At 42.1% G+C, this 72,089-nt stretch overlaps 1 protein-coding gene across 1 annotated transcript; it reads right to left on the bottom strand.

The window, feature by feature from the left end:
* Positions 1–44,651: 44,651 nt before the first annotated feature.
* NMD3 (NMD3 ribosome export adaptor) lies at positions 44,652–67,019 on the bottom strand. Its single transcript, XM_051983110.1, has 16 exons — positions 66,910–67,019; positions 66,247–66,303; positions 64,893–65,027; positions 62,744–62,840; positions 58,336–58,416; positions 57,513–57,641; positions 57,074–57,164; positions 55,979–56,057; positions 55,352–55,448; positions 53,322–53,439; positions 52,105–52,250; positions 51,224–51,336; positions 50,864–50,936; positions 49,697–49,803; positions 46,156–46,226; positions 44,652–44,980 (listed from the first exon to the last, which is right to left on the bottom strand). Exons 2-16 carry the CDS (start codon positions 66,288–66,290, stop codon positions 44,850–44,852), a joined length of 1,512 nt encoding a protein of 503 aa, XP_051839070.1. The 5' UTR covers positions 66,291–66,303; positions 66,910–67,019; the 3' UTR covers positions 44,652–44,849.
* Between the last annotated feature and the right edge of the window lie 5,070 nt (positions 67,020–72,089).

Raw genomic sequence — 72,089 nt, 5'->3', positions numbered from 1 at the left:
TATTTCTAAAAGTTTAATTGCTATGTTAAAAAAACTTGAATTCTTTTATGTGGAATTGGGTCTTTTGTATAAAGTTTAAATTGATTGTATTGGGTCATCCTGAGGTTATTTAAAGGGCCTCTGGACATAAGTTTTTCTTTGTCCTTTTGAAAATGTTTGTTATGGACAATATGCAATTTGGGATGTTTTTCTATGTATTGGGTATGACTTATAAGGATATGATAAATAATTGTTTAAGATTTATCTGAAATTTGATGACATCTGTTATTGGAGTTTTTGGGCTTAGAGTTAATTAGCTAATGCTATTTGGGAGTTTTAAAGCTCCACCCTCTGACAGTTACTGGGACAATTGATTGATAAGCTGTTAAAACTCAATTGCTTATGTTATGTTATAGTTATGTTCTTGCATTTTTCCTTCTGTAACTGATCTCTCTGATCAGAGCAATGGTCAATGGAACTGTTAATGCAATTCAATTATGTCAAGCCTTGCTATTTTCAGTCTGGCTATATGTAGTCATTGTATCCTAAATGCTTGGGCAACTGAGTATTTTGCCTGGTCATCTGTGTGTTACTAGATATTTGTGTTTTGTTTCTTTAAGGTTTCTACATGATAAGTGGACAATTAACAGGGGTCTGTAAGACTGCACCCATTTGCTTGGCCTGTAAAGCAAACTCGTCTCTTCACACAGGAAACTGCTGGCCAATCCATTTTGGCTTCCTCGTATTTTGCAACAGTCTGGTGAACTGAGTCTTTCTATCTGAGACTGATCCAATCTTTATGTGTTAGATTTGTGTTTTTGTTCTAGATTTTGGTCAAATTACAGATATTGACTTGCTTCTGGAACCTGGATCAGCTTGGATCAGCTTTGATTGCCAGCATGACGCACCCACTCTGCAAGGAATGAGAGCCTCCTGTCACTTCATAGCCTGAAGCAGCAGTTTAAAAATGAGACCATGGACTTGACCCTGCATCGACTGTACTTTGGACTGATATGAGGGACTTTGGGAAGGGTGGTTGACTGACTGTTAAACCTTACCTGGATCATCTATTACTGTGTGTTTAAGACTTGGGATGGGATTTGTTAAAACTGTGTAATTATTGCTGTTATGTTTGAGGGCTTTTTAGGCCTTTTTAGGAAATGCTACTGTATTAGTCTGTTATGTATAGGGATTTTGATTTGCTCTTGGGATTTATATGGGGAATGATCATTTGATAATTCCTTTCCGTGAGAAAAAAAAAGGGAGGTAGAGATAGAACATTGGGGAAACTGGTATTGGGGAACCTGGTATATTTTTTTCAAAATACCTGAAAGAATGGGAACGCCTAGCTTCCTATTCACTTTGCCTTAGGCATTTCTGCCCTACCCCCTGTCTCACTAGTTCAGATTGAATTTGGATGCTTTAGTTTTAGAATCCCTTATTTTGTTAAAATTTCCCTGGCAGACTCAGTTTTTGAGATTATTTTTTAGAAAAGTTTTAGAAATCAGACACCTGTCCTGACACTGGCAGTCTGATCTGTTTTTCCATTCCTGTAACCCCAGTTCATTAAGTATTTCAGCATTTCAAAGGACCTTGAAGTTTGGCTTGAGGCACCTAAAAAGTTTGGAGTTTGCCTGCCGTGATGGTCTAACTGTGTATAATCTGCTCAGAAATCTGTATTCTAATAGCAGTCCTGTTTCTCTGGGTGGGGACGGGTGGAGTACTACAAGCCTCATCCTTCCCCCATGGAGAGGGCTGCCTCTCTGAATGGGCCTTGGACCCTGCTGCTCTGTAAGCAGAGACTGAGTTAAGTGCACAAATGACCACAGACCTAACTGTCCATCTCAAACTGGATTCTCTGGCTGAGATGGTGCTCCAGAACTGGAAAGGACCTGACATGCTTTGCAACAAGGGAGCCTTTGTACAGCTGTTAACTCTGGGATTATCAGGGAGAGACTTGGCTCTTGCCATATGAGTCCTTACTTTTTTTCTGGGTTTTTTTTATTAATCTCCCATATTTTTATTTCCCTTTTGCTCTGATTTTTCTCTCTCAACATGATTCACAAAGTAATATGTATTAAAAATAAATAAACTTACTACAAAATAATAAAAAAGGAAATGGCAAACCACTCCAGTATCTTTGCCAAGAAGACTCCAAATGGGATCACAATAGACACAACTAGAACAATACAACAACACCTCTAAGATTGTCATGAGTCTCCCTGAAGTCTTTAGGCCACACTAAGAGAACTTCTGGCCCAAATCTGGTGATCTGGGACTTAGAGCGTGGGGAAAACAGGCAAGATGCATATAGAAAGTAAGGAGAAAATGTTTTCTAACAACTAAATTTTTTGTTCCATTGTAGTTTCTCTTTCCCAGTGACACATGGCATTAACCACCTGGCTGACTGTGGGCTCCCAAACCTCCTTGAGCCAAGATTAATATATTTTCCCTCTGATACAATAAGAAAGGTGTTTTTATATTTTATTGGATCTGTAGTCTTGTCAGTGTGTGTACTCTTCTTCTAGAAGGATAGATGGAAACCCCTCATTCTTGAATCTGCAGGAGTCAATTATGTAAATATAGAATCACACACATATGTGGGAATGTGTATATGTGTGTGTGTATATATATATGTATATATATATATATGTATATATATATATATATATATATATATGTATAAAGAAATCTGCAAATGGCTATTTTTATTCTTAAATAATATTGGCATTTTGTGATCCATATCATTAGCCATGGTTTGTTGTTTTGGGGGTTTGGGGATTGTTTTTTTTAATGGTTTTTTCAGAAAAATCTTGGGATTACTGAGACACTCCATGATTTTTCACATGCAATCTAGTCTATTCACACATTCCTGGATAAAGAAGATTCAGAGATATTTTAATTGTTTCAATTTCCTCAGGGATAGATAGTATTTGCCAAGGAGAATAAAATGCTGAGCTGTCCAGGAAGTCTATTTGGAAAAATCATGTCAGAGGATTCCTACTCTCCAAATCTCTGTGTATGTCTCATGAGCTATTGCAACTTTTCAGTGGTAGGGAAATGAGCGCCACTCAATACTGAGTCACATGAGGAAAGCTTTTGATAAAATAGGAAGCAAATTCCTGGATTTCTAGCTAGAAGCCTAGGGAAAAAGCAGTAAAACCTAGTAAGAAAAAAAAAAAAAAAACAGAGTTGGAGTTTTTAAAAAATTGAGTTTAAAAGTCCATCTGTAGGAAATTCCCATAACTTCTCTAAGTCTCAATTTCCTTATCTGTAAAATGGAGTTAAAACTGCTACCTACTTTTGCCAGAGTGGAATATGAATGTAATGGACTATGTTTTAAGAAATAATGAGAATGCTATGTAAAGAGAAGTATTATTTAAAAAACATAAACAGAACCAGAGGAAAAATATATGAAATAACAATAAAGTAAAAAATATCAAAAAGATATGATACAATAACAATATAATACAATATTAAACAGAACCAGAGGAAAAATATATGAAATAATAATAAAGTAAGTAAAAAATATCAAAAAGATAGGATACAATAACAATATAATACAATAATGCAAAGTTCCATGTGATAGAATATATATGACTAAACTTGTCTCCAGAGATATGAGAAAGCCATGTCTCCCTTCTTTCCAGAGGAGGAATAATATGCACAACACTGGACTTGGTTAAGGTCTCAGTTCTGCTGAAATTTTATTTTCCTCTTTTTTAATTCTTTGCTATAAAGAGTCTACAATGACTCATGCAAAGGGCTAGAAAGGTTCAAGAATAACCTAGCAATGGAGTTTTTCATCTGTTAAAAGAAAAGATTGAGTGCAAGAGGATCCCAGATTCAGAGCTCAAACATTACCTAGCAGAGTCCCCTTTCTACAGATGACAAAACTGAGACCCAGAGAGGTTATAAAGATGTTTTTTGAATGAAATCTACTTCCCCAAGGACCCGTAGCTAGTTAATAGAAAAGCCAGAATTTGAAGCCCAAATCTGCCTTCTTTCAATTACTACCTACTATCTTTCTAGGTAGGGATAGAAGGAATATTGACACTTCTTTACATAAACACACACACACACACACACACACACACGCACAAACACGCCAACCACACCTAGTATTTGTCCTCTAGAAGCTTTCCTAGTAAGATGTCATATACACCCTATATACTCATCAGTCAAAGTGTGAATATTAAACATCCACTAAGAGCCTAGAACTGTTGCAGGCCCTTGGGGAAAAACAAAAGGATTGTAAATCATGGTCTTGTTCTAAGAGAGCTAATAGTTAAGTTGATTAACACAATACATGACAAAGATATGAAATCATATGCTAATGTGGGTGGGGCTGAGCTCCAAGATAAGGATCCATCTTGGGATTTTACAGATACAGGGAATTCCACAAAAAAGCAGCTTCCTTTACCAATGCAACTTACCACTTTCTCTCCCATTTAGGGTCCTTAGAGGTCAAATGACTTGACCAGAATCACACAGCTAATAAGTGTAGGTCCAAGACTTGATTCCTGGGTCCAAGGATACCTCTCTCTATGTCTGCTACAATGCAGTGATTAGAGCATAACAGCAATGAGACAAAGTACTCAATTTTTCGGATGCAGACAAAGTGGTGCTTAGGATAATTGCATGTCTCTGGAGATTTTCATCAATTAAACAAAATGCAACTGGACTGAGCCCATTGGGCTGCAAGGAATAGATGGGCAGAGAGAAGCAGCAAAGGAGAGAGCACTGATCTGGGCGTCTCTCACTATTGCCCAGAGATGGAACAGAATGTTTAACACTGAATACCATATTTTGGCAAGGATATTGATGTAAAGAACTTCAGGATAAGGGCAGCCAAAAGAGAGAATGACCTTGAATTCATTCCATAGAAAGATGAACGAAAGAAATAAAGATCTTTAACCTGGAGAGGAGAACCATCAGGAAGGACATAAGACTGTCTTGAATTCTCTGAAAGAATTTCATGTGGAAATATAATGAACCTTGTTCTGAATAGACATAAAAAGTTAAAAGGATGAGTGATGGATGGAAATTACAGTCAGACACACTTAGGTTTTCATAAGGAAAAACTTCATTAGGTTTAGAGCCATCCAAAAGCAGAAACGGGTTCTTGCAGAGGGTTGAGGGGTTGTCCTCATGGGAAAGCTTTAAGCAGAAATTGGATGCCTAGTTATTGAGCAAGACATAAAAGGAATTCCCGTTCAAGTCAAAGCTGGAAAAAAATGGATTCAAGTTCCTTCCAACTTAAAAATTCCTAGTTCTGGATTTGGGGAAACACCAGAGTCAAAGGATTCTTCACTAAGCAACAAAGTGACTGGGAATGACCTTCTCCATTTTTGGCATCATAAATCTAAGAGCTAAAAAGCACCTTAGAAACAATCTGCCCAGTTCCTTCATTTTGCACATATGGAAATTAAGGCTGAGGGAGGTCACCCCATAATTAACATCAACAGCAGGATTTAGACTGGATCCAGAGCCAATCTTCTTAGGTCAGTCTTCAAAGATCATACATTCTAACCACTGATGGTAGCAAGTGAAGGGGAATTAAAAAGCCTCTTGATGAGGGTAAAAGAGGAGAGTGGAGAAGCTGACTTGAAGCTTAACATCAAGGAAAAAAAAAATCTAAGATCATGGCAACTGGTCCCACCACTTCCTGGCAATTAGGGGGAGAAGTAATGAAAGTGGTGTAATGAATGATGGATTGTGATTTTGGGGGGCTCTGATCTTGGGGTTTCTGTTCTAACAAGTCCTTAGTCTTCTGGCTTTGGAATTTGCCTCGGGAAACTGAGCACCCCCAGTCTATCTGAAGACCACCCTTAATTCATCTGGAATTTGCTTAGAATTCAGTCCACTCAGTAATGGCGTCACATTGCTTTTAATAAACTTTGTCCCTTGACTAGGAGGTGGGTTCAAAAGGTGGGTAAGATTCAAAATCTTACAAAAAAGAATGTTGAAAACTATCTTTGCTTGTAATTGGAAAAATAATATGCCATTAAAATGAAAGCAAGAAAGAAAGAAAGAAAGAGAGAGAGGAAGGAAGGAAGAAGGAAGGAAGGAAGGAAGAAGGAAGGAAGGAAGGAAGGAAGGAAGGAAGGAAGGAAGGAAGGAAGGAAGGAAGGAAGGAAGGAAGGAAAGAAGGAAGGAAGGGAAAAGAAACGAGAGAGGAATGTAGGGAGGGAGGCAGAAAGGAAGAAAGGAAGGAGGAAGGAAAGAGAAAAAAAGAAAGAAGGAAATCTAGTCCAGTCCCTTCATTTTACACATAAGTTCAGAAAAAGAAACAAACAAAGAAGATATAAAAAGAAAGATTAAAGCAAAAGGAAAAAAGGATGGCAGAGGATGAAATGGATACATAATGTCAAGAAAACAGTGAACATGAACTTGGGCAGACTTTGAGACATGGGAGAGGATAGAAGGGCTGGTGTGCCATGCTCCATGAGCTATGAAGAGTCATACATGACTGAACAATGACAACAGAAACTGAAATAAATCTCTGAAAGCAAAATTCCTGCTCAGTTTCAAAGCTTTGTCCTAGGTCATTTCTCCCTCTTGAGTCAAGCAATTAAGTGCCTCCTACGTGGCAAACACTGTGCGAGGGATACAAAAAGAGTTTAAAAAACAAAGCACCCCTCTTTTCAAGGAACTCATAAATCCATAGGGAAGACAACCTTTGCCCCATGTTCAGACAAGACACAGGGGAAATTGGAGATTTCCTTAAAGGGAAAAGTAGAACGTTTAGAAAGGAGCTGGGCAGGATTTTCCCGGCAGATAGAATTGTAGTTGGAAATTCTCCTTTCCCTTAAGTAAGCCTTGTACATTCTACACATTTCATTTCTAAACTCTTTCTAGCAACCTAATAAAATGGAAAAAAATTCCCTACTAAAAGTATGGAGAGAACTAGATTCAAATCTGAAAGGGAATGTTTGCATCCTTTAGGACATGCTGAGATGAAAAAAACTATGGTTTTCCAATCACTTTTGATTCTTTGTGATCCCATTTGGGCTTTTCTTGGCAAAGATTCTGAAGTCGTCTGCCATTTCCTTCTCCAGCTCATTTTACAGATGAGAAAACTGAGGCAAACAGGATGAAGTGACTTGTCAGAGTCACATAGCCAGTAAGTCTCTGAGGCCAGATTTGAACTCAAGAAGAGCAGTCTCTTACCCTGTACTTTCTCTACTGCACCTCCTCGGTACCTGCAACAACTAACCTGGGTAACTAATCAGCACCTAGAAATTTAAAACAGTTGTGGCTCCTTAGGTGTGGGTGAAATTAGCATTAAGGGTAAAGGGTCCTGCCTGCGTGCAGAACGCATCCAACTTGGTCCACAGCTTTGCCCGCCTGACACGACTATTGAAAAAACAAAATGGAACTCGGGACCATCCACTGGACCAAGATTCCAGACTGAGGATATCAGCATTTTGCTCCTGAGGGAGCTGTGGTTTAGAGAGAAATGAGGAACTTCCCTGGTATCATGAGGCAGATAAGAAGAAGCAAAGGCAGGAGTCAATGTTGGCATTGTCGCCAACTTCATTGCCAAGGTGGGCAGTGGGGGAAAGGAACTGATGGCACCGGATACCCACCACTGGCCCTTGAGTCAGGAGGAACTGTGTTCAAATGCAGCCTCAGACCTTCCCCACTTATGTTACCTGGGCAAACCACTAGCCTCTGTTTCCTCAACTGCCAAGAGGAGGATCAGGATACCACAGTACCAGGCGCATGGATATAAGCTATACAGATTAAACTATATAAATGCCTATTCTCTTCCTCCCGTGTGTAAGGAGCAGCAGTCATACAGACTCCTAGGGGCAATCTTATAATACTAACAGAGTGAGAACAAATGTCAAAACTGTAAACATCCTCAATCTGCCTTCAGGAACTATGTAATCCTTTCTCAATAACTGTCACTCATTTGTTTTCAAATCCCTTTATCCTACCAGTCTTGGGAAAAGTCAAAGTGTCAGACTGAATACAGTCTTCTTCGTTGACTGATGACCAAATATTATCCCTTTTAGTGTCTTTAACGTCGGCATCTAGAACACCTGTTCAAGTCTTGTCTGAAAAATACTGGCTGACTCCCAAGATCCCAGGCAACTCTTTCCAATGGTGTTGATAAATAACTGGTTCTAAATATATATATTAACCTAAATTATTATTATTTTCTCCAATGTAAATCACCACAAGAACCAAACCCTGATGTTGAGGTTGAGAAGGGGGGTCCCAAAAGTCCCGAGGTATCTCAAAAGAATTTTCAGGGTTGGGGGCAAAGTTTAGTAAAAATCAATGTGACCCTATTACTGAGTGGACTGAATTCTAAGAGAACCCAGTAAAGAGACTGAAGCAAGGAAATACACTTATACAGCTTTCAATCATAGATATGGTACCTGAGGCTAAGGCTAGAAAGTAATCTCCAGCTGAATTAAGGGTGGTCTTTAGATAGATTGGGTGGACTCAGTTTCCTGAGGCAGATTCCAAAGCCAGGAGACCAAGGACTCATTAGGACAGAAGATCCAAGGTCAGGGGGCCCCAAAAATCACATTACATGGTTGATGTGTAGCCTTTGCCGTCGTTCAAGGCATGATTGTTTCAGAAGACTTGATTGGCTCTCAGGCACAGGTTTGAGCCAGCTCCAGCTCACTCCGATTTAATATCACAAGTTTTCTGCTTCCTACACCTGGAGTTTGCGATGCTGATTTCGGAGCCAAAAAAGAAGATTCAATTGGTACTCCTGGCAATATTGCTTAAGTCATAGGCTCGATTCAGTTCACAGGATTTTGTAAGTGAACATTATTTTCTAGGCACTGTGCTAGGCACAGAGGACACGAAGACAATGCCAAAACAGTCCCTCCCTTCAAGGAATGGATTGGTCTTTCCTGACCCTCTCGCTAATTGGAGCCTCTCCCCAAAACTACCTGGGGTTTCCTTTGCAGATAGTTGGTGTTCACTTCCATCTGGAAAGGCGGGGTGATTAACCGTTCACGTCACCCCACCCCACTTACAGTGAATGATAAGATATGCAGATATCCTCACGAGGTGAAAGCATGACTCAGCCAACTGAATGATTAGTCCCAGACTACAGACTCCATGCAAAAAAAAACCCTGCCTTGGTGCACTGGTAAATGTTTAACTAGCGATTTTGAGTGGCTAGGAGGAAATGTCCGCAGGACTCACTTTGATTTCTAGGCTGCATCATTAACATTTGTTTCCTATCATTTTCTTACAGCCAGACAATCAATAGAATAATGAACCTGTTTAACATGTATGGGACTGCCTGTCGTCTAGGGGAGGGATGGAGGGAAGGAGGGGAAAAGTTGCAACAGAAGTGTTTGCAACGGTCAACGTTGAAAAATTACCCATGCATATGTTTGGTCAATAAAACGCTATACTAAATAGCTTTTAATAAATAACAACAATAATAATAATTTTAAAAAATAGAATAATGAATCAAGCCCTGAATTGTAGGGCTAATGCTTTTCCAAGGTGTAAATGCTTACACTGAAAATTTAATCTGGCACGTAGCTCAATGCCTGGCATGTAACAGCGGCTTAATCCATGATAATCAATTGATTTTGCTGGAAAACATGGACACAGGTAAGTATATGCAAAATATCTTTTTAAAATAAAAAATATTAGTAAATGGAATGGAATCCTAACAACCAGGGAGCTAAGAGTGGGAAGTAGGTGTTTTCTGCTCTGAGATCCTAGAGTTCCATTCTTCAAGGGACATCTCATCCAAGATAGCTTATCAACTGTCAACATGCCATGTTTAATTTTGAAAAACCTATTCTAATGATTGATTAAATACACACAAGGGCTCACACCCAAAGGAACAGCACACCTGGACACAGGTGGGGCACAAGGTACAAGGGTGTCAACAAGCTTTAAGTTTCCTCCCATTGTGACCTTACTACTAATTCTTTCTCCACACACCCATCCATATACCTACACCTACTGACTTCTCAATCCTTCTTAGCTAAAACCTTCTAAAGCAATGGTATCAAACTCAAATGGGACCACATATAAGGATTCCTGTGGGTATCATATTGACTTAGAAAACTATATATTAACATGATCTCTGTTCTATTGTATTTAAAAGAGTGCCAGGTCTAAAGGTAAGAAGACCCCATTTTCTGAATTCAAATCTGGCCTCAGAAACTTACTGCCTGTGTGACCCTGGGCAAGTTATTAATCCTATATGCCTCAGTTTCCCCATCTGGAAAATGATCTGGAGAAAGAAATGGCAAATCACTCCAGGATCTTTGCCAAGAAAACTCCAAATAAGGTCATGAAGAGTCACCCGACTGTACAAATGAACATCAGCAACAACAAAAAATCGTCTTTTTATTTATTTTGTTAAGTATTTCCCAATCATATTCTAATCTGATTCTTAGTATTGCCATGTGTTTAATACCTTTGCCTTAGAGTATTCTAACTTAATTTTGTTTATTTTTTGTTATATTTTAAGTTCTAAAGTGTCTGTTTCCCTCTCCACCCCACACTAGAGAAGGCTACCACTTGACACACATATATACAGATATATGTAAAACCATGTTTTATACTTCTATTTATCAGTTCTTTCCCTTGAGGTGGAAAGCATCTTCTTTGTAGGTAAGCTTTGTTTTGATTTGAGTATGTTTTAGAGCCCAGCTTCTTAAACTGAGGGTCATGTAAATAATGTGACAGTTGCAAAATCATGATTTATTATCAGTCAATGTTAGATTTGCATACTTATTTCATATTTATATTTATATTTTATCTATATACCCAGAGTCAGGTAAAAATTTCTTCGTGAAAAGGAGTCACAAATGGAAAAAAGCTTAAGAAGCCTTAATCTAAATTACTCTAAATCACTATGCCCAGGATTGTTCTGGAGCTGACTCAGATCGACTTGAACCAGTGGTTAAATGTTCAGTGTGAGCATTTGCACCCTGAAGTCAGCAAAGGCTTGGTTTATTGTTTTGTTGATTGTCTAGACTTAATAAAGTGATAAAGAAAATAATAATAAAGATTAAACTTACAAGTGTGCCCTGCCTCAATCCAATCAATAAACAAACATCAATATCATCAACAAATCAATAAATAATAAATACGAAGTGCCTACTCTGTGTCTGGCCTTAAGCTAAGCAAAAAGAGACAAATGACATTCCCAGTCCTCAAGGAGCTCACAATCTAATAGGATAGATAACAAACATATAAATGTATCTCTATCTCTATCTGAAGCCTTCTCTGGTGTGGGGTGGGGAAGGAGGGAGACACTTTAGAACTTAAAATATAACAAAAATATAAACAAAATTAAATTAGAGTTCTTTAAAGTAAAGGTATTAAACACATGGCAAGAAAGCTATTATATAGGATAAACAAGAAATAATTAACAGAGGGAAGACTTTAGAACTCAGATGAATTAAGAAAGGCTTTCTGTAAAAAATAAATAAATAAATGATGAGATTTTACTGTATAAATTTTCCCCCAAGAGTCAGTTGTTAAAACATTTACTGGCACGCCTCTAGGTATCTACATGAGGGATGAAAAAGGAAGAAAAGAGAGATTCATTTTCTTCTGTCTCTTCTGGCTTCCATCTTCAAGAAAGATGATGAGCAATGTCAACCTTACTTCAGGTTGCTGAAGGGAGAAAGAGACTCTAGGCAGAAGCTGCCATGAGAGGGGCTGTCAGGGTCCAGAGCGTTCCTGTCTTCACTTTGCTTCAGGGAAATTTCTTCCCTGGACATGATTAGGACTCTCTCTAATAGTTGTGCTGGATTACCTGACTCTCAATGGCAGAATTCCTTCAATCTATACATTTTCTCTGATTTCTCTGACTTAGACTGTTTGCTATACATGTTCATGATGAACAGAAGTCTTAGATATAGAACTTAGGCTTCTCCTTTCCCCATTAGTAAATAGGAATCAGGAATATATCTTGAACTTGGGAACTACATCCCCTAGAAGAATAATATCTAGAGGAAAAGATATAATTCTAGCCAGTGCCCCTCTTTTTGAGGAGAAAAGAACAGTGGCCACTCTCTGGATCCTCCTACGGGAAAACTTTACTCCTGAAAAGAATTAAAATGTCTCAGGGGATAAGAAATACGTCTAAACTTCATCTCATGACATATATACTTGATGAAAAGTTATTTTCAAATTCTAATCTATTATTGACATGCCTTGTGGTCTAATAACCCAAAATTTGGATAGATAAGGCAAAGCAAATGAATCATTTAGTAACTTTATTTTGGCATAATTCTGTTGTTTTCCAAAAGCCCATTCTCAATTTGGATAACTTTCATTGTTAGGAAATTTTTCTAATATTCCATCTAAAATTCTCCTTTGACAGCACCTTGATCTTCATCTGGGCACAATTAGAAGGAATGAGGATGGTTCACATCCAGCCCAGCCCAAACAAAAGCTCACCTCCCTATGAATCCATCTAAGCGGAATTTCTAAAGGTCATCTAGTTTAGTCTTCTTCCACCTAAATTCCCGGGTATTCAATAACTTGAAATTGAAAGCTTATCAAGCCTGGGTTTTGCTCTGCCCTCAGAAATCTACCGGCATTCAATAATAAACCACAATGATGCTTTAAAAAAATGATAAAGCTGGAAAGGCCTCAAGTACAGAGCTTGTCAAGAACAAGATAGAGACGGGGGAAGAATGCCAGATTTTAAGTCCAAGAACCTCAATTTGAGTCCTTAATGTTGTTAAAACCTATGTATCCTAAGGCAAACCTCTTAATTTCTCTGGACCTCAATTTCCCCATCTATAAAATGAAAGGATTAGATTAGGTGGCCTCTGAGGTCCCTTGTAGTTCTAAAGGGATGGTCCCAGCGGGAGTGTGCTGGAGTCAGCTCTACTCAGCTTTCAAGAGTCAATTTGTTCATTTTTCAGTGTGAGCATCTATACCTTGGAAATCGGGTAAAGCTACAGATTTAGGCTGGACTTACTGTATTGTTGATTTTCTAAACTTAAGATGAAGAATATGTTAATAATTCAGATTAAGCTAAAAAAGTATGCCATGCATATGCTTTTTCCAAGAGCGTTGTTAAACATTTCATGCCACATCCTTGCCCATCACCATCCTTAAAGTGAATCGAGAGACACAGTTTCATCTATTGCCTTGAAGGCTGTTCTTGGAAGTCCAAAAGGCTAAGACTTACCTTTCACTTTTGACTCTTCTTTTATTTATTTATTTATCCATCCATTCATTCATTCATTCATTTATTATTTTATTTTTTGTTATTATTATTTAGATATTTTATTATATTTATTATTAGCTGTGTGATCACAAACCATTCAACTTCTTTTAACTTCAAGAAACTAAGACTTACCTACAAATTTCTTCACACAGAATCCCAGAATGATGTCTCATCAAATATCTCTGACAAAATGAAGTTCTGTCCCTTACATGTTTATTATTCTGTAACACATCATTTATGTAAGTTAAAGATGCTTAATCCAATCAAAAACACCAAACGTTGCCAATGTTCCTACTGTGTGTGGAATAGCAAGGATACAAATCTATTTTAGGAAGCAGCATGTATAACCTCTATTTGCTTTTGATATAATACAATGGCAGACAGAAGAACCCTATCATGGAAGAAAGCTATCACATTCATATACAAATATATGGGTGTGTGTGTGTGTGTGTGTGTGTGTGTGTATGCACACATATACATATTTGTATGTATGTATATATATATATATATATATATAGTTGTATATGATATATATGTATACATACAAAAATATATATTGTATCTTTCCCCCAATTATATGTTAAAACTATTTTTAACATTTTTTAAATTTTGAGTTGCAAATTGTATCTGCCCATCTCTCCCTGAGATGATACGCCATCAGATGTAGGTTATATGTGTACAATCAAAAGCTATCCCATTTATTTTTATTAAATATTTTTATTAATTTTAATTATTAATTAATATTTTCAATTTATTATTTAATCACCATCTTATTTAATTATTAATTAATTAATAAAATTAATGATTGATATTTAATTATTAATATTAATAAAAATATTAATATTAATATTAGGGATATTAAATATCCCTATTTGTTTTGCACTTTCACTCTGTGATCTTGTTCAGCTCTGATCAGAACCATAATTAAGGACAGTGGGAGTAAGCAAAGGCAGAGGCTTGGCCCAAGGGCACCAATATGAAAGCAAAGCTTCATTCCAAAGATCATGCATTCTGGCATTGCCCAGTGTGATTGCCTCACCTCACCTCACCTATCTTAGGTTATCATTCCCCAAAGGCCCTGTTACTGGAACACCTTTCTTCTGAACAATCAATCAACAAACACGTGGGATATGTCTGCTATGTACCAGACACTCTGTTGAGCACTGAAGAAAAGAAGATAGTGAAGGGAAAAGAAAGGATAATGAGGAGAAAAAGAAGAAGAAGAAGATGACAAAGAGAAAGAAGAGGAAGAAGAAGAAGAGTAGGAAGAAGAGAAGGGGGAGGAAGAGAAAGTAGAGGAGGAGAAGAAGGAAGAGAAAGAGGAGGAAGAAGAAGAAGATGAGGAAGAAGAAGAAGAAGAGGAAGAACAACAAGAAGAAGAGGAAGAACAAGAAGAGGAAAAACAAAAAGAACAAGAAGAGGAAGAAAAAAAAGATGAAGAGGAAGAAGGAGGAGGAGGAGAAAGAGGAAAAAATTATTCTAATTTCAGAACTAACGCAGCCACACCTCTATTACTAGAGATCCCTCTGTGGAACTGTCCTATTCATTAAAGGCAGAAGCTGGCTAGGACTCTATCTCTGTGTACTCTGCCCCCACCTACCTGAGCTGCTGAAGTCTTTTTATAACCCTCAGGTTTCCTTCAGTGCCAGGAAAGAACAGTGAGCGCATTTCAGGAGATGGCAGACAGCTTTATGGTCCAGGCTGCCAAAGTTTACCTATCTCTCTCAAGTGCCCAAAGATGCCCCTGCTGAGCCTTCCAGTTCCCATCACTCTCTCCTGGCTGAAAACTGAAACCTAGCAAAGCCTTGAAAAATTAAAATGGCCCGAGGTCTTGTGATGCTCTGTGGAGATAACAGAGCCAGCACTGAGAAAATAAAATTTTCTTCCTTTTCTCATTTCAGACACATATGTACCCTTAAATAATCCATTCGGGTCTGTAAGAGTGCAGGTCTACAAATACCAAGGAAGGAAGGGGAGAAAATGAAATGAGGGAGCAAGAAATCAGATTAAAAAATGTTAATCGAATGAGTTTTTGGCCAACTTCGGCCAAGTGCCAAGTTTTCTATGTTAGAATCCCAGAATTTTAGTTGAAAGGAATTTCAAAGCCTTTTGGTTCCTCCCATGACCAAGAACATACCCCAAAATGGACCCATTTTACAATTGGAGATGATACTAGCAAAGTTTTGTGAGAATTAGAGATAATATTTGTAAAAGTGCTTAGCCAATATCTCCATTTTGTAAGTACTATATAAATACTTATTCCCTTCCCACCTTTGCCCTAGTATTATTTTCTCCCTGAATTATAGAATGAAAAAGGGACCTAACTGACCCATCCATTCTAATTCACACCAGAAACTACACTACAACATCCCTGACAGGTGAGAACTGTCCTCTACTTGAAGACCTCCAGCCAGAGGGAACCCATGACTTTTCAAGATACCCATTCCACTCCGGGATCATTCTAATGGTTGAATTTTTCCTGACAGCCACTAACTACTCTTAGTCCTGCCTGCTATAGCCAAATAGAACAAGTATAACCCTCTTCCACATGTCAACCCTTCAAAAATATTTCTTGAAAATTCCCCATAAATCAGTAGAGTCACTTTGCATCTGTAGTCATACATCTTGGAGTATCAAAGCTCTCAGTATGTGTGGTTCCTTGTTCTGAGAAACACACCAAAGAGGAAGCTGAAATATCAAAAGTCCTGCCAAGTCTCATTAAATCATTTGTTCAGATCTTTCTAGATAAAATTCAATCAGGATTTATTGAGCACATGCTAGAGCATAGTGTTCTCCAAAGAGCCAAGTCATGCAATAATTACTTTAATATTAAACTGAGTCTATAAGCTCAGCCCTAGGATTCCTCTCAGCTTCTGGACAGGTCATAATCTATCCAGGATTGTCCATGTTTTCCCAAGGAGGATCCACCCAATATCCCGGAGATCCCACTCTGAGGCTTGAAACATTTAATACTTATTTGGGTTGTCCATCTTTGTCTCTTAGAGAATGGGTCCAGAGTAGAAATAGTGGATAAAAAATCCCTTGCTGACCAATAGTGGGATCAGACTCACTTCCAATCTGAGCAGAGCGATAGATCCAACCTCAGAAGAAACAAAACCAAGATGCAGCTTCCTTCCTACATGGTCTCTGGATCACCTGCAACCCCAATCCTTTGACTCTCTTCCTTCTACTCCAAGAGTTCTTAATCCAGAATCTTTGAACTTTTAAAAATATTTTATAACCATATTTCAGTAAAATTGCTTTCCTTTATAATCCTGTATATTTTGTAATTTTATTTATTTTATTTTGTACATTGAAAAATGCTAATCTGAGAAAGGTCCATAGGGTCCATGGACTGCCAAAGGAGTCCATGATTCAAATAGGGTAAAGAATATCTTGAAAAGATCCTAAATGAGGGAAAAGGACCCTATGTGTCAGCTCTTTTTGTTGTAACAAGGGATTGGAAACTGGGTGGATGCCCATCAGTTGCAGGATGGCTTAATAAGTTGTGATACCTGAATGTAATGGAATATTATTGTTCTATAAGAAATGATGAGCAAGCTATTTCAGAAAAGCCTGGAAAGACTTATGTGAACCAGTACTGAGTGAAGCAAGCAGAACCAGGAGAACATTGGGCATAATAACAGCAATATTGTAGAATGATCAACTATGATAGACTTAGCTTTTCCCAGAAATACAGTGATCCAAGACAATTGTAATGGGAACTGCCATTCACATCCAAAAAAAGAAGTATGGATTGAAACACACTACTTTCACACTTTTTTGTTTGTTTGTTCTTTCTCATGGTTTTTCCCTTTTGTTCTGATTTTTCTTTCACAATGTGGCTAATATGGAAATATGGGTTAAATGATTGTACACATATAATCTATATCAGATTTCTTGCTGTCTTGAGACAGGAGGAGATAAGAGAGGATGGGAGAAAAAAATTGGAACTGAAAATCTTAGAAAAATGAATGTTGAATGTTTACATGTAATTAGAAAAATAAAATACTACTAAGTAAAAATTAAATAAATAAATGTCATTAAATTTTTAAAAATAATTCCTGACCTATTTAATTGGCCCAGATTGTTATATAATTGAAGTTCTTGTTCTAGAGAGATATACTATCAAACTAACTCAATGAGTTATTCATCCAATTGCATGCCATAATTTCAATATCTATTCTTTTTTTAAATAAAGCTTTTTATTTACAAAACAGATGCATGAGTAATTTTTCAACATTGACCCTTGCAAAACTTTCTGTTCCAAATTTTTCCCTCTTTCCCCTCATCCTCTTCCCTAGCTGACAAGTAATCCAATGCATGTTGAATATGTTAAAATATATGTTAAATCCAATATATGTATACATATTTATACAGTTATCTTGCTGCAAAGGTATCTATTCTTCATCCACTTGTTTTTTTTTTTTTTTTCTTATGTAGATTACTAAATCAATGTCTTTTAAATAGCCATGGACCATAGGGAGATGGTTCTCTAGTGTTTTTAAAGATTTGATATGATAGCCAAATGAAATTTATAGAGATCAGAGGAAATGGAAGATTTAGCCTCTCAAATGAGACAAAGTTAAAGAATTATGCATTTTTTAATCCCTGAGATTAAGAGTAGTGGGTAGATAGATAGCCTAAAGTCAGGAAAATCTGGATTTAAATCCTGCTCTGACAGGATCTGGCTATGTGCTCTTGAGATAATCAATTAATTTGTCTGTGCCCTAGGTAATTCCAAGACAATAAGTTATAAAGAATGTGCCAATCTGCATTGATAGGGGGAGTTCCTGTGATAAATGAAATCACAATCCCTAGCTTTTATACCTTATATTAAAGTAATTTTACTAATTTTAAGGGTGAAAATTATTTTTTTTTTAATTTAAAGACTGTAAATGGAGATTGAATGAAACTATGGGAAACTGGCTATCCTATACCTGCCCACCTCCCCGGCTATTTCCTCCCCATAGACTATTTCCACCTTATCCATGAATCTCCCTGCTCTGATAGGGGAGTTTTGCCTTTTCTTGCCAGAGTCCAGGCTTCCACGTCTCTTCCTCACCAATTCACCTCCAACACTTTCCAGTAATCCTTTCTGGATTTCACTCAACAAAATGGAAGTTCCCTGAGGCGGGGATTGTCTTGCTGTTGTTTGTAACTTCAGCAACTAACCCAGAGCCTTATACCTAGCAAATACTCCATCTTTATCTAAGCCTTTGTTGGTCAGTCTGTCTGTCCATCCATCGGCCCATTTTCTGTACCTATCACAAAGGCTGGACTGGGCTGGACCGGGATTCTAAGCTGAGGACACAGTGTCAGATACTATGAGTTCCTTTGTGGATAACCAAGCATGGCTCAAAAGTGGGTTTTGCAAAAATGAGAACTTCCTGGAACAGTTTGACGATAGCGACAAGCAATGTTCCCTTCATGTACCTTCTGTCCCAGTTTAGGGAATCACAGAGCGAAACAATTGACCTCCCTCTGCGTTATGGAAGATTTGAGAAGCCTCAAGCTAAACCATCTAAGCTCTCACTGCTTTAAGGCTGGAGAAAAAAAAAAAAAAAAAACCTTCCAGTTTAACCTGCTCATTTTAGAGAAAGAAAATTTAGATTCATGGGAGTTCTGCCCAGATTCATAGAAGTAAGTGGAAAAGCTGAGATTCGAACTCAGGTTCTCTAACTCAAAATCCAATCACAGTCATTTTTTTTTTTTTGGCTTTTTGTTAGTCCTTGACCCAAAGTTGAAAAGTCAGAAAATAAGTAAGCAATCATAGACAGGAATTTCTTAAGTGCCGACTGTATACCGACCATTGTACAGAGAATTGGAAAGTGTCAGTGCAAAAAATAAAAAGTCCCTGCTCAAAATGCTTAATGAGGTCAGTCAACACATGCGTATGTATCTACATATATTCAAATGTATATGAAATACATGGGGCTGGGAAAGCGAAACATATTCATGATGGTTTCAGGTTGCCTCCTAGGGCCTAACCTCAGACACTCAGCAGCTGATGCTCCTGGACAGTCATTTGTCCCTGTTTGCCTCAGTTTCCTCATCTGTAAAATGAGCTGGAGAAGGTAATGGCAGACCCCTCTAGTCACTTTTGCCAACAAAACTCCAAATTGGGGCCATAAAGAATCAGATAACGAAAAGACTGAACAACAAAAGGCCGGTGGGAGGTAACCAGAGGCAAACATCCCCTGTCTCTTCACAATGGATGTGACTCCTCCCAAACCCCCAGATTTCTCCTGGAAGGGAAAGTCTCTAACTGACCCACGAGGTCATCTCAGAGCCCAGAGGAAACAAAAGCCCGGTGTTCCCTTAAAGGTGGCTCAGGCTCAGGCTGCCCAGCTTGGGCAGAGGCAAAAAATCCCTCTGTTAGTGAGTAGTAAAAGGCTCGTTTGGGCAGAACGCAGGTACCGACAAGGCCCCGGCCCAGGCTGACCTGCCTGCCCAACAACATTTGCAGCCAGGAGCCCTCCCCACCCATCCCCAAGGCAAACCGGTTTCATTCATGCAAATGTAGGGAAATGACATGCGGCTGCCACATGGCAGGGACAGGGGCCACCTCCAGAACAAGGCGCTTCTGTAGCCTCGGATCTGGTTCTGCTTGGAAAAGACTCTGCTCCGGGGCTTCCTGGCAGAGTGGGGATGGATCTCAGCTTTTGGGGACCGTCAGCAGGTCATCTCACCTTTGACTTGGGGACCTAGTTTGTAAGATAAAACCATCTGTATAGATTATATAATAGATAGAACACTGAGTCTGGAATTGGGAGGAGCTGAGTTCGAATCACATCATGGACTCTCACTGGCTGTGCAATCCTGGGCAAATCAGTTAATTTTTCTGGGTCTCACTTTGCTCATATGCAAAATCAAGATGCTGGACTCAATTAGCCCTAATGTCACTTCTAGCTCTAAATCTATGATTTACCTGGTAGTAGATGGAGTGCCGGATCTGAGTTAGAAAGTCCTGGATTCAAATCTAACCTAAAGCCCCCATCCTGGGCAAGTCACTTTGAAGATGCTTGAACAAGGATTTGGTCGTCCATATCTAGGAGGCTCTCTCACCTTCTTCTCTGCCCACCCCAAAGCTCCCTCTCCTTCTGGGCTTCTCCAGTAGCTCCAGCCCACATTATTCTCTCTCTCCTGATATCCTAGTCTGTAGCACAGGTTGGCACCTAATTAGACTAGTGCCATTCCAAGACCTAGGAGCCCCAGATTCTAATCCTGCCCTATCAGTGGTCTTAAGCAAGTGAATTTATCTCTCAGGATACAATTTCCCTAAACAGAGAGGTGAAAAGTCCCTTCCAACAGGGCAAGTACTAATTAACATCATGGGTCCATAGAGCAAGGCTGGGAAGGCTCCTCAGAAACCACCATTAAGCCCCTCATTTTAACGATTAAGGCCCAAAGAGGTTATCATTTGCTCACAGTCACACAGGTGGGAAGCATTAAATGCAGCAGGGAAGGTACACATTATTCTGTGCAATGTTCAAATTTGAAACATTCTTTGATATGTTTTAAAATCATGGACTTTTTTAATTTCTTAAGAGGCAAGTACATTGTTGTTGTCAACTCTTCAGCAATAGTGTCTATCATCCTAGTAAATATTGGCTAATTGGAACAAAAGGTCGTCCTTGAAATTAATTCACAAGACCATCCAGAACTTCATCAGGATCCAGCGGAAAAGAAGAGTACATTTAGAGTCCCAAAACTGGGCTGGGATCCCAGGTCTGGCTTTTTCTCACTTGGTGACATTGGGCGAACAAATGCCTTACCCTTTATAAGCCCCTGTTTATCATCTGTAAGAGAATTTTCTACAATGATGATGATAGTCATGGTGATGGCGATGGGGACACAGCAGAAATTATAGACCTGGTCCATCTTGGATCCCATCCAAGAAGATTTAATTACCGAGTGAAACAAGCCCATTCTAAAATGATCTTATGAATGAGAAAGTCCCATATCATAAATACTGGGGGTAGAGGAATAAAAATGGGTGTATCACTTCTAATCCACTCAATAATCTTCTGATTTCACCTTCTGGGCATTTTTAGCCCATTCAATTAGCATTCAGTAGCTCTATCTCAATGCCAACTATGGATTTTTATGGGAATGCTTGCTAGAAGTGTTGAAAGCTAATAGATCAAATAAAGCTTTCAGCTTTATTCCTTCTTTTACTCTTTTAGCCTGAGAAGAGAACAATAAAGAATGGAAATTGCAATATAAATGTGAGTTATTAATAATATCATTATCATGAATTATGATTATATCAGACTTTTTAATTCCCCAAAGTTCATGGGCTCAGGAAAACCCAGCTCAGTGATCCCAGGTTAGGAGGGGCTGCACAAGGCTGCTGGCCCAACCAACCCTTGTCGTTTTACAGAGGAAGAACTCAAGACCCGAGAATATAGGTGATGTACGCAGGCTCACACAAGTTTCAGAACCAAGAATCTAACCCAGATTCCCTAACTGCAAACCCGGCTCTCTCTCCACTACACCAGAAAATTAAACCCATTTCCTACCTGAGCAGTACGAACAGCCGACCAAGAAGTGCCATCCAAGTCTATTTTGATCCCGTTTCCTGGCTTATTTTTAGTTGGTGAATTGAGTTGGTGGAACAGATTGCCATTTGACAGCTGTAGCAACATAAGCCCTCGGTGTTTCTGCTCAGCAGAGAAAGGACAAGCTGCTCCAAGGACTATTCCTGGCTCGTCTTCCCTCTGTGCACTAATACTTCACCTCCTCACTCCCCCAAGCTCAAGTCTGCTTTAGCACTGTCAAGGTACTTCCATGGCCAGGGGCTCCTTCCTGTTGAGTCCAGTTTTGAAAAGAAGAACTGGCTTGGAGTTAAAAGTGAATTAAAACACAAACAGAAATCATGGGAGGCTGAATAGAAATTGGGCCACGTATCTTACTGAAAACTGTATAGCAGTCCTAAAAATAATGTTATGTCAGATTTCTTTTTAACAGAAATTTACGGCTCAGATCACTCCATCTTACATAGAGGCTCACATACTAGGCTTGGGGTAAGATCCATGGTAGATTCTAGCTCTGGTTTTTACTGGCTATGTGACCAGGGGTCTTTACTTCTACTGTCTCATAAGCAAAATGGGCATGATACCCGGCATATCTTCTGCCCTTCAGGGTTGATGTGAGACTCAAATAATAGAATACGTATTAATCACTTTGCAAGCTTTAAAGCATTATAAAGGTGGTGGATGCAAGGTGGAGGAAAAAAGCAACAACCCAGGCAAACTCTCCCAACATTCCCTTCTATACAACTTTAAAATAATGAGTCAAATGGGTTCTGTCAATAAAAAGTTATTTAAAAAAAAAAAAGAAAGAAAAAAAAATAATGTCAAGTCAAATTTTGGAGTGACAGAGCCAATAAAAGCTCAGAATGAATCATTTTTCCAGCCCAAGACAACATGGGAGGTCAGAAGCAGAGATCTGTGACACTAAGGCAGAGGCTAACCTAGAGCAGTAACATAAAATGAAAGTGGATAACCGAATGGATTAGAAATCAGAAGCCAACAATATGCTTACAACATACAACAACAATACAACAATATTGCTTACAAGAAACATACCTGAAACAGAAAGACTCACAGGAAGAAAATAAGGGGCTCGAATAGAATTTGTTATGCTTCAGCTGAGGTATAAAAGATAAAGGTAGCAATCATGATCACATGCAAAGAAAAAGCAAAAATAGACCCAATTAAAAGGGATAATCAAGGAAACTACATTTTGCTAAAAGGTACCATAAACAGTGAAAAAATATCAATATTAAAAATATGGGCACCAAATGACGGAGAATCCACATTTTTAAAGAAAAAATTAAATGAATGACAATATACCAGTGGGAGATCCCAACTTTCCCCCATCAGGATTAGATGGACCTAATCATAATATAAATAAGAAAGAAGTTAAGCAATGAATATGATTTTTTAAAAATTAGGTATGTTTAAAAAGTATTTCTATAAGTAGCTGTCATTTAACTAGGTTACATTTTTGTTGAATTACTTCTGCTATACTTATTTGATATGTATTCATACATGTGCATGTTGTGTCACTCAGATTATGCTTCTTAAGAAAACAGGTTGTTTCATTTCTTATATTTGTGTTATGGGGACTCACCCAGAAATATGCAAGAGAAGGCTCTCAACTGATTGGCTGATTTTCTGATTAAAGGGAAGTGAATGACATATGCTATTTTATATCATATGCATGTGATATATATACATATATATGTTTATGATATTATATATGTGTAATCTATGTAAAGCAATATCAATAGAATATATTCTATTTTAGTGAAAAAAATTAGGTATGATAGACATCTAGAGAAAATTGAATGAGAATAGAAATGAGTTTTTTCTTAGTATATATTTAGTATATATTTACAAAAATAGACATATATCAGGGCATAAAAATTCCCAGACAAATGCATCACCAGAAATAGAGAATCAGTTCATCAGATTATAGTGAACAAAGGGACCTCAGAGATCACCCCTCACTACCATTACTTCCCCCTTTTTTTGGCTAAGAAAGATACCTGAGGCTCAGAGAATGTACTTAATTTGCCCAGGTTCACACAGCTAAGGAAATGTCTGATATAGGATTTGAACTTGGGTCTTTGTAACTCCAGGTCCAACATTCTATCTGCTATCTTTCTCCTTAGCAAAATTTTATAAGGATCATAAAAAGTCTTGTAAGTCTAATTTGTGGTTTCCTTTGGTGGGGAAATCCAGACTGGTGATATTATCAGTGATGAAGTTCCATCAATGAGGTGTCATGGTGGCTAAAATGATGAACCTGAAGTTGAGAAGAACTGAATTCTGATTTGCCTCAGATACTTAGGAGCTGTATGATGTTGGACAAATCATTTTCATTTGCCTCGATGTCTTCAAGTATAAAATGAGAGCAATAACAGCCTTTACCTCCCAGGGTGGTTGTGAGGATAAAAATATGTGAAGTATTTTGCCAACCTTAAGTTATTAAATAATTATTATTAAGCAATATAATAATTATTGTTAGCATAGAAGTAAGATACCACTGGGGAAAGCTATTGATGCCCCTGTTCTGCAGTGTAAAGCCTTTAGAGAGTTACCTTTTGGCACTGGAATCGACTTGCCCAGGACACGTCAGACGTGAGACAGGAACATAGGTCTTGCTGCCTCGGAAGACAACTTCCTGTCCATTGCGATACAGAGGAGCTGGGATCTGTTATTGTTGCCGCTAGAACCAGATTAAAATCAAAATATTTAGCAAAATAAAAATGTAATAGACCATAGATAATGTTTTTTTTTTTTAATCATTATGCAGCCTTCAAGGATATTATGTAGTTTAGTAGACCCAGTTTTTCTGAGTTTGATTCCACTGCAGCCTAATTGTTAAAATCCAAATTATTTTAGTACAGCTATACAGTATGTCCCAAAAATTCTAGTGCAGTTGAAACTTTAATAGCTATTAAAACACTGATTGTGAAACCAGAGGTACTGGGTTCAAATTTAGCCTTGAACCCTTACTGCCTTTGTGACTTTAAACAAGTCTCCTTCTTATACCTCATAAACTTATAAAGTTACAGTACAAATTAAAGTAAATTGAGGCACAAAATTCTGAGCAGAATCAGTTTGTTAGTTAGGCTAGCAATAACCAATAAGTTGAGCCAGTGGCTCTCTTGGTGACCAGAGACCTTAAATGAGGGATGATGGGGTCCTTTGTTTAACAATTAAAAAGATGACAGAGCAAAATCGCCAGCAACATAGGTGTGTCTTCTTCTGGGTGCTACCTGTGACAGTCAGAATTGAAATTACATTATTCGAGCCTCCCCTTCTTCAGAGCCAAGACATGTCACAAGACAGAGATTCACAGAAATGGGAGTTACTACAATAATTAGGTCATTATCCCTAAAGCTGAATATCTGCAACTTTTTGAGCTTCCCAATATCTGGTGACATGATTTCAAAATCATTATCACTTAGATAAGGGACAGGCAGGAGAGTGGAAGTTTGCAGAAAGAGAATTTTTATTCAAGTTGTTTTAAGTCAAGTCAAAAACCTGCAGGGCTGGTAAAGAGCCAAATCCTCAGGGCAAAGTATTTTAGCCCGTTCAATCAGGCTCCTGATTCACAAGGGCAGCTCTTGATTTTATTTTTATTTTATTTATTTTTTTTTACTGAAAAAGTTCAGCACTTCCAAATTCTGCAGTTCTGCCACAGGAGGGATTAACAGCTGTTAATTCGTAGTGGCTGAGAACCAGTTGTGTTATGTGGGAGAAAGTTGTGGACATCCAGAATGTTAGAGAGATGTCATGTTTACCTATGTCCATCTTGAGCTTCCTCCTCCAGCTTTTTCCCAGATTTGGACATGGTTGTGGAGGGCATCAGTGTCTGGGAACCTGCACTGATCAAGGGAGAACTCAGAAGAGTCGTTGGTGTATGGCATCTTGCTTCTGACCTTGTGCTTTCCCAAAATTTTCCTCTCTAGTTAATTCTTACCTTAAGAGTATGAGATAGTTAAGAAAACCATGATTACACAGCTATCAGTACTCTTTATCAGTAGGTTACTCTTAGCCCTAGATTCATTGGCTACACAAATGGACTTGCATATAAAAGCCTTATTTAATTTCAATTGTAACCAACCAAAAAAAGCTTACAATGGGATCTATAAAAATATCTCAAATGACTTATTCACATGTAAATTGCCTATAGTTCAGAGCATGATCTACATACAGGTTTTCATTCCAAATTATATAATAAACCAAAGTAAAACTGCATTTCCCTTTGAAGTAACAAGAGATAATTCCAAAGTTAACTCTCTTTTAAGACAACTGCATGGAAATTCTTTCCTTTAAAACAAAAGTTATACTTTAACATATATAATATGTATGGGTCTACCTGCCGTCTAGGAGAGGGAGTGGAGGGAAGGAGGGGAAAAGTTGGAACAAAAGTTTTTGCAAGGGTCGATGTTGAAAAAGTACCCATGCATATGTTTTATCAATAAAAAGCTATTTTTAAAAAAGATGTTTCTGATTTTAACTTTACTAATTAATAGATTTATATCTTTGTTCCATAATCTTCTTCATCTTTGTCTAAGTATTCCCATTCTATCCTGAGATATTTCAATGATCTTATCTTGTCTTACATAGGAATATATAACTATTAACAAGGAGATGATAAGTTCAAGAAATAATTTACTTGGTTGCTTACAAATTCAGGTTGTGAACAGCAAGACCTTTCATATTTGTTTTCTCTCATAACACAGCATGCTAGAGTAGTGCATCAACAAGATTCATTATATTAAAATATATATAATTTAACCTGCCCTGATCAGAGAGACTTGCAATGCAAGGAAAAAGCAAGGACATAGTGATAACAGTATTAACTGGTCCTCCAGGCATAAGCGTAAGGACACAGAATGACTCAACATATATTTGATAGGATACAATATCCTTAGTTCTGTTTAATTTCAGTAAGAGTCATAGTAACTATATCAGAAAGCCAATAATACAGCAAAATTCTACCTTATTTACAGGGTATTATAGCCAGACTCAGACAGGAAACAGTTCTGTTCAAGAAAATAATACCACGGGGAAACGAGTGTCAAGAGGATCCTACCTTAGTACCTCCACTATTATACCCTCAAATTTTCCCAGGCACAAATATCAGCCTATGGTCATTCTCAAGCTGAATTTCTTTGAGCAGCTACTGGCATCTCCTTTCAATGGTGGATTATTGACAAATATTCAAACAATTATACAATATATAATTCAAAATTCAGAATAATATCAGATTACAGTCCTGTGAGATTTCCCCTCAAATAACAAAGTTTCACTAATCATAGTTTAGGACTGGATGCAGTTATTATTACTTTCATGTAGTTGCAGTAAATTAACAACAAAAGACCGTACACACACATATACACACATAGGCAAATCACTCAATATCCATTTCTTCTGCTTTTTCTCCTCCAGTTTAAACTCATCCTGGTATAAAAATCACTGAAATTTCTTATAAATAGTGAATATAAGATTGTTCACTTTAAAAAAAAAAGAAAAATACTAGTTAATTACTACAAGTGACTCAGAATAACAAGTATCCATTTCCTAAGGTATTGTATATCAAGCCCTTAAGACAAAAACCTTTAAGACTAAAGTCTGTTGGGATTAAGTTGGATCAAGATGTAATTTCTATATATATTAATCATTAATAGATATAGCTTCATAATTTTCATAAATTAGTCAAATAATCTGAAAGAAAACTCACTCTTTGCTATAAGCAAGTTTGTAAATTCTTCTCTCTCCTTTTAAAATAAGCAAAAGAGGGGATCCTAATTCTTCAGTCAACCAATTCATTGTCTTGGAATTCTACAACATTCAGCCACTTCTCGTACAGGGCTGTTAGGATTTCTTGATCTTGCTCAAACGAATGGTCCCAAGAAACTTGCCAAGTTTACCAATAAGAAGATTTTAAATGCTCTCTCCTCCTTTTCCCCCACACAGCTCAGGTCTCACCACCTTATTACATGTGGCTTTTCTTAAGCCTTTCCTTATTAGCCTCCTCTCCTACTTGAACTACTTGATATATAAAGGACTTTAGATTTGCCTATAAATGTAAATGTTGGAGCAGCTAGGTGACACAGTGGGTAGAGCATCAGCCTTGAAGTCAGGAGGACCTGAGTTCAAATCTGGCCTCAGACCACTTAACACTTCCTGGTTGTGTGATCCTGGGCAAGTCACTTAACCCCAATTGCCTCAGAAAAAAAGAAAAAAAAAGCTTCAATAAATGTAAATATTATATCTTTCTAGGCAGCTAGATAGAATACAGGATTTGAAGTCACAAAGATAAGTTCAAATCCTTCCTCAAGTCTTCTGGGTTACACCCAGCTGGGTGACTCCAGGCAAATCAACATCTCTGTGACTAAGTAAAATGTCTCAGGAAAACTACCCAGTGCCATCTGTAAAATGTAGATAATAATATCACCTATCTCACAGTGTTAGTGAGAGGATCAAATGATTTAATATATGTAAAATACTTTATAAACCGTACTATGTAAACTTACACACATACATATATATGTGTATCTAGGCCTGCAATACATGAATTATATATATATATTAATTTTTTATATTTCAATATAATACAAATAATTTATATATTTTGTGTATATTTATAGGTATGTGTATCTGTACATACACATGGCGAGGGGGGGGGGGCAATGTAGTGTGTGGATGTGAGTATATTCCATGAACTAGGTATACAAAGACAAAATAAAAATTTCCTGCTCTTAAGGCATTTACATCTATACGTCTATATATATACATGTATGTATGGAGGAGAAAAAGAGAGAGACAGAGACAGAGAAAAGGAAGGAAGAGAGAGAGAAGAAGGGAGAAAAAGAAGGAAGGAGAGCAAAAAAAATTGAAATAAATTAGGCATTTCGCAAATGTTTTAAAATAAAAATAAACTGAATATCTTCAATGACTAAAATATGAGTCATTGAAAATATTACTTCTGAAGCACATGAAGATTTGCAAGAGAGTGAAATTATTTCTGACAATCATGTTGTCGATAAAAATCTAATGATGGAAATTAAAATGAGGAGGTACAAATATCTGGAAAAGTCATTGAAGCCTTCGGTTTACAGTAATATGACCACCAGGCACTACTGCCATCTGGTGGAAGTTTTAATTAATTATGAGAATTCATTGGTTCCTTTCATAAGTATTCAAGTATTTGTACAGTGTCTAACAACTTAAAAATCCTGTGCATTGTGAAATTTAAGGGGCGTGATTTTTCCTTTTGTTTGTTTTTTCATTTATCATAATTTTCCCTTTTTGTCCTGATTTTTCCTTCCCAACATGATTCCTATGGAAATATGTTAAAAATAAATGTACACATATAACCTGGATTAGGTTGTTTATTAGCATGGGGAGAGGAAGAAAGATGGAGACAGAAAGGAAAGGAGAGCGACAGAGAGAGAGAAAGAGGCAGACAAAAGATTAGAGTGATTTTAGCACCTTGTTTTGTATCTTCTACATTTCCATTTTTAAATTAGAGAACTTGCTGAGAAGTGAAGGGGAGAGAGGAGACAGCCATCACAGCTAAAAGAAATGTTGCATCATTTCAGCTTTGCTAAGGCTTCTTCTAATCAGACCTGATTCCAGTGAATTACAACAGGGCCACACCTTTTCTCCAACTTTTTTTCTAATTGTGAAATTTAATCAAATGGGCTCTTGCAGGTACAATCCTGTCCTTTATAAAATAGATAAACAGGAGCAGCAGGGCAGCCACCCACCCTGGAGGAAGGGAGGTATCCAATTAAAATGGCACCATGGGATTCCACAGCTGCACAGGGAAAGGAAGCTTGGGGCTGGAAGGAAGACAGAGTTAGAGGTGAAAGCCCGGCCACAAGTTACAAATGGAACTTCAGCAAGGCCCCTAACCTGCCCTCAGTTTCCCCATCTGTAAAATGAGATCTAACCAGATGGCCTCAGAGATGGATCCCTTCCAGCCCTAGATCCCTTAACCACTCTGAGCCTCAGTTTCCCCATCTGTAAAATGACATCTAACCAAATGGCTTCAGAGATGGATCCCTTCCAGCCCTAGATCCCTTAACCACTCTGAGCCTCAGTTTGCTCATCTGCCAAAATGAAGATATTGAACCAGAAGCTCCCCAAGACTTCTTTCTTCCTGCTTTAAAACTATGGCCCACACTCTTCTTCAAGTAGGAGGCAGATGGATAAGATGAGGATCTGTGGGACTAAAACTGAGTTACATTGGAGGGGCTTAAGGGCGACTCGAGGTTGTTGCTAAAATTGTCAAGTTTAGATTTCCTTTGCTTGTCTGTGAGAAGCAATTTTAGAAACAGCCATCCAAAAGTAAATGTACACCTAGAGGCACTTAGATCAAAAAGCCTTTTTGCAAAATTTAAGCTGTTTTTGGTTTCGAGTTTGTTAGATAAAAAGGAAGAGGATAGCAAACCCAGATATAATTTCTATGTCCTTTTCTGTTCTAGAAAGAGAGAAATCATCCTCCACGAGAGGGCCATATCTCAGTAGGGAAAGAACCAAGCTATATGAACAAAGAATTCCCGAGAGAAGAACTGCAATAATAACAGCCACATGAAAGATGCTTCAATTAATGAAAACAAAAGAAATGCACCTCAGGATGCTGAAGTTTCACCTCAGAGCATTTGACTGAGATCATAAAAGATGGAATACTCTGTGTTAGGGAGATTGTGGCTATAGGAAAGTGCCTGAAAGACCCATACCTTTTGCCCCAGAGATTCTACTCTTGCAGCACTTACATCCAAGAAGATCATTGTCAAAAAGTATAGATAGCAAGTCACCTTTTCCGGTTTGCCTCAGTTTCTTCACCTATAAAATAATCTGGAGGAAGGAATGGCAAACCATTTCAATATCTTTCCAAATGGGATCACAAAGAGTCGGACGCAATTGAAAAACGACGGAACAATGTGAAATAAATGGAAATAAACTGAAGGTAGCAAAATGACAATGACCATGTTTGACCCAAAAGAAGAAGGATGATAAGGCATCACTTCCCACTTTTTTTTTTTTTTTTTTTTGCAAAGGTGGGGGATCATGGATGTGGGTATTTCATAAAAGGTCAGATTTTTGCAAACACATTGGTTAGTTTTACTAAACTGTAGTTCTTGGGGGGGTAGCTCTTTTTTTATTCTTTATTATAAAGGACATTTCTCTGGGAGGATGAGGGAGGAATACATCAGGAAACTTAGGCGATACCAAAAAATGTCAATTATCGGTAAAAATTTAAATTTTTAAAAGTAAGAAAAATAAAAAAGGAAGAAACTTCCAAGAAAAAGAGAAAGTTTGGATCAATCTGAATCAATATATTTACAAGTAACAAGAAACAAGCAGTGCAAATACAAACATTTCACTTCACACAAGCCTCGAATTTTGTCTATGGCCTAATTCAAGACTGGAAATAATTACTAATGTTCCTTGAAGCTGATGTGCCTTTTCTCTGGGACTCTGGTTCTCTTCCTTCCCAAAAGGAAATTCATCTACTCAGCTAAAAGCAATATGCCGAGAAACAAAGACAAATCAGTTTAAAATCAGATGATTTAAATTTAAGCTCCTAAGTTATGTCATGGCCTCAGAGTTAGAGATGTACATATTAATTAAATGTGTACATAAATTCAAAGTGCTTTATGGGTCTAGTTCCATTTGAAACCACAGTGCACAATCTCTCATGGATGTGTTTCCTTTTGTTTTAATAAGCAGGGTGTATAACAGATAGAAAGATGGCCTCAATTGACTTTGTAGTCAGTCAAAAAAGATCTGACTTCTTACATATACTGGGTAAGTGACTCTGGGCAGATCACATACGCCCAAAGTATTTCCTAATTTCCCAAGCTGCCAAATGGGTACAACTCTGCACTTCTCGAAGGAAGTCTCTAAAAATGAAATCACAACTCCCATTTAAAAAACAAAAAGAAAACAAAATCTATTCAAAGCCAGAAGTAATTAGTGAAGTAGCATATGTGTTACATGTATCAGGAGGAAAGTAAAACTATTCTGCAGCAACTAATAATTGATCCTGTAATTGACTCTATTCTGTAGTACTGTCCCAGCTTGGATAATCGCTCCACCATATTTCTCTAACCTTGAATTAAACTCATAAATGCAATTCTTCCTCTGAATTGCTTTAAAGTTATACATTAATTTATTACCATCCCCAAAGTTATATCGTCCAATCTTGCCCCATCTTGTATAAGTAAAGAGAGATTTAGTTATCTCCTCAATAAACTCTCCTGCACGCCAAGGAGTCTGCTAACACAGGTCAAGTAGCTCTGCTAACAAGATGGGCAAGATGCTGCTGGATCCCATAAAATAATTACCATTTCTTAATTGTCAGAGAGGGATGGTGCACTTGCCCACTTTCTTTAAAGTAATCACTCATAGGGCAGCTAAGTGAAACAGTGGGCAGAGTACCAGCCTTGAAGTCAGGAGGACCCAAGTTCAAATCTGGTCTCAGATACGTAACACTTCCTGGCTGTGTGACTCTGGGAAAATCACTTAAACCCAATTGCCTCAGGGGAAAAAAATAATCACTCATATTATCCCTAGCCCTATGCATTACCCATAAAAAAATCATATTGTCTTCCCCACCTAGCCCAGTTTGTATCCCCCAAAACTATTTTAAGGCTGGTGAGCCCAACAGGGATCTTTACTCCCAATGGAGAGGTTCCCAGAGCCACAAGTTTTTCCATTCCCCCATATTGCAAGGAGAGGAGGAGAAAGCAAAGGATATGGAAATATAGGAAAAGTAGGAAAAGTTCCCAGAAGAGGTGGGGCTTTGTCTGGGCCTTGGGCCAATAAGGTGAAAAGGGAGGAGAATGATAGATGAGGGCAAGAAGCCAGGATAACATGAGCAAAGGTGAGTCATGACTCTGCAATGTTTACAAGTTTTTTCAAAAACAATTTTTTTGTACAAACATTTATAGATAAATGATATGCAAAAGAAAATGTAAAGCGGGTCATTGTAGAGTCAGCTCCATCCAAAGCCCCTTCCACCATATTCATTGCTACCTCTGCTAGCTCTGAAGAACAAGGGAGGGCGGCCACACCTGCCCTTACTTCCCCAAAATGCCAAGTACAACTTACTAATTTCACCAGGAGAACCTTCTTCCCTTCCCACTGGCCTAGTTCTTTCAGAGTTTATCGGGAAATGGAGGAAAGGACAGGAAATAACAAACAAATCTATCTTGCTGACTATTCGGAGCCTCAAGTCCCAGCATAAGGTAGATAGACCTAAAATAAATACTTGTTAGATTAAAGAAATACAATTAAGCTTCTAATAAATGAAACCCATTCAGAAATAAAGCAAGAAAAGAGAAAAGTTGGAGCTGTGGAAGTTAAGGCATTAAATAATCATAATTAAGAATGAGCAGACTGAGTGTACCCCTGTCCTGGCCCTGGGTCTCAGGTTCTCCTTCTAACTTTGGCATTGGTATACTGGGAAACTGACCTTCAAGAAACCAAGTTTCCTCTTGTGCTTCAGCTTACTCGTGTGGAGTTCATGTAGCCTGCGTTCACGTTCAATCCCATCACACCCCCAGCCCCATCCTGAATGAAATGGCTCCCTTTATTCCAAGCGCTCCTTTTTCCCAGCCACCTTTGACATAACTATCAAAATAATTTTACTGAGTTCTAACCACATCACAATGCTATCACAATAGCCACTAGTGGGTCTCCCTGGGTCTTCTCTTATCATCCAGGACCCCTTCATTCAGCTGTCAAAGTGAAGACCTTCCCAAAGGGCAGCTTTGAACAAGTCACTTCCTCATCCCTTATCCATCTAACGCCAGGGGCTTCCTGTCACATCTAAGAAAAACCTAAAATCCTCTGTTTGGTCAACCTGTCTATTCTTCTCCCACCTATCTCCACATACCCCATTCTTCAGTGATTCTGGCCCCTTTGCTGTTGCTTGCATTGTGTAGCCCCACTACTTAGAATGATCTCCCTTCTTACCAATGGCTTCCTTGGAAACATCTCAGATCCCTTCTTCTGTAAGAGGTCTTTTGGGATTTCTTTTTTTTCTAAAAAGAAAAAAGTTTTTCAATAGTATTTTATTTTTCTAATTACATGTAAAGATAGTTTTCAAAATTAATTTTTGTAAGATTTTGAGGTCCAGATTTTTTCCCTTCCCCCCTTTAACAACTTCCTCTTCCCAAGACAGCAAACAATCTGATCATAGGTTATACCATGTATACGCATTTTAAACATATTTCCATATTAGTTATATTGTGGGAAAAACAAACAAAATAAATAAAAAACAAATAAAAAGGTGAAGATAGTATGCTTCAATCTGCATTCTCTCTCTTTTTCTCTGGATGTGAATGGCATTTTCCATTTCAAGTCTGTTGGAATTGTCTTGAATCTCTGTATTGCTGAGAAGAGCTAACTCTATCCTAGTTGATTCTGCTCACTTTACTTAGCATCAGTTCATGTAAATCTTCTCTGACTTTTCTGGAATCAGCCTGCTCATCATTTCTTATAGAACAATAATATTCCATTACATTCATATACCATCACTTATTCAGCTATTCCCCAATCGATGGGCATCTATTCAATTTCCAATTCTATGCCACCACAAAAAGAGCTGTGAAGCATGCTATTTTTTCTTTCTTTGTTGTTTTGTTTCTTTCTTTTTGTTTGTTTCTTCTTTTGTTTGTCTTCTTTTTTATTTTTTTTAATTAAAGATTTTTATTTTCAAAACATATACACAGATAATATTTCAACATTGACTCTTGCATAGCCTTGTATTTCAAAATTTCCCCTCCTTCCCCCATCCCTTAGATGGCAAGCAATCCAATATGTGTTATACATGTTAAATCCAATATATAAAAACATATTTATACAATTATCTTGCTGCACAAGAAAAATCAGATCAAAAAGGAAAAAATGAATAAGAAAATGAAATACAAGTGAACAACAACAAGAGGGAGAATGTTATTTTGTGATCCATACTCAGTTTCCACAGTCTCTCTCCGGGTGTAGATGACTCTCTTCATCACAAGATCCGTAGAAATGGTCTCAATTATCTCATTGTTGAAGAGAGTCACAATATTAGAATTGATCATCATATAATACTGATATTGACATGTACAATGATCTCCTGGTTCTGCTCATTTCACTCAGCGTCAGTTCATGTAAGTCTCTCCAGGCCTTTCTGAAATCATCCTGCTGATTGTTTCTTATGGAACAATTCTATTCCATAATATTCATATAACACAATTTATTCAGCCATTCTCCAACTGATGGGCAGCCACTCAGTTTCCAATTTCTGGCCACTACAAACAGGGCTGCCACAAACATTTTCTTCTTTAAAATCTCTTTGGGATATAAGCCCAGTAGAAACACTGCTGGATCCGAGGGTATGTGCAGTTTGATAACTTTTTGGGCATCGTTCCAAACTGTTCTCCAGAATGATTGCATCTGTTCACAACTCCACCAACAATGTATCAGTGTCCCAGTTTTCCCACATTCCCTCCAACATTCATCATTATCTTTTCCTGTCATCTCAGCCATTCTGAGGGGTGTGTAATGGTATCTCAGAGTTGTCTTAATTTGCATTTTTCGATCAATAGTAATTTATCTTTTGAGAGTTCTTCTCTCAGTTCTCAACTGCTAATATCTTTGTTTAGAGATTTCCTCCCACTTACTCCCATATACGGCCATTTGTTAACATATAAATTTATGTACATATTTGTGTTGATGTGTGTGTGTGTGTGTGTGTGTGTGTGTGTGTGTCGTTTCTCCCTTTAGATCATGAGCTCCTAAGGGCAAGAATCGTGTCTTTGGCTACCTTAGTATCTCCAGCTATTAGCACAAGGAGAAGGTTTACCTCCTTCTTGATTCAGTGACTGACTTTCCATCCTTATTTTATCTTTTTCCTGTTCACAAACTCAACTTTCCAGTCAAACTGGCCTGTTATCGCCAGACTTGGCCAAACTTCCCTTCTGGTTTTATAAACCTATGAAATCCAGCCTCACACGGACAATCCACGTGCCAAGTTATTTCACTCGGAGAGCAAATGGCGACCTAGCAGCCTCAGCATCCACCCTGTTTTAATGGTTCCCTTCCTGGAGGTACCCAACTGCTAGTGGGTTGTCTGGATTTTGAAAAGCAAGGCAAGCTAACTCATCACATTCCTTCTAAGGGCCCAACTCCCCAACAATGAGTAATAATGATTCATCAAATTCCAAATGTTCGTTCGCTTCAAGACTATTTTATGGAGAACTCGCACAAGGCAAGTGTTAGGAGAGAGATCAGGAGAACCAATACAAGGATCTCAAGGTTTTTCTAAAGAACTCTGGAATCGATGGGGTGACAGAGGAGATGCTGGCAAAGGACAACAAAGAAGAGTTGGAATAGCTCAAAAGCAATATGAGATGACCAAGTTTAGAGACATCTCCATTCCAAATGTTCATCTGAACTATTTGTGTCCAACCTGTGGTCAAGTCTTCTGAGCTCCTATTGGGCTGATCAGCCGTAGTCGGACACACGATTCAGTGACCCCAACATAGTGATGTCATTTTGGTCCACTTCAATTATCAAGGACAATGACTACACGATTCACTATAAAGGCTCTGGGAAAAAATTCTGCATGGCCTAGTTATCTGAGGGATTAAAGAGTCCAATTCTATAGAAAATTTTTCTATGGCCTATCAGGTATTCTCAGGAGCCATGGAGCAGAAGGATAGGTTGTTAAGAGCCTGGCTCCAGAGTCAGGAACTGGATGCCTAATCCTGCCGCTGATGCTTGAGACCTGTGTGATCCTGGGCCAAACACTCAAGCTCCCTCCACTTAGTTGCATTGCTGGTAAAATGGGCCATTTAAATTAAATGATCTCTAAGATCCCTTCTTCTCAAGCTGTGATTCCTTCAAACATACTGACGCGTGATCAGCAGAATTATCCACTTTATTCTATCATTACCTCAGTGGGGAAATGTTAGGAATGGGCAAATTTGAACTCAATGTCAAGGAAAATTTTCTAACAAGAACTTTCAAAAATTGACATGGGTAGCCTTAGTCTCCCTTCTTAGGGATTTTTATAGCAAAGACTGAAAGGCCATTGCTTACCACAGAGAAGATTCCTGTGCTTGTGCTGGCTTGAGGTTCCCTCAATCCATATTTATCAGCCAAACAAGACTGTTGTCTCTGTTATTCACTGATCTCCAAGACAATCTTCCTTCCTCAGAGCTCACTGCCAAGCTCTTTCCCCCCAAACTCTTACCCTTATCCCAAGCTACTTCTGCATACACATCCTAATCTCCAGCTCCTTACCCATGACCTTCTTTTCCACCCCATCTCAGCCACATACATATTCTTGCCCTTACCATCAACCACAAGGGTTCCACATCTATATTGAATTCTGAGATTCTCGTCATTGTACCTTTCCTTCTACCGTGTAATACCCGATCCTAATGTTCATCCTCGTCATGATCTCTCATCTCTCCAACCATCCCCACACTGGTCATATTTCCCTCTCCACCATCTTGACTCTTTGGTGAACCGATTCAAGTCTACACTAAAATCCTCTTCTCTTCAATTCTTTACCTCTTAACTTGTCATTGATCTTGCCAAATCCCAGTCTTGAATTACTTCCACCATACGCAGCCTTCACTCTCATTCCCATGCTGGTGAACAAAGCTAGAGAAAATCGTGAAACTGTGCTGAGTGGGTCCACTGGTACATTATCTCAACTGAGCTCTCACTGGAGCGAGGCAATGGATTCATTATCCCCCTCTCCATGAGGGTATTTTTCAAACCTTTCCTTTGATCCCCAGTGTTTATCACAGGGCATGGAATACAGCTACTGTGGTGGTGGTTGTTAATCACTTCGTTTTCAGAGAAGACTAATATCACCAGATGATATCTTGACTCATAACTGAACTAAATTTAATAAAGCTGCTCAAAATCAGTGGTTTCATTCTCTCTTCCAGGGTTATCAAAATCCAAGCTCATATATATGTGTATGTGTGTGTATATATATATATATGTATGTATATATACATATATGTGTGTATGTATACATATATGTATATACACATACATATATACACAGGTATATATGTATATGTATATGTATAAATACATATATATGTATCAACAATATATGCTAACAATATATATACAACAATACATATATCAACTATATATATCAACAATATGTATATATCATCAACTATATACATCAACAATATCAACAATATATATTAACTATATATCAACTATATATCAACTATATATGTCAACTATATATATATATCAACAACATATGTTAACAATATATATGTCAACAATGCCAATTATATATCAACATATATATCTCAATAACTTGAATTGAAAGCTTCTTTGATATCTTCCAACTGAGATGCTGAAGCTCTGACAAAACCAGAAAAAAATCTACCTGAATTGTTTCAAAAGAATTTGTTATTGTTCTTCTTCCTTTGAGGTAATTGGTAACTTCCCACAAAGATGATTTGGAGAAAAGGAAGCAATAAAATCTGCTGAAATATCACCAAGGACAAAGACGAAAAGCCAGCTTTTATTCTGTACCGAAATGAAAGAGAAGCCTGGATTTATAGTCATGGAAAGAAGCTTGGAGGTTACTTAATTACAATGTTTCATTTCACAAACAAGGAAACTGAGGCTCAGAGGGGAAGTGATTCACGTAAAGTAACGCAGCAAGTAAGTAGCAGAGAAGGAATCGAACCTCAAGCCCTCGAGCACCAACTCTGGTGTTCTTGCCACTACCCCCTGCTGCATTTCCTATGAAAGCGATTTATTTTCTAGAGAGCTACGACCAGAATTCAAGGACCTCTTTCAGGATCAAAAACCATCTTTTCTCCTCTGGCCCATCAACCCCAGAAACAGAACAGCTCAAATACTGCTGCCACGAATGGCTAGGTGACTCCCGGAGAAATTCAAGGGCATTTTTCCCTTCTTTCAAGTTAGCATTTTTGGAACTGAGATTAAAAGCAGACAGCTGCCCGGTCCCTGCTGGACCAGCCTCCTCATTCAGTGTGTGTGGATGAAAGCAGAGAAATTAGCTGTTGGCTCCGATCTGATGATTTCCCCGGGCCTTTTTTTCTCTTCTCGAGCTGAAACAGTTGCCTAACTTAGTTTCTTCCTTGTTTTTTCTTTCAATGGCAATATGTTGAAAAACGATGAAGGAGACTTTTATGGAAAGTAGGTTTTTGATAAGAAATGCATCCTATTGATGTGGGAAGCAAAAGATGCATCGCAAAATCATAAATACGCTTTTGGCTACAGCTCTAACCAATGGAAGTCTGTTTATGGATGTGCCAGACTCTGAGAATGACAACAAAAAGCACACTTCTCCCCTTGAGGAGCTCATCTCCTGCGCCACACAAAGAATCAATAATTTAGAGCTAGAAGTGTTCTCTCACAAATCGCCATGGCCAACCGCCTCTTTTACAGATGGGGAAACTGAGGCCAGGTGGGTAACAGTGATTGGTTCAAAGTAACTCAGGCAGTAAGTGCCAAGCCCAGCTCCTCTCCTTTCAAATGCCCGGCTCTGTCCAGTGGTTCGTGCTCTCTCTGCTAAAAACCATTTAAATGTATGTTTATCCTCATGCAGTTTGATAAGGCATTTTCCAGATTTCAGCTGTTTCATGGAGCTGTTAATACAATTCTAGGTAGCAGAGTGAGGGGAAATGGGATAGAAGAGAACGATCATTCTCCTCCTTGAAAGCCAAGTTACTCAATAATATGGTCATTTGGGTTGGTGATATTACCCCCCCCCCCAATAATAATAGCTAATATTTACATAGCACTTACTTTGTGCTCGGTGCTGTACCAAGTGCTTTACAATTATCTTATTTGATCCTCACAACAACCCTGGGAAGGAAGTTATTATTATCCCCATTTTACAGATGAGAAATCTAAAGTTAAATGAATTGCCCAGGATTACATTGTTTGAGGCTGGATTTAAACTTAGCTCTCTGATTTTAGGTCCAGGGCTCTAATCCAGTTCCTTGTACAGAGGAACATGGGGTAGATCTGAAGACAGAGGACATCTGGCTATTGACAGAGTTGGACTTAATGAACTCTTATGCCCATCCACTGCTAACCTTTCCCATAGGGCTACCCTTCCCATCTCCCTTATCTAAGACTAGCGCCTTCCATCTACCATGGCACCATGCCTGGTATACATCAGGTGGTTAATATTTGTCGGCTTCTCAGGTGCCCTGAAGGAGGACATCACACAACATTAAGAGCATGATTCCTGACTGCCTCTTCATTCTAAAGTCTTTGATGGATGACAAAAGCCCTGCCGAATAAACGACTTGATTTCTGCTGTTCTCACAGATTCGACTCCCTTCCCCTACTGAGACATTGGAGGCGCTGAGTACGGAGGCAGCTTTCTACCATGTTGCAGTGGAAACAGAAGTAAAAGCCGGTTCCCCCACCTCTGAGGATGACTCCTTCAGACAACCCAGCTATTCGCACTACACTTTTAGAAGGAAGTCACCTCCCGCTAGAAGTGACCCAAGCACAGGTGGACCATCAGGGGGGATCTGGGTGCTCCATCCAGAGCCGGGGTGCTTCCTCAGCCCCCGCAGCTAGCCCTAAGTCATCTTCTCCCCAGCCCAACCAACCACCCAATTTTCCTCTACTTCCTTAACAGGAAGACTCTTAGGTCTTAGCGCTCAGTCCTTGAGAAGAGACTTGACTTGACCAACTGATAAGTAGCCACACCGGATTCAAACCCAATTGCCCTAATCCCTTCATTGAAAATCTAATTCCGGCTCCTTGGACACATAGAAAGGAGAGTAGTTGGCACAGGTAAACTATGGCGGAATTGACCTGTGAGAAGCCACAGAATTTCATACCTTCCACCTCCTCTTCTCTAAACCATGCTCCTGGTGCTTGGAAGTCTTCCATAATCATTAAAGTCAGGATTCTCCGGCTCCCGGGAAGTGAGAATTTGTTTTCTCCATCTTTCCAAATGGATCTGTGATCTCATTGAGGCAGACATTCCCTCCAAAAGTGGAAATCACAGCCCCTCCAAGGATGCCCTCCTGTGGGACTCTCCTATATTGTCATCCCATGTGTTTGCCAACCATCCCGGTGCCCGTCTTGCCATCTCAGTACCAGTGGAACACTGGGCTGTCCATTATTCCCTTCCCTCATCACTTAACAAGCCCCTCCTCTTCCCATCACTTATTTCTGTAATGAAATCCTTTACTGTGTTTCTTTGCTAATCCGTTCTAGGTTGGTCTGCCTATATTTACCATGTACACCTCCTCTTTGCTCCTTGAGTAATACCATGTTTTATTATTCTTCTTTGGAAGCTGAGTCATCCCGTGACATTTCTATAGCACTATATACACGCATTCTTATTTAAACTTCACAATTCTGTGAGGCAGGTACTAACTGTGTCTGCTTTATAAAGAAAAGATCAGACTTAAATCTTGGTTACCAAGCTTAAGTGTCCAGAGATAAGATCTGAGCCCAACAATTGTCCTCTTATTTCTCATTTAAAAATCTAATCCCAGAATTGTCCAACACTCTCATTTCTCATTATGATTTGAGCCCAGATTTGTCCAACACCTTTATTTCTCATTATGATCTGAACCCAGAATTGTCCAACCCCCTTATTTCTCATATTATAATCTGAGCCCAGAATTGTTCCAACACTCTTATTTCTCACATTACAATCTGAGCCCAGAATTATCCAACACTCTCATTTCTCATTATGATCTGAGCCCAGAATTGTCCAACACTCTCATTTCTCATTATGATTTGAGCCCAGATTTGTCCAACACCTTTATTTCTCATTATGATCTGAGCCCAGAATTGTCCAATACTCTTATTTCTCACATTACAATCTGAGCCCAGAATTGTCCAACACCCTTATTTCTCATATTATAATCTGAGCCCAGAATTATCCAACACTCTCATTTCTCATTATGATCTGAGCCCAGAATTGTCCAACACTCTCATTTCTCATTATGATTTGAGCCCAGATTTGTCCAACACCCTTATTTCTCATATTATAATCTGAGCCCAGAATTGTTCCAACACCCTTATTTCTCACATTAGGATCTGAGCCCAGAATTGTCCAACACCCTTATTTCTCATATTATAATCTGAGCCCAGAATTGTCCAACACTTTCATTTCTCATATTAAGATCTGAGCCCAGAATTATCCAACACTCTCATTTCTCATTATGATCTGAGCCCAGAATTGTTTCAATATTCTTATTTCTCACATTATGATTTGAGCCCAGAATTGTCCAACACCCTTTTTTCTCATATTATAATCTGAGCCCAGAATTGTCCAACTCTTATTTTTCATATTAAGATGAGCCCAGAATTGTTCTAACACTCTTATTTCTCATTGTGATCTGAGCCCAGAATTGTCCAACACTCATTTCTTATTTTAGACTACCTCTAACAAGATGGGCAGGCTGACTGTTGCGTCATTAGTAACAGGTGTAAAAACTTGGAGGCAATTTTCTAGCACCAGAGATAGCTCCTTTATGAGGGTATTGATTTTTTTAAATGGCACTTAAATTTTAAGTTTAAATTAAAAATAGTTTTAAATAAATTAATTTTTTAAAAATTTAAATTTTTTAAATGTCAAAAGGTTGACAAGGCATGGGTGGTTTACAATCTGTACTACTGGATATACACAGCCCAGCAAAATCAAATTCATTTTCATACTAAAATCACCTTAAGTCACATCTATTTTGAGATAAACAAACTAGGTCTAGTGGGAGGTTACATGGTCATTTCAGCAGTCTTTGTGATGGATGGTTCTCATTATAGTCAACTAAAAATAAACACAGCTACAGCCAATCGTTTCACTGAGAAATGTTCACAAGAACATGTTATTCAGTCTGGACTTGGGTGAAATCTATCACTCAATTCAACTCCTCCCTCCACCTATGAAGACTGGAGCCCTCCTCCCTTTCTCATCGGATGTGATTCTTCCGAATTTTTCAGTATCTTTTTTATCAATATTCTGTATTCTTCGATGCCTTCTTTTTAATAAACATTTAATGTGACCATGGAAACCAGTGTAATACTGAAGCTATTCAAACTGTTTTCTCTTGGTCTTAAAGCACAACCGACGCATCTTGTTTTTGAGCTGGGCACCTCCTTGGCAAATTCCCTTACGCCATTTCTTGGACACGTCATAGGTCATAACATCCTACAACCCACTTACTTGTTTCCTACCTGTTCGGTCTTTCCACTGACATTTGAGGTGGCTACAGTTAGTTCTTCCGAAAATGCTTTCTTCCTCCAAGTCATTCTGGGACCATCTTGTTGTACTTGTCCAAGAGTTCACATGCCCATCTTAGATCTCACTGAAGTGGCCCTATATCCCAGGGGATAATGCAAATGGTGGAACACGTGAAAATCCAGTCATCTGGGGAATGTTACATCTATGAGGAATCCCTCGTTTGAAGAGAACGTTTCAGGGAAGACCCAGCCAGCTAGCAGCTCCATCTACTGAACCCGTTTTGCCAACCCTTGAGAAACCACCCCATGGGTCACAGGAAAGATCCGTTATCTGTCACAGGATGAGACAGAAGGGCAGTGTGGGACTCAGTCCTGATAGAAGCAGTTTAATGGAGGATGAAGAGTCATCTGGAGAATGTTGGAACCAATGCGGGATCTCTTGTGAATGTCTCAAGACTTCCACAACAGTGAAGAACACCCAGCAAATCTACATCTCCCTCTTACATGCCTTAGTATTCAATACTGGATTTAGTTCAGTTGGTCCAGTTATTACCAATTAATAACTGAATTTGGTCATCTTGGTTCAGCTATTATAACATACTAAGTTTCTGACAAATAATTTTTTACTAGTGTTTCTATATGGCAAGACATGGACCACTGATTGACAACAAAAAAACAAGCATCACATAAAGAAAAATGGAGAGGCCCATGGTCTATGTTGTTAATGCAACATTAAACTCGTGAGAAAGAACAGGAATCTGGGATGCATGAAAGAACTAAAAACAGATAGACTAGTACCTATGAAAGACCAAAGGGATGATAGGTGGACTACCCTATCCAGTGCAATCCAGGAAATGTTGGGAAAAATCAGGAAGACCTTCAATCAGCAAGCATTTATTAAGCACCTACTGTGTTCTCACAAGTTGGGTAAATGCCCTGTGGCAAACTTTGGGAAGGCTGTGGGCAGCCACAGGTACCACTGACATCACTGAAGGAAGTTCCCAAGTCAATAAAGCCCTAAAGTCATATATTTGTGAGAATGTAGAAAGCAATATAAAAGCTTTTTACCCAAAAAAATGCATTTTTAATAAAAAGGACCAACCAAGTAGTGTCAGACATCTTTCAAAATAAAAACCGGGGCCCCTAATCCACTAAAAAGGATCCCTACAAACTATATATTGACTTGGTTTTAAAATGTAATGTTAATAAATGATTAAAAAGATAATCAAACACAGGTAAATATTTCCCCCTCACATTTTAATATAGTTCTGGCCACTCCTGGGAGATTGTGGTACCTGTTTTGAGACCTCTATTCTAATTTTGGGGGACTTCAGTTTGGAAGAACTGAAGGGGACGGAGCCCGGGGTGGGCAGATTCTCCCAAGGGTCTGAATAAAAAGGCAAAGCTCATAGGGGAGGGGAGGGGAAGAGGGGGGAAGGGGCTGTGGGTAGGAGGCCAGAGGATTATCCTGTCCAGTGCTAGAGAGAGAACAGGCTAGAAAACATGAGGGGTAAAAAGAAGCTCAAAGGCAAATATATGGAAATGTGAATAACATAACGGATAGTAGAAGGTATCCGTTTTTTCCTAAGATATTTTTTAAAGTTCTTTTAAAAAATTTCCCCCTTTGGAAACCAACCCCAAAGTTATGTATATGAAAGTATAACTAGGCTGCCATGTATCCAATAGACACTTTCCCCAAAAGCTGAAACCCAATATGAATTTTATTTATGACATGCAGATAAACATTTTCTACTCAATTTTTTAGACTTCAAACATTTTCAAAAGGCCTAAAATTTTATAGAAACAAATAATTCTAGAGCAGGAAGGGATCTCAGAGATTCCCGGTGCAAGCCCTCATGTTCCAAATGAAGGAAGCGTGGTCCGTGATGAAATGCATTTCATCAGCTCATCATGGACGCTCCTTCTCCCCCCGTGGCGTCTTCAGAGATGTGGAGGTCCTCGAGCATCTCAGCCAGGCTAATCTGAGGGGCTCCCTCATCATCCGTGTCACTCTCCACGGGGGCTGTCGAGGCTGAGAAATCACCCGGCAGGGACAAGGCGGAGGAGAGATGGGAGAAAAGAGAGAACAATTAGAGCCCCGGCTCCATGCGCTGTCCCGATCCCAACTCTCAGCGACATTGGTGAAAGAGAGCGGCCGATCCCCCGACCCAGCACGGTCCCAGCCACTGTCTCAGGAGCAGACAATTAAGACTACTTGGAGAAACGACATCCTCCTGGCAACCTTCTCACAAAAAGAACCCGAAGGACTCTGGTTTTATGCCCAAGGCCCGTGGGAATGGCACAGCATCTACAACCATCAAGAGCATCCAAGTAAGCTCCTCCAACTTCCAAGGCAGGAGCCTCAAGTTTGGAGAGACCTGTGCGATGCAAGTCTTAATGGAATTCTGCTGCTCTCCAAATACATTTATGGAATCCAAGAATTAAAACTACAAATGCTATGGAATAACTAGATGTAAAAGGTAAAAGGCCCAAGGAGACTCTTATCAACTAGAGAATGGCTGAATACAAGGATGGCAGAGGAATACTGTGAGAAACGAGGAAGGGGATGATCTCAGAAAAACCAGAGAAGATCTGGGTGAACTGACACAGAAGGAAGTGGGTAGAACTAGGAGAAAAAACGTACACAGTAACACCGCCATTGTAAAATGATTACTTTAGAAAGATTTAAAGTGCTTTGATCACTGGAATGATCAGTCATATTGAAGATTGTTGATGAAGTCTCCAGAGAGAGAAAAAGAGAGAGAGACAAAGATAGAGACAGGGACAGAGAGAGAGAGAGAGACAGAGAGACAGAGAGACAGAGAGACAGAGAAAGAGACAGAGAGAAAAACAGAGAGAGAGAGAGAGAGACAGAGAGACAGAGAGAGAGACAGAGACAGAGAAACAGAGAGAGACAGAGACAGAGACAGAGAGATGATGGATTCCAAATGCAAACCGAGACATATGCTCTTAGAATATGGCCAAGAGGGGACTTTGTTTTGTTTGATTATACATCTCTAAAAGTTGCTAGGGGGAGGCTGTTCCCTGAGGAAAGGACAGGGGAGAAATGGGGAAAAAATTACCAAATGCTAAGGAATTGAAAAAAAAATTTAACTTCTCAGAAGGTGACAACCCAATCAACTGCCCCCAATATGTCACTTTAGTTATAGAAAAAAACATGACTTTTCAGTTGACTTAAATTCTGACCTTTATAAATATTGACATTCTTTCTGATTGTCTCATCTTCTTCCAGATCCTCCAGAAAGTCCTGGTACTGCCTGCAGAAGGAAATTTGCAGAGGTTAACAGACCAATAGTCCACATTAGCCCAATTCGAAGCACAGAGAATAGGAGATCAAAGAGTCTGCAATGATGAAAACTTAGAAAAAAATTTCAAGATTGAAAGTTAATAAAGTTAATAAAACATAAAGTGATTTTTTAAATAGGACCGTATTTTACTGTGGGAAAAGTCAGATAGTCAAGGGAAAAAGAGAGGCAAATCCATTTCCTATGGTCCATTTCCCTACCGACGTTCTCCGATTTTGCCTCCATGTCACCTCCTCTGTAAAACAGGGATTCTAAGAGCATCTCCTTCCCTCAGGATTTGTGGTGAGGACAAAGTGAAGTAGCAAATGCAGAGCTCTTCCCAAAGCCAACAGCGGTAACTGAAGGCCGACTGTGGTGACGAGGTGACCCTGGGCTTGAGTTAGGCCTGCAGGTCGCAAGCTCCGGGAGCTTTATCAGACTGCAGACACCGAGAGGAATCCTGCCGTGGGCTGGGGGACTGGGGATCAACCCAACTCTGTTTAAAGCGGCTTAGCGACGGGCTGCTTATTAGTCACCCAGCACCGAGATTTTTCCCCCATAAACCATGCCCAAGAGCAGCCCCCCAGGAAGTAGAGCTGCTCGGTCTGTGGGGGTGGAGGCAGTGGCCAAAGAAAGTGTAGATGCTTCAATGTGATGAAGTATTGCTCCTATTGTAATATTTAGTAACTTCTTCCTTAAAATGGCTAATTAATTTTGATTGACCTGTTTTTTAGCATGAACACATCTAACAGACAGAACAGTTATCTCCTACTTTTTAAATAAATTAGGACTTCTTAAAAATCTATCACACTTTTCCATTTTTCAAAGTGAAAATAATAAATTAGATCCAAACTATTCATATTCCAAGTACTTTCATTCTTCTTACTGTCACCCTTTATGAGGCTACATAAAGCTTGAAGATTAAAATGCTTGGAGTTCAAAAGCATGAACTTGCGGCAAAGTTAATTATTTCTCGCCAGTTAGACAATATCTTCGCTTTTTACTTATTATTCATCAAGATTTTCCTTTTTATTACACACTAAAGAGAGCATATCCACCAAAGTTACTTTTAAAATTCAAGTTTTTAGGCTTTTCATTACTTATATCAATAGTAATAATAGAGCCAACTCTCAATTTATCCAAATTACTTTTAAGCACCTTCAACAAAGCAGGCGATAACATTAAGGCTTTTGGAGACATAAAAAAGCTCCTTCAGCAGGAGCTGAGAGAACAAAGCTTTTAAAATACAAAATTAGTGGCTTCCCCTCCCTTGGAGAAGGTGAAAGCTGCTCCCCTGGAGCCAGGAGTCTGCTTTATGCCGAGAGCCGACTTCGTGCATCCCAACGGTGGGACTGGAAGCAAAGAAAGGGAGAGGGAGGGAGGCGCCCCGCAGGGCTGACCGGCTCCCTTCCCCCTCTGGGTTCAGAACTTCCTGCATCCCGTCACTTCCCGAGCCGATCCCCAACTCTAGGCTTGGAGTTCAAGTGCCAACCACAACTCACCTTCGCCCGGTATCACCTGGGCTCACGGCATCCTTATTTCTTGCACTTTCTCCACCCTCTGTCCCCAAACCCCTTCCTGTTAAGCTCCAACCCTGGACTCAGGGTCTGGGGTCGGGGTCGGCCGCCTCCCCCACGTCCCCCGGAACTTCGCCCTCCCTCATCTTAAGCCCCTGACATAGTGGATGGAACCTTCTCTGGCGCATTTCCCTAACGCTCCAACTAACGCTACCCTGAAGGTAACGAATCCCCATGTCCCCCGGAAGCTGTGCGGCCCCCAACGCTGAGGGCACTACAGGCTCCAAAGGCAGAAGGAACGACGTTGTCTGGGTAAAATGATTCCGCCTGAGCTGAACCTGCCTTCCCTTGTCCAAGCTTCTCCGTCCCCTCCTCAAGCAGCACAAGGGAGACGGTGTTAGCTGCGCTTTAGCCTCCACGCCGTGGCCGAGGACCCACAACCAGAGCAGCGCCGGCCGGGGGCCCACACCCTGCTTTCTCCCTCGGCGACGTGTGCCAGGCCGGCGTGCCCGTCGGCACAGCCTTCCAGGAGCCCCGCGCTCCGAGACGGACGAGCAGCGCCCACCAAGGAAGGCGCAGACAAGGATGCACTGTCTACCTCAATCCCCTTTTTCCATTTAATAGATGGTGCTCAGCAACCCCAAAATTGGGTACTTCTTATTTCATTCTTATCAAAAAGAGCCTCCCTTTTCAGGTGAAGAAAGCGCAGTTAAAGAGGCCTGAGATCACTAGATCAGCGGCAGAAAGAACACGAAGAGGGACTCACGTCCACGTGCTGTTACAGGGGGCGGAGGATGGGGGCTCAGGCCAGGCAGCCTGACGCTTGACCCGGCGCTAACCTTACGGGAATGGGGCCGGGCAGGAGCCCAGGTCCCTGGTTTGAGCACAAACTTTATTTTATTTGTGAAATAGCTCGAGATAAGCAGCAAAGACGATAGGAGGCAGTGAGAACATTACGGCTGCCTCGTGCCCCCCCGGAGGCCTCCTACTTATTTCCCCGCTCAGTCTCTGTCCAGCCCATCTGTGCAGTTCCCCTCATTCTTACTCCCTCTACGCGCTCGGGTTCCTACAATGATTCGCGAGCCTGTACTGATGGGCTCTGGTTTCTGTGATTACACTGAATGACGTGACTAACCAGCAGCTGAGCAGTCACTCTCACCTCTTTAATACTCAGGGAATCTGGGACTAGCAACTTTCTCCTAAGAGTGGGGGTGATCTTCTGGGAGACCTCTATCACTCCCCCACACACCCCCCCCAGGGAAGCTCACTGCCCCCCCCTTCCATCTCCCAACACGGAACCAGAAGCAGACTAACTGCAGCCGGCATCTCTCCCAGGTGCCAGGCCCGCTGCCCTTCGTTGGGGGAGGGGAGGCAGCCACGATACCCACGATCCTCCTCTCCCAAAGCCCAAGAGCCTCGGGGCCAGAAAGAGCTTCCCTGACCACAAGGTCCCCATTAAGACATAAGCCCGTGCTAAGTGAGATGAGCAGAACTAGGAGATCATTATACACTTCGACAACGATATTGTATGAGGACATATTTTGATGGAAATGGATTTCTTTGACAAAGAGACCTGAGTTTCAATTGATAAATGACGGACAAAAGCAGCTACACCCAAAGAAAGAACACTGGGAAACGAATGTGAACTATCTGCATTTTTGTTTTTCTTCCCGGGTTATTTCTACCTTCTGAATCCAATTCTCCCTACGCAACAAGAGAACTGTTCGGTTCTGCAAACATATATTGTATCTAGGATATACTGCAACATATCCAACATATAAAGGACTGCTTGCCATCTAGGGGAGGGGGTGGAGGGAGGGAGGGGGAAAAAAATCGGAACAGAAACGAGTGTCAATATAATGTAATTATTAAATAAAAAATTTAAAAAAAAAAAAAAAAAAAAAAAGACATAAGCCCGGCCTGTACCTCTCATCGTCTGTGTCCATGGTCTCTTTGTCCCGATCCAGTTCCTTGAGCTTCCAGTTCCTGCGACGCTGACGTTTGACACGATCATAACTCTTTTTGATCAAGACCTAAACACCAAAGTAATCAGAACGTTATTCAGAGAGGAACAACGGCCCAGTGGAAGCCCAGAGACTCCAAAACCTGCTGTGGGGGCCACAGACCGGGGCCGTGGGGGCCACGGGGACCACAGATGGGGCTACGGGGGCCACAGACAGGGCCGTGTGTCCCCGGTGGGGGTCCCTCCGGCCCCAGCCCCATAAGGGGGCAGCCGGCCCATCGGACACAAGCACGCCGGGATGCTGGCGGAGAGACACTCGTTAAGCGGACTTTGCCCTTCTGTTGGCCTTGCACCTACGGCCCGGCTCCGTCTCCTGGGTCTCTGAAACAGCCAAGTAAAACAGATGGATTCTCTCCTTCCATCCCTCGCCTCCACCCCTGCTGAGAAAAGCAGCACCTGTTCACTCCCATTAAAGAGCAGGTGGATGGAGACTCGCCGCACCGACGTTGCACAAACTCATCAGGGTTTTAAAGCGCCGCCGGCTTCGAGGCCTGGGAGAGACTGCTGACAACCACGATTCCGTTCACCGCCTCCCTACGGTACTTTTGCTTTGACGTCACCTTCGCTTCCCAATAACCTTTTCTCCCCCCGGACCCACCCCCCGATCACAGAGAATGGGGGGGAAGCGGGCTCATCCATCAAGCCCAATATCCTAATGGTTTCCTCCACCCCAGCCAAGAAGGAGCGCCTTTTGTTTCTAAACAAACTCTGGCTGCTCCAGGGAAGAAAGATGGAGGCGAGCTAAGAGTGGATCCCCGATACAGCCGGCTAAACACTCCTGTGACTCATTCTGCTCTGTGGTACGTCAAAGGGTCTGGTAAAGTAAATTAAGAAAACTACGGCATTCTGTGGAAGATGGTTGATAAAAAAAGGGACCAAAGTCTCGAACTCTTTCGGACTTACTTTCTCTAGGAAAAGGAGGAGAGCCACTTTCAAAGCGTTTTCAAAGGAAAGCTCTCGTTTGATCTCACCTTCCCACTCCACAGAGACCCCAAACAGCCCCGTTCTTCACCGAGGAGCGGGCACCTCTCCCTCCCGGGGGAAACCTCCCGAGGGGACGGAACACTCACCACGTCGGGGACACGATGCGTGTTCATTTTGTTGGCGTACTCATCGTTCAGGTTGCAGTTGGCCAAGTCAAAGCTGGGATGGAGAAGACGAGAAGCGTGATAAGGAGGACATCCACCTTCCGTGCTGGGGGTCTGCTGCTTTACAGGCTCCCCAGACAGGTTCTGCGCAAGTGGCCGGGCGAGAAGCCACAGTGAAGGGGGCAGACGCTGCGCACGAGGCTCTGGGCTGAGACTGGACAGTCCAGTGTCTCCTCCCCGTCCCGGCCCCCAGCCTCCTCCCCGCCGGGAGCCTCCAGGGAGCAGCCCAACCCAAACTTTGACCAGGGAGCCCGAGTGCCGAGAGGCCCGTGGCGTACCCACCCCAGCACCAAGTCTCCGGGGTTCAGCAGGTGTCCCAGGTGAGTCCGGCAGAAGTACTGGTTGTCCGTGTTCATCTCCGATGTCTTCTGCACCCAGACTTCGGCGAGCATGTGCTGGACAGGAACAATGAGAGGGGCTCGGTCAGCGGCCACGAGCTCCTGCTTCCTGACGGAAGCCCTCTGAGCACCACTAAGGGACGTCTGAGCCCCTTTAAGCCTACAGGGCTTCCAAGGAGGGGACGACCCCTGCTGCCCACCCGCCACTCGGTGCCCTCGCCCTGTCCGTAATGTGGGCCCCAGCCCGGCTCCAGGGGAGCTTCTCCTGTGGCCGTGGGAGGCCTCCCCTGCCCGGGAGGCTCCTGATGGAACGTGGGCTCCCCGAGGGCAGACGCACACAGGGGCAAGTTAAACGCCTGCTGGCCGATGGGCTGGTCACGGGGAGGGGGAGGGGGGCCATGAGCTGGGACGAAGGGAAAAAGAGGGAAGGGACAGAGGTGCCCCCGTGCACAGGCCCTCATGCAGGGCCCACCACTGCACCGAGTGGAACTGGGGCTCTGGGTCCCTCAGCAGCAGAGCCCAGGCTCGGGGCTCCGGCCACAGCCGGCCAATCCCAGTGGGGGGAGGGGAGGGGGGGAGGAGACCCCAGGAGCACGAGCCTGGAGCAGAACTCGGAGGCGGCCTTGGTGAAGGCGGCCAGAAAGCGCGAGCCAGAGCCTGGCCCTCGGGGTCCTGGCATCCACACTAGTCCCCAGCCCCCGGGCCCCCAGCAGGCCAGTGGTTCTCCTCCCGGCCCGGCTCCCGGGACTCGTTTGCTCTGACTCCCGCCTCCTGCCAGAAGGCCTAGTTCAGGAAGGCGGCCTGGGGGGGAGGGGGGAGCCTCACCTTGTTGGATCGCATGCCGGCCCCCGCCACGGCCTTCTGGTTGTGGACCAGGCTGCACTCCATCACAATGAACTCCTCCAGCTGCTTGGGGTGGCACAAGCTGCTGAAGGGGTACCGCCAGTAAGTGTTCCCATCGATCTCGGCGACTGCGGGGAAGGGGCGAGGAGAGCCCTGAGGGCCGGGCGGAGGACACGGCCCAGCCACCAACGACAGACATTCCCGGTCACCTCCCGTGCCGGCTCCGCCCCCACGTGCCCGTTTCTCCCCCAGCGTCCACAACCCACTGAAGGGCCAAGGGACCCCCGGCCACTGCATGCGGGAACGTGGCCACGGGTCTGGCCAGTCTCCGCCATGGTCCGTGCACAATCCCGCCTAATCTCCAGCAGGAGGAGCCTCCAGGGTGTAAGAAAAAGGAAATTTCCCAAAAGCTGAGGCGCCTTTCCTGCCGTCACTCTTGCTAACTCTTGCTCTCCTTACGGATCCTATCAAGATCATTTGTGGTTTCTTATCTAGAGACTTTCCATTTCTGTTCACTCTGTGTTAAGGAAAAATTCTAAACCATTTTGTTTTTTAACTAAAACTAAAAAAAAAAAAATAATAAATTTTTTAAAATAAAAGCAGGCCGAAATGAATCTAAATAATTAGCCTTAATAAAAACCATTCCTCTAGGATGGAAGTTTCCAAATGAGTTTTATCTAAACTCCAGGAGGGATGGAACGAGCCAACCATCCGAGCACCGCCACATCTCTCCATCCCAAAAAGCAAATTGCTTTCCAAAGCCTGAATTGCTTTCAAATACGCTGAAATGTGGCCATGAGGCTTTAAATGAATTAGTCACAAAAATTAAATTGGAGAGCAAACACAATCCAATTTCAGTAAAAGTTAATGGAACGAAACAACTACACAAGAAAAGATTTGAAGGAATAATAGAAGGGATAATTTCTATAAACATTATCAAATGAGAGAAGAGAGCCCTTTTAATCAAATGCTTTCTTCCCAATCCAATCCCCATTCACCTTTTGCAAATATGTTCTGCAGCTAGGTTTATAATTCTCATTTCAAAAAATGAGGGTTTTTTTTCCAAGAATTAAAATTCTGTAATTCAAGGGCATAGTATGAATAGTTTTAACTATTAAAAACCCCATTCACTACTGTACCCAGAGACGTACAACCTTTAAGACAATTTTTTCCATGCCCCCTCCCCCAAAAAGCCTTACTCTGCAGTGTGTTCGGGTCAATGAGGTGGATGGCGCTGGTCACTCGGATGCAGACACAGATCTGGCTCATGTTTCCAAGGCTCTGCGCCAGTTTTGGAGAGAGACACACGACGTTGTCCTGCGCAGAAGCAGAAAGTGGCGGAGGTGAGTCCCGCGTCACAGCCCCCAACGCGATTCTTTCCAGAGTCTCCCAGCCTGGCCCGTCCCGAGAACTCCTTCCAAAGCTCCGCGGCCAGAAGCTCCCTTCTCCTCCGCGGCCCGGCTACCATTTTATTACCATTTATTCAGATATGGAACTGAGAGCCCCTCGAAACTTTAACGTTTCTATCACACAACCACAGGCCGATATTCTATAAACACATACCAGATCTCTGGCGATTCGTAATCTACGAACATCTACAAGAATACAAATTCAACTAAAGCAAAATTTCTCTGAGAACAGCTGCAAATGGCCTTCTCAAATACAATTCCCACTGAAGTCTTTTCTCTGTCTATATTTACATCTACATAGAGACACACAGATACTAGAGAAGAACTAGGAACTGAAACTCCAAAATGCCTAATGGTAGAACTACAGACTGGGAGAACGTTCGAGGTGGAAGGGACCCTCTTTGAGAAATACATTTAAAAAAAATCAAACTGATCCCAAGGACGACGCACCTCATTAGTGAAGGAAACAAACCGTCTGATGAATTTCTAGGAGGACCAGAGTGGGAGCCCTCGGGGGCCTGCCTGACACAGCCGCCTCCCTGGGCCTTCTTATTCCCCCGGACCCCAAACACAGGAGCATGAGCACAACCTGTTGTCCACAAAGGTCTAGGATGTGAATGAAGGAAGAGACACCAAGCTTTCAAAGCTCTCATTAACTCCTTACCCTTTTCACTCTCCACTATTCCTAAGATAGCCTCAGAGCCCAAGCTTTAATTTAAACACAGCGATGGAAAGGAGAGATGCACAGGCTCCGCTTATTTCCATCTGACAAATCCAGGAGCACCTACTGTCAAGCCACGGCAAGTGTCCAGGAAGCCCCCAGGGCCAGACACTATAGAGCCGCTGACAGGTTTGCAAAGCCGTGACTTAATCTGTTAGATCTTAGACTTAAGTTAGATCTGACTTAGACTTAATTAGCCCCCCTCGTGACTGTGGCCGCCTCGGCCCCAGGGGACGGTCAGGGAGGGCTCTACAAGCCCCGGGGCATCACTGGTGACCAGCCTGGCCACGGGGGCTCACGGAGGGCGGGAAGACACAGGCACAAAAGGGCCACGGGCCCCACGGGCCCCCAGCCAGGCTGGTGTGAGACCAAGGCAGCATCGGGGCAGGAGGGAGCGTCCCCGTGGCCTGTGGGGCTGGGGCCGTCAACAACCCGGGAGAGTCTCGTCTCCTGTTTGCAAGTTCTGAGCCAGCCAGAAAAAAATGGCCTAGAGAATGGGAGGGGAGGAGCTGAAAAGCTGCCCTGAGGCCATGAAGTGCAGGAGGACCGCAGTCTGTCCCCCCCACAGCACGAGGGGGCCACCACTGGCTGGGGAAGGGGGAAGGAGGGGCAGGGGGACCTGACTGAGGCTGCCTTAGGCCCCGGGCACATCCCTCAGCCTCTCAGACCATGCTCCTCCTCCTCGCCTGTGAGATGGGGCACCCACATGCAGACCCACAGTGGTTCCACCTTCCATAGCCGCTGCTTTCTTGCCCAAACCCTAAAGGAAGGAGAAGCCTCCGAACCACAAGCCGCCATCCTTGCCCACGGGGGCTTCCCCGAGGCCTTCTAAGGCCTATCGGTGGCAGGGTCGGGGCTGCTCTCACCAGGGCGGGCCTTTCAGAACTGGGACAGCGGCAGGCTCCCCCAACTGAGCCCAGGCTCCCCCCGGCCCAGGCTCCCCCCCGGCCCAGGCCCAGGCGGTCCCTTCCAGCACAATCTTAGACACTTCTCCCCCAGCTCTTCTGGGGCCTCTAACTTATGCTAACTCATGGGGCTGCGCTCCTAACTTATGTTAACGGAAGCTGAATTCAGATTCATCAAGCAGAGGAAGAGTTACCTTGCATATGGGAACAATCTCCACAGAAAAAGTGCTTTTGTAGTTATATGTATTGCTGTGAATGTCATGGGAGATCAGTCTCTGCGAAGATTTGGATCTAAAAGTTAAAGAAATAACGAGGTTACCCTTAACCCCCCAGGACTGACGCAGATCCCGCTCCCGGCGCTGAGCCCGGGGACCCAAACACGCGGGGACTCCTCCTCCTCAGTGCTGACCCCCACCTCTGTGGCCCCCCGCCCCCGGTATCCTTCCCCAGCGCAGCCTCCGCTCCTTGTGGCCCCGCTCCTGGGACTGTCCTCGTGTTCCCGGAGCCGGCTCAGGGCCCAGCAGAGGGTGGCGCTTGGCTACTACTGGATAAGCCGATTTACCCCCGGAGACGCCCCGGCCACGTTCCAGTGGGGGGCACCCCCAGAGCTGACTCCCGCCCCCCGTGTCTGTACCGCCCCCTTCCCGAGCCCCCAACAAGGGCCTGCCTCCACCCTGGGACGCGCCATTCCTGCGACATCCCGCGCCCGGCCCCCCCGCAGCTTCTCGCCCCCCTGTGCCGGCGTCCGCGGCCCCGAGGCCCCCCCGCACCCACGAGACCCGAGGGGCAGCCAGGAGGCCCGGCCTCCCCCACTCCCCTACCTGCAAGGCACCGTGCACTGCAGAAAGTCCACCATCTTCTGCGCGTGCTGCTTCTGGGCGTAGTAGAAATCCAGGCCATCTAAAAGGAACAGGAGGGCGGCCCTGAAGGGGCTTCCACAGGCCCCGAGTGCACTTCTGGGCACTAACTCCCGCACGGAGGGAGGGGCTCTGCAGGCCGTGGGGGCCCCACGAGGGAGGGGGCAGGGCCGGGCCTCAGGAGCGTCGCCGGCCAGCAGCAAGGCCGAAGAGCAGAATGTTAGCCAGCTCTGCCGACCTCTGCTCTCTGCCACCGGCACCCCCCCCCCCCCAGAGCAAACAGAAGCCCCCTTTCCAGCTGCAGGTCTCCCCGGGAGCCTGTGCTGACTCATCACACCAAGAGTTCTCCCCAGGAGAGGGGGGCGCCCCAGCAGGACCCCTCGGGGCCCGGGTACTCCTGGGCGGGGCGGGGGCCAGCAGCCCATCTAGGGCAAGCCTGGAGCCCATCGGAGGCCTTGCTGACCTAACAGTCCGCGGGCCGGGGGGCGGCCAGCCCGACTTCGGACAAGCCGCCCGGCTGGTTCTGCCTCAGTTTCCCCGCCTGTCAGTTCTATTTACGTTCACAGAACCCTCCCCAAAATGCTTCTTCCTAAGGCTTTAGAAACGCTCTCCTGAACAAGGCAGCCGACCGTTCCCAAGGGGAGCACAGCCCTCGGGGGCCTTCTATCCCACGGAGCTGACAGCCCCAGCTGGCGTTAACTGTCCCATGAAACGTTCTCGCCGTCTTTTAATGCCGTCTTCCCACCAATAAGGACGGGAGGAGAGCCCGACGGACTCGCCCATCCCTGCTCACTCTTTCCTTTAAGTGACTTTTTAAAAGGCGCAGAAAGCAATCTCTTCCCACGTGCTCCCAGCTACTCTGATGGTGCAAGGCTCCGAGGCCTGGGCTTGTCCACGTCTTTGCGCCCCGAGGCTCCACAACAGGAACAGCGGGAGGTCCCGCGGCGCTTCCCACCCTCCCAAATAAAAGCGCGCGGAACGTTCCATAAGGAACTTTGGGGTGTCGGGAAAATGAAATTTCAAACGTCTCAAATGCAAGGGGATCCGCGCCCGCCTCACCGTGAATCTCCTTGATGCGGAGGGTGTTCTGGTGCGCTCTGTGCTTCAGGATCAGCTGCTCCAGGTAGTAGAAAGTCTTTTTGTGTAAGGTCTAAATTGAAATCAAGAACCCAGAACAAACGTTAGAGGTCAAAGAGGAACAAAAAAATCAACTCTGAATGGCACATTCTTCTAACAGGACAAAAATAAAACGGCGCCAGAGGCATCCGGGTAAAAATGTGCTCTGGAAAACAAGTACCCACGACTCATCGATGCTCCCGTCTTACAAAAGCCCAGGGCCCGAAGACCCCCGGGGGCTGCCAAGCTCTGGAGGAAGGGCGAAGGGCGGGCTCGGCCTCCCTCCCTCTCTCCAGGCTCCAGCGGCTCTGGGGGACAAGCAGGAGGACCCACGGGAGGGGGGAGGGGAGGGGGCGCTTCCGTCAGTCCGCATCATGCTTACCTTCTGCCTGACCTGAACCACGGCCTTCCAGAAATCCTTGGCTTCCACCCGATGGCAAGCATCACACATCTGGGGCTGCACCACGTACTCCACCACGAACACTTGCTGAAGGATGGCGCCGTTCAGGACCTGGAGGGAGAAAAACAACCGTCCCCGTCCATCCGTCCCCAGAGAAAGCCACGTCCAAAGTCTCCTCACCTGTGGCTCCGAGACTTTCCATCCCGGCACAGTTATACCTGAAAGGCCCATAAACCCGTGCGATCTCATCATCCCTTTAATTGAAAATCTGTTCGCGTAAGTACCTTCAGAATGTATTTCATATTAATTAAGGATAAACTACCCAGATTTAACATCCTATATGTAGAAAATGGTAGATTATTTGATCAAAAAGGTAAAAAGACATAGTGATTAAGCCCCGGGATGTCTTACATTAACATTTCAAAGGCTCTGAAAGATTCTTAAATTAAAGCAGTTTCACTTGGGAATATTTTCTTTGAAGAAAGATGAGCTCTATATAATTTAGCTGCGGAAATGGAGAGGGAGGTGGAAAGAGCAATCTTCAAAAGAAACAAAAGCGTCTCCCGGCCGATGTTTTTATTTTAGTTAGAAAAAACTCTCAGAAACCAGCGTAAGCCTCCATTCTACCCCCTCACGCGTTTTCCCCAAGGACCAGCCAAGCGGACCAGTGACCCCAAAGCAAGCAGAGAAGGAATAACGATGGGATTAAACGAGTCAGCCGGGAATAACCCTCCCTGGTCCCTTTCTGCACCACAGGCAGCGCAGCAGGACTCCCGCTTCCCCTCCGGGCGGCTTCCCCGCTTACCTCCTTCTGGATAGTCAGCTTGACTTTGAGCCGCTTGGAATGAGGTTCTGTCCAAACAAAGCCAGCTTCGATCAACCGTACCTTCAATGGGACAAATGAAAAACTAGAGTAAACCGTGAAGAACTCGCCCATCTCCCCGGAAAAGGGGAAACGAGCTCGGTAATGCACCAGATCTCACAAGATGCTCCGAGAAAGCCAAGGTTCCCCTGGGCAGCCACGAGGTCTGGTGGATCGCGTCAGACCTGGAATCGGGAACATCTAAGTTCCGATTCAGCCTCAGATCCTTGCCGATTGTGCGATTCCAGGAAATCCCTCAACCCTGCTTGCCACGATTCTCATTGGTAAAATAAAGTGGAGAAGGGAATGGCAAAACCCTGCGGGATCTCTGCTAAAAGGAACCCCCGATGGGTCACAAGGAAATGACTGGACATCCATAAAGGGTCCCCTGAGGCCACAAGAATCACAGGCACTCGGGCAGGCCCAGAGAGGGAGGACGGAGGGACCGTGGTACAGGGTCTCCCTGCACAAGATCGTCCTGGGGTTTCCTCCCGCTTTTCTCAGAGCGCTGATTCTAACCCCCTCAGGCAGAGGCCAGGGGTGCTCCATTCCGATCACACTGAGTCAAGAGACTTTAGTCACCATATTCTGATCTGAAATTCATGGCTGGCTACTTCCTGACCAAGCTATGACACAATGTTAAAATCCGGATTTTTTTTTTTTTTTTTTTTGCAATCACATTCAGAACTGACAGATTCTGTTAAAAAAAAAAAAAAGAAAGAACAAGAAAAAAAAGGGAATTGGGGGGAGGAGAGAAAACCAAATATCCATGGGCCAATCCTCTGGGAGCGAAGCAATTCTGACTCAGAACCCTCAATATGAATTCTGGCTACTGAAGCAAGCAATTAAATGAAACTAGACTTCATTTAATAAGAAGCTGGGTGGCGCAATGGATAGAGCACCGGCCCTGAAGTCAAGAGGACCTGAGTTCAAATTTGGCCTCAGACACTTAAGTGTATGACCCTGGGCAAGTCACTGAACCCCAACTGCCTCAGCAAAAAAAAAAAAAAAAGAGAGAGAGAGAAAGAGAGAGAGAGAGAGAGAGAGAATAAAATGTTTAAAAATTAAGACCAATTTTGCTTCTTGTCTTCTCTGAACTTTATCATCTCTATGATATCTTAAATGACCAGTTCAAGTCTCCAATGACGCCCAAATGTAATAGTTGTCACTAATTCCAACCTTAAATGTCCCTCTTGGCTTGCTGGCTCTCCTGCCAACCCCTCCCAAAGCTCCGTGCATTTGCTGTTTTGTGACGCTACTTGTATGTACGTCAGTGTAATGTTCTCTGTCGAGTTTTCTTGGGCTCCTCTGGGAGCAGCCTTCGTTTCAGGCCAGTAATCGCCCCAAACGCAGCCAGGTGTTAAAGCCCACATCCTTTCTTGTCTCCTTCGGCTGGGGCTCGGCTAGTTTCCTGGAGGCCTCCGGAGCTTGGTTTCAGTGGAGAAGCGGAGGAGGAGAGCTGCCGCCACTTCTGTCTTCCCTCGTTCCGCTTCTGGCTGAGTTTGTCCCAGCTTATAACCTCTCTAATCAAAGGTGTGAATCTTGTAGGACTACAGTAAGTACTAAGTACATGGACTGAACTAGAGAACGGTTAAGCACCGGGCTGAACAACCACTGTCTCTATCAATTCCACTGACTCAGCCCCTTGTTTCAAGTTCTGGCCCCTCACACGTCGGGGTAGGTCAGGATTGCAGAGGACAGAAGCTCCTACTGGAAGGGATTGTCGGGAGGACCCAGTGAGATATTTATAAAACACTCAGTGCAATGGCTGCCACGTGGTAGGTATTTTTAAATGCTTATTCCCTATAATCATAGAAGTATAATACTATTAATTGTCTATAACAAATTTCAGAAAAGCCTGAAAAGACTTCCATGAACTGATGCTGGATAAAGTGAGACAATATTATACACAGTAATAGCAAGTTTATATAATGATCAACTGTGATGGACTTAAGTCTTCTCAGCAATACGGAGATCCGAGACGGTTTCTACAGACTTGGGATAGAAAATGTCATCCACATTCAGAGACACAACTAGGGAGACTGAATGTGGATCGAAGTACAGTATCCCTACCCCCCGCCTTCTTTTTTGGTTCTTTTTCTCTCATTTTTTTCTCTTTTATCTGATTTTTCTCACACCTCACAAATGTGGATGCTGATAAGGATTGTACGCATATAACCTATAGCAAATTGCTTGCTCTCTTGAGGAGAAAAAACTCTGAAACACAAAATCTTACATAACTGAATGTTGAAAACTATCTTTTTGTATTTAGAAAAATTTTAAAAAATGTTTGTTCCTACTTCCCCCCTTCCCATCCCCATCGCTCCGCCTGTGTCTGGATTCAGGAGGCCTCCTTTTCATGGCAATTCCTTTCCATCTGTCCCCAGGACAGCGACACAGCCAACATTCCCACTTGGGTCCACTTCACATTTTTCATGCAACAGCTTCTTCCCCCTCACCGGGACGGAGCTGCCTTTGTCGCGTACGACGTCTGTCTCTGCTGACCCTTTCTTCTCTGGCACGGACGTGGCTCCTGCTAGAGCTGGATACCGAACCACAGAGCCATGGGCTCGGGAAGCCCGCTTGTTTCCTGTCGAGAGCTGGGAAATTTCCTTTAGCTGAAGTGATGGTTAGTGTCCGGCCCAACTCGGGAGTCTCCTGGCTCACTTCCTACAACCTCCACGTGGAAGGTTACCAAACTTCTCCAAGTCTTGCTCTGAGCCCGACTTCCCAGCATGCTTCTTGCCTCCTGCCTTTGCCAATGGAAACATTAGGAATCGGCCCCGCTGACTCTGGGGGCATTTCCATACGCCTTTGCTCTCTCGCATGGGTGGAGGTGCACCACGTGTAACGGTCACCCTCGTTCTCCACGCCAGTGGGCACCATGTGTAACAGTCACCCTCGTTCTCCACGCCGGTGGGCACCACATGTACGGTTACCCTCATTGTCCACGCCGGCGGGCACCAGGTGTGTAACGGTCACCCTCGTTCTCCCCGCTGGTGGGCACCACGTGTAACGGTCACCCTCGTTCTCCCCGCCGGTGGGCACCGGGTGTAACGGTCACCCTCGTTCTCCATGCCGGTGGGCACCATCCTTGAGCTGCAAGCTGGGACGGCCCACGGGCAGACACCCCCGAAGGCTGCAGCTGGAGCACCTGCTCCTCTCCCGTCTGAGGAGGGCGTAGAGTCGAGGCCCACTTCCCACCACTGGCAGCAATCCGCAGGCTCCTGCTCCTTCAGCTGGGACGTCTCAGGTCCTGCATCTGCTTATAAATTACTGGACAAACCCGGCCTTCGGGGGAGCCGGGCAGAGCTCTGCCCCCTTTTGCACAAGAGGACCGGAAACACGACTGACGGCGGTTCTGCGTTTTCACCTGCACGGCCATAGCCGAAGTCCCTCCACTCCCGGCCAGGCCATTCTCCAGGGAGCAGAAAGCCTGACACTGGAACCACACGAGCCTTCCGCTGGGGGACAACCTCCCAGAGCTTCGGCGCTGCTCGGGCAGCCTCTGAAAACCCCAAACTCCCTCCTGCTGCGATGAGCACTGGAAGTGGAAGAAGGAACTTCCATCCAGGACAAATCATCGAGACTTTCAAACGAAAGCCAATTTTCCTTTTAAAAAATTTCCACAAGAAAACTTGTAATTATAAATATGAAAAAGTGGCTAAAAACTTGATGAGGCAAGGTTTGTGCAAACAATAAAAATGAGTTTAATGATCCTTAGCCTTACATGACGTGAATTTCTTTTAACCTAAGAGAACTTTTATAAAATTGATGGAAAAGAGCAAATCTATAAAATCTGATGATACTTAAGCTACCAGTGTTATCTACTTTGCATAATGCAAAGGGACAAAGATGCTGGACTGAGTTGAAAGGTCACCAGATGCTGCCATAATTTACAAAAGTCCATTCATTAAAGGATGAGTGAACTACTTTTTTGAAAAGCATTTCCAGCAAAAAGGTTCTACAGGCATTACTGATAAATATTCTCCTTAGTAACTTTAACATGAAAGGTTCGATTTAAATAGTAATTATTTCAAACATCTTGAACTCACATAACCAGAGAATTAAATGATTTCTGTTTAAAAGGCACATGAGTGCAAATACAGGCACAAACACACAAATATTTTGCCAAAATAAAATTTAAATGACATTCTGCTCTTCCTTTTGGCTATTTTGGTACTTTGTAAAGAACCATACAAGAAAAAAAAAAAAATCAAATCCCAGCAAATCAGAATACCAATCTGTACCATTATTTCTGAATCTTAAAATTTCTCCATTTTCTTCCAATTTATCCCCTGTTATCAAGGTGTGATCTTTATACCCAAGTTCCAGAAGATAATTAATCTACCTTACTTAAAGAAGCCTTGATTTTTTTCAAACACAAAGTAAGGAGTTCCCTTGACTCTAAGGCACATTGTATCCATGTTCCTGGTGGCTGAAGATATCTAAGGAAAAACAAAGAGAGAGTCAATTATGAACTCTGCATGAACAGACAGGTATACACAGAGCATTTAAAACAATTTCTATTCCCCAGGAAAACTCAATCAGGAAGTTGTTAACCAGGTTAACAAAAAAAAAAAAAAAAGTTATTTTTTTTTAAATATTAAAAATCTCATGATTTATGTATGTACTTATTCAAAAACCCAATGAGAGGTCATGGGACTTATTTTGTATAAATACATAACATAAATTTCATTTTGCTTTTCATTAAGACAGAGTGTTCCTGAGTACGGTTCTTAGAAGATCTCTTTCAAAGATGTGATTTTTATCAGAGCGAGAACTCTCACCACTGACACCGACCGCTGCCCCTCTGGTTGTAGGATCTGAAGAAGGGCTGTGTCTCTGTCCAACCTGCGCAGAAGCTTCTCCCCAGCTGGCTGGGCTAATTCTCCAGCTATCTGCCGGTTGCCAGGTCACTGACACCTCCATAAGGACGCACTCCAAGCCCTGCCAGGTCACGGACCACGTCAGACCACTGGCTGCTCCCAGGGCTGGGCTTTGGTTTAACTTCGGTGCATCCACATCACCGGGCCAGCCACGGGAGTGTCCCAAAAAGCCAGGCTGTCTGAACGCTGACCTCGTCCCTGGGAAATCGCCTTCTCCTACGGGGTCCCCCCAACCTCGGCACGCCTGCCTCATCAGGACTCAGCCTTCTGACTGAGGACACGGCCACGAACGCAACGTTCACTGAAGCAGAGAACAGGAGAAAGATCTTCTGCGAGAGTCCCTTCCCCACCCTGCCCTCATTCCGGATTTCTTGGGTTTCTCTACCTTGTCACCCCCCCACAGACACATTCTCCCTCCCAGCCAGCACGTCCTCTTCCAAGTCCCACATCCTCCCTCAAGCTTTCCCTTTGGGGACTGGTTCTTCCTTTTGACCGGAAGCTCCTGGGGAACGGGGACTTTCTTTGAGTATCTGTATTGCCGGCACTTAGCAAATGCTGGCATTTTTTTGTTGTTGAGTCATGTCTAACTCTTCATGACCCCATCTGGGGTTTTCTTAGCAAATGCTGGAGGAGTTGGCCATTTCCTAATCCAGCTCATTCTAGAGATGAGGCACCCAGAGTTAAGTGACTTGCACTTGTATCTGAGGTCAAATTTGAAGATTAATCTTCCTGACTGTGAGCCCAGCACTCTATTCACTAAGGCAGGGGTCCTCAAACTTTTTAAATAGGGGGCCAGTTCACTGTCCCTCAGACTGTTGGAGGGCCAGACTATAGTAAAAACAAAAACTTTGTTTTATGGGCCTTTAAATAAAGAAACTTCACAGCCCTGGGTGAGGGGGATAATCGTCCTCAGCTGGCGCATCTGGCCCACGGGCCATAGTTTGAAGACTCTGCACTAAGGCTACCACTAGCTGTCCTTGTAATAGGTATTTAATAAATACTTATTATCAAAGATAGGAAGAAAAGTTAAGTACATCTTAAAGTACTTAACACATCTACAAAATACAAACATTTGTATTAAAGATAAAAATTCCACTGTATCCAAACTTAATGTTGATTCTTTTCATTTCACTCAACCAGGAAGAAAAAACTCAAACCAGTGGTAATAGCTACATTATTTCTTTTATTTTTATCTCTCCTTAGCATAAATCAATTTCTTAAAAACACCTACAGAAAAGACATCCTAACAAGAAGCTAACAATTTTATAATGATCTTATTTATTTCTTAAGAACTAGAAAACACTGTAAAATTTGGGACTCCCAAATATTTGCCCCAAACTTGTAGCTCCTCTCACTCTAGATCTGGGGTAGATAGGGAACTTCCAGTCTGAGAGCCATAAAAGGCCCAAGAAATCATCTCCTTAATCAATCCAAGGTGATGAGCTGAAAGCTGGATACAAAAACCTCCCACTGCTTGAGCTCTCTAAGTCGATAATTTTATGTGGCCCTCAAATGATGTTATAAATATCCAAATGGCCCTTGGCAGGAAAGAGGTTCCCCACCCCTGCCCTAAACGAAAATCAGAATATAAAATAAACTAAAATATCATACCTTTCACACTGTTTGCAGAAGTTAATTGAAACTTGTTTGGGGATCCCTTCACTAATGTCCACTTGCGTCCGCAAACAGGCCACACACATGTTGGCTGGGTTGGGGGGGATGGGGACACCGCACTCGCAGCACAGGCTTAAGTAAATGGAACAAAATAAAGCACATTTTAGATTTCTGAAATGGGACAGTGACAATACATCCTCCTAAGAGTTCGGGGTGCACTATAAGTTTTAATTTGTATTTTGACCTTCTTTCTGATGACATTTCCTCAAAAAAATTTTGGATATGTTGCATTCATTATATATCGGGATTAACTGAGAATAGCTACCTACAATCATGTCTCAGGATGTTTTCCCTAAGATGTCATTTCATTCTACAATCCAAGTATAAAAATACACTCAAAGGAAAAAATTACTGAGGGAAACAGTACTACATATCGAAGTTATCTTATTTATCCTATACATAGCTTTGTGGGGGTGTATGTATACACATACATATAGATGTATATATATATATACACACACACACATAATAAAATAAATTTTAAAAATAAAAAAATTGAAACAAAAATTTACAGATGGTAGCTCTCATAAGAGTGTAAGCTTTTTGAGAAGAGTGCTATCTTTGGACTCTTTATATTTCCAGGGTTTAATACAGTGCTTGGTACACAGTAGGCATTTGATAAATAATTATAGAACTGTATAGATAGGAGAGGTATAAAATCTTATTTTATGTCATCCCATTTTTAAGATTGGCAAACTGAGGTGCAAACATTGTTTGGATCATCCAAAGAAGCATTTAAAAGCCAGAGTACAGAATTCAAGCTCTGGTGCCAGACCTGGCCTGTTTGCTGGTGAATAATAATTATTTAATATATCTGGACATTTTAAAATTCTGCTGGGTTCTCGTCCTGATTTTTTTCTGTTGTGGTTTCATTTTCCATACAGTCAGAAGTATTTGCATCTTCAGCAAGGGGCTGAGTCTTGAGCCTGAATAAGAAGCCTAAGGCCCGGGTGCCCCAGTTCTCACTGCCGAACACTTTCCGAAGATCTCTAAACAACTCTAAAGTGAACATCGGACCAATGGGCACCCGAGCAGAAACCACAGAGAGGCGGCTCGTCCTCCAGAGCCCCTGCCTGGCGGTGGCAGCCAATCGGGACCCACAGCAGATGAGCTCATGGCTCACTATGGAAACGCTACAAGTTCCTCGTAAATAGTTTGGTGCCCAACTGGGGCGGGCGCTCGCAGCGGGCGCATGCCGGCAACTGAGCAGGAGTCCAAAGTTCGGACCCAGCGAAACAGACCAGGTGAAACTGACAGAGAAATTGACAGGACAAAGACGGCGGTAACTCACACGCAGCCGGGGCTGCTCGCCGCTGGGCCCTTCAGATACTCCATGGTCCAGAACGCCCTGAAAAAGGGAAGGGGGTGAAGCGCATTCTTTGCCCCCCAGCTCGAAGGGACCCCCTCCCTCCCTCCCAGTCACGGGCTTCTAACTCGCGCCATGCCCCACGAGATCTCCCCACCCCCACCCCCCCGGGCGCGGGCCGTTAGGACCCCCGGAGAAAAATGAGTGCCCGGAGGCCTCAGGAAGGGGCCGAGCCGTCCTGACAGGCCCTAGGTCTGTCTGCCAGCGCACGAGGGTTCTGGCCCGAGCTGGGCAGCCCGGGGTGGCCCCGGGACTCAGTTTCTCCTCCGTAAAACTAGATTGGGCTCGATGGCCGAACTTCCGCGATCCCGAGACCCTACGACATCAGCGTCAGCTTTTTCCTCCTCACGGGGGAAGGGGCCTCGAGGGTCTCGCTCAGCTCGCGACCTGTGACTCCTCGGCTCGGGCCTCAGCCCCGTCCCCGACCTTTCGGTGCCTCAGTTTCCTACTCTGTATGGGAAGGTGAATCCCAGTCCCTCCCCGGCCCGACTCTCCTGACCCACCGCCCTAGGGGACGAGTCACGGCCCGGAGCTCCCCGCCCGTCCCGGGACTACCCTGCTCTCCCCCCGTTCTTCCCCAGAACTAACCCCGATCCTTCACGGGTTCCTCACACGCGGCACCGGCACTGTCGCTTCCGGGAAGAAGATCTCGCGCGAGAGAGTGCATGAGACCTTACGAGAGTCTGTGTTTTCTTAAAGGGGCAAGTGTCGGAAAAAGAGAACGGAAGGAAAGGAGCTAGTAGGGGAGATAGAGGAGGGAGAAAGGGGTGTCTCTCTCTATAGTCAAGAGCCACACACTCCCCACTCCTAAATTTAGTGTCTGCTACAATGTTATCCCTAGCAAGAACCTCAGAGCCATTTGATAGATGAGGGAACAGAAGACCAGGGAGCTGGAAGATTTTTTTTCCTCTTTAAATGACTTATTGATCGGTTTTCTTTGCATCCCTAGCGTTTAGCAGGCATACTGTAGGTGCTTAATAAATGCTAATTTTATTTATTAAAGCTCTCTGCCACTTCCCGGCGACTTCTCGACATCCCCCAGGGAATCCTTCCCTTAGAACAAATAAGAACAAAAGACAAATCAACCCATTTGTGTGTCTAAAATTGTTTGCCTAAAAACTGGAAACTGAGTAGATGCCCATCAGTTGGGGAATGGCTGAATAAATTAGATATATGAATGCTAGGGAATATGTCTGTAAGAAACGATCAGCAGGATGGCCTTGGAGAGACTTACCCGAATTGATGCTGAGTGAACTGAAAAGGGAACATTGTACACAGCAACAAGATTGTGATGATCAACTGTGATGGACTCAGCTCTTTTCAACAGTGAAGTGATTTAGACCAATTCCAATAGATCTATCCACAGAACTAAATTGCATGAACACTGGTCACTGCACTGATTAGAATTCTGAAATTTAAGTGATTTTTCCAGGGTCATTACAAATAAATGTGAGTGAAACGGAAATAACCACTTTTTTTCCCTGAGGCAATTGGGGTTAAGTGACTTGCCCAGGGTCACACATCTAGGAAGTGTTCTAACATCATATTTGAACTCAGGCCCTCCTGATTTCAGAGCTGGTGCTCTATCACTGCGCCATCACTTCTTTAAGCCATTTTCCCTGACTCGGAATTTAGAATTCTTTCCACCCCACCTCCAATAGCAAGAGAAGATGCATCCAATACAATGTGATTTTAACAAATATATTAACACATGTTTAATAAATAAAAAAAATCAAGACAAAAACACTTATTGTGTCCAGAGCATTGTAATTGTTAACAGGAAAATGACTTTAGATAAAATATTAGGCTTAAGATATAGAAGGGAGATATTGCACAACCTAGATAGTTATGAGTATAAAAATACTATACTAGTTATGTACTAGTATAGTATATTAATACAAGGTCAGTAGAAGGGAGATATTATACCAACCCAGACAGTTGTAGGATAAAAATACTATACTAGATATATACTAATATAATATATTAATACAAGGTCAGTCTGTTAGAGGAGAGTCCAAAACATGTTTTCGAAAATAAATTCCTTTAAGGCAGCATGTTGCCTTACATAGTAGTACTGTTGAATTGAATTAAAATCCAAGAAGAATGGCCTTTAGGGACAGAATGTTCAGAGAAATCTTCCCTGAATATCTGACCATTTAATTTGAACTTCAAAGGATAAGCTGGGATGAGCAAATAAAGGGGTACAAAGGTGAAGAATATTATATCAGAGGGAACAGAAATCAAAACCTTAAAAGTGGAAAAATCAATGAATTGCAGAGGCATTAGGGGAAAAAATCCTTTTGGCTGGGAATGGGAAAGGTAAGGTGAGGCTAGAGTGTGGGAGAGCCGCTGAAAACAGGTGAACCTGTAACTTTAAGTATCCCACAGGCTCCTCGCCTGAGTCCTTTCCTTCTCCCCCTCTATGCTACTTCACCGGATGAACTCATCAGCTCCCAAAGATTTAGTTACCATCTCTGTGCTAACAATTCTCCCATCTATCTATCTTGTCACAATCTCTCTTGACCTCCAATCCCACACCTCCAACTTCCTTTCAGACATTTGAAACTGGGTACTCGTGGACATCTTAAACACAGCATGTCCAAAACTGAATGTAATCTATTTCTTCCTGAACTCTTTCCTCTTCTACCATTCTTATTACTGTGGAGGGCAACACCACTTCCCAGTCCCTCAGGCTCCCGATCTAGGAATCATCCTGGACTCTCCACTCTTCTCTTTGTATCCAAGCTGTTGCCAAAGATTATCCATTTCACTACTACATCATCTCTTGTAGAATTCACATCTACAGCATCTACTGTATATTTCACCACTACAGCATCTCTTGTAAACTCTATCTCTATATCATCTCTTATAGATTTCATCACTACACCATCTCTTGTGAATTTCCTCTTTGTAGTATCTCTTGTAGATTTCACCACTACATCATTTCCTGTAAATTTCACCTTTGTGGTATCTCTTGTAAATTTCACCACTGTAACATCTCTTGTAGATTTCACTCTCCATAATCTCTTGTAGATTTCACCAATACATCATCTCTTGTGGGTTTCACCATTACATCAGTTCTTGTAAATTTCACTTCTGTCACATCTCCTGTAGATTTCACCTCTGCCACATTTCTTGTACATTTCATCTCTATAGCATCTCTCAGATTTGCTCCATTCTTTCCTCTGAAACTGCCCTCTTATCTTGTCACACTTGGTTTACTGCAATAGCTACTGGTGGGATCCTCCTGCCGCCAGTCTCATCCCACTCTAATCCATCCTCTACTCAGCCACTAAAGTGATTTTCCCAAAGTACAGATTCAACCAATTCATCCCTTTACTCAATATACTTCAGTAGTTCCTTATTACCTCCAGAATCAAATGCAAAAAAAAAAAATGCTCTACTTGACATTCAAAGCCCTTCATAATCTGGCTCCTTTTTACAATATTCTTAAACCTTCCTGGACATCATGTAATCTTCAATCCAGTGAAAATTGGACTCCTGGTTGTTCCATGACACAATGCTCCATCTCTCAGCTGGGGCATTTTCTCTGACTGCCCCTCATATCTGGAATGCTCTCCATCTTTCTCTCTGGTTTGGTTTCCTTCAAGTTACATCAAACTTCTCCTTCTACAGGAAGCTTTCCCCAACCCTTCTGAATTCCAGAATTCTCTGTTAATTATGTCTTATTTGACATAGCTTGGTTGATCATATTTGTTTGCTTGTCTCCTCCCATAGATTATTAATTCCTTAAGGGCAGAGACTGTCTTTTGCCTCTTTTTTGTATTACCATTACTTAGTAGAGAATCAGACATTTAAAAGGCACTTAAAGTTTACTGATTGACCTCAGTTTTCCCATCTGTAGAATGAGGGAATTAGACTGCATGATTTCCGAAGTTCCTTTCAGCTCTAAATCTTTGAGCCCATGCATCTTTTCCTTAAGATCTCACAAAAAAATTATCACATAATATTTTATATCTGGAAATCTGTGCTCTCCTTATTCAGCTTAACTCCTGGTACCTATAAACAAAATATGTATTCTCTAAACTTTCTCTCTCTTTCAGCACATAGCACATACAAGTAGGTTCTTGGTATTGCGTAGCTAAGTGACACAGTGCCCTCCAGCCTGGACTCAAGAAGACCTGAATTCAAATACAGCCTTAAACACTTATTAGCTGTGTGACTCTGGGCAAGTCATTTGACCTCTGTTTGCTTCAGTTTCCTCGGCTATAATATGGGGACCCTGAAAAAGGAAATGGCAAAACACTCCAGAATCTTGGGATTATGAAGAGTTAATAATAACTAAAAAATGACAATAATAACCACAAAGGCATTTAATGTTGAGCTCCATTTCTTTTCACATAGCAAATGAAGTTCAATGATCTCAAAGCCTTCTTCCAACTCTCTTTGGTCATTCCTCTTTTGCTAAGCTGTGATTGTTGGCAAGTTGTTTTTTTTTTTTTTTTTTTCTCATTAAGCCTAAATCTGCTTCTATTCAACTTACCCAATTTTCTCCTAGGAGAATAATCTAAATCCATCTTCCACTTGACAGTCATCTCAGGACTTAGGAATGTGAAGTTAGTCTATATACATATCCAATGTGTTATAAATACCACATAGGAGATTGGCCATGGAAATAATGTTAACAAAAGTCTGGCCAGCATTGTAGTAATACTACAATAAATTCCAAATAGACAAGATATATAAATTTTTTGGGGGGGAAATAACATCACAAAAAATTAGAGACAAATGGAAAATCATATCTTTTACAGTTATGAATAAAGGAAAAATTTGTGTACAGATTAATAAAAGACAAAAAAAAGCCAAAATAGAAAATATCTATTAGTTATTACTGAAGTTTTGCACAAATGAAATTGATGGTAAATACAGTGCTTGGCATAGAGCAAATACTTAATAAATATTGATTAATTAATATAGTTAGAATCAGAATTAAATAAAGGAATGGAGAAAATTCTGACACCCAAAATATATCAGAGTTTATAAAAATCTAAAAAGTTAATAACCATTCTCTAATAGATAGATGGTCAAGAAATGTGAATATTTTTCAAAAGAATTATAAAGTATAAAAAAAATCTACCTGAAAACTGTTTCAAAATCACTAATAATCCTATTTTGATGCAACAAAGTAGCAAAGATGGTAAAATCTGGGCAATCTCCTTGTTGTAAGGGCCATGGGGAGATGGGCACATTAATTCATTGCTGGTGAAGTTGGGAATTGGTTTAACTATTTTGGAAAATAATTTTATGCAAGTTACAAAATTATGCATAACCTTTGCATCAGACATTCCACTACTGGGACTATCTCCCAAATAGGTTGTTGAAAGCAATAAAATGCTCACAAATAAAATTATTCATAACATTATTATGATTAAAAAAAAACAGGACAAAATATGTGCCTAACAATTCAAAAATGGTTTGGATAAACTGTTCTATATGTATGGGAATATTACTGCAGAGTACTAAATGAGGAATATGAGGAATTCAGAGAAACATGGGAATATATGTATAGAATGATGCAAAATAAATGGACCAGAGTCAAAGAACTGTATATACGTGACTACAACAGTGTACATAAAGTTGACCTTGAGAGGCAACAAAACTGGTCAATTGTGATGATCAACAGATATTAAAGTTAAGGGACACCATTTTCCTCTATTAATAAATCAATAAATTGTGATCAAGGAATGTGTTTTGAATCAGAATTTCCCTGGAAAAATATTGGAAAGATACCATTGTATCAATACAAA

This window comes from Antechinus flavipes, chromosome 3, assembly GCF_016432865.1.
Source record: "Antechinus flavipes isolate AdamAnt ecotype Samford, QLD, Australia chromosome 3, AdamAnt_v2, whole genome shotgun sequence".
Lineage (NCBI taxonomy): Eukaryota > Metazoa > Chordata > Mammalia > Dasyuromorphia > Dasyuridae > Antechinus > Antechinus flavipes.
Note: the sequence above shows the minus strand (reverse complement) of the source record. Positions and strands in the feature narration are given on the sequence as shown.

What these genes read in the sequence shown, in the direction of transcription:
- NMD3 (XM_051983110.1), bottom strand. Translation starts at nt 66,290, where the DNA reads ATGGAGTATCTGAAGGGCCCAGCGGCGAGCAGCCCCGGCTGCGT. An exon ending in CCGCATCAAGGAGATTCACG is followed by an intron (nt 56,058 to 57,073) that starts GTGAGGCGGGCG and finishes TGTTCCTTTTAG; the next exon opens with ATGGCCTGGATTTCTACTAC. An exon ending in GAATGTCAATATTTATAAAG is followed by an intron (nt 44,981 to 46,155) that starts GTCAGAATTTAA and finishes GTGATTTCTCAG; the next exon opens with CCTCGACAGCCCCCGTGGAG.